Raw genomic sequence first — 68,070 nt, 5'->3', positions numbered from 1 at the left:
TAAGCAGTGAATACATAATTAAACCATTGTTAGGCTACTTAAGGCTGACAGATGGCTCCAAGCTGAGCTCTGGGGCTGCCCGGCCCCCTCACAGGAGACAAGAGCACGATGGTCACCTCCACCAGCTACCACCCAGCAGCTCAAGAGCATCCTGTGGTTGAGAGCTAATCAGGGAAGGGAGCAGCACAACCAGGGAAGTAGAAACTATTTTTTTCAGAAAACTTCAGTGTGTTAAACAACTAAGTACCAAAAACTTCCTTAGACCTGTTCCTTAGACCCAAGCTCTGGATGTGCTCCAGGCCTTGTTACTTTTTGCTCTTTGCTAGGAAAATGAACTGATGGTTGTTGTTGGCTTTGGGAATCTGTCCAGCCTTACCTTATGCTCCTCAGCTCTCCAGGTGGAGACTGTAGGTTACAGAGCAGGACAGGGTCCTGGGAGACAAGCACATGAGGCCTTCAGGTAGCTCTGCTCAGCTTAATAAATGCAGCAGAAGTAATTCACACCTCTGAGGTCATAAGTGAGCCCTTCCTTTACTTGCTTTGGAGGATGGAGCCTCTGCCCTCCAAAACTGCATTTTCTTGCCAGGTGAATAACACGCTGCTATGTAAAAAAAAAAAAAAATAGTGTAAGGGGAAGTGTGCAGAGGATGCTCTTTCATTTCCTCATCTACTGCAACAATATTTCTGGATCTATCATGTGGAAACAATGCAAATGCTTTAGAGACTTTAAGCAGCTGGCCCAAGAAAACGACAGCACTGCGCAGATCAGCTGCCAAGGAAACCTCACCTCAGGTCATGGATCTGCCTGGAGATGTGATCATCCAGCCTGAGCCCTCCCTGTTTCTACGCACGCTCTGCTCATGCTTCGAGCATTGATTTACTGAAAAGTAGCTTCAACGAGTCACACACCACTTTAGAAAAATATTACTAGTTCCATGAGGCAAGAATAAAGGCTCAGCTGAGCTGAAGGCAGCAGGAACACCTGGGCCAGCAATATCTAGCCTGACTTCTGACAAGAAGACAACAGAGGTGCTCGGAGTCCAACAGCAAATGAGAAAAATACAATGCAAACACAAATGGGTATGTTAGACACTACCAGCCTCATGCCAGAGCTTGCAAAGGAGCCACTACATAAGGCCAGGCAGCATGTTGGCACTGGTGCCCACAGCACAAGTTTCTCCTGTGATGGGACCACATCAGCCTAGGAGCTAGGGAACAACTTCTCACCCTTTACATTACACACACACAGCTTCCTGGTTCTCCGCTCTGCTGCCAATGTGATCAGTCATGGTTCATGCACACCATGCAGAGTTTTGATATCAGCATCCCTGGAGGTACAGCACTCAATACTTCCATCCAGATGCTGGGGAGGGACCTTCATGTCTCACTCCAGTACCTCTGTTTGCCCTGAAAGGAGGCACAGCCATATGACAGATATGCCCAGGCTGGACACAGTAGAACAGCAGATGTTCACAGATGTGTAAATCATTTGCATTAAGCAAATTAGCAGTGGTCACAACTGATGAAGGGTAACACTATGGGTTTTTTTAGGCCAACTGCTTGTCCCATCTGCATTTGTATCACCCCACTTCGTGCCTCATTGAAGTGCTGGCAGCCTGCACATAGAGCTGGAGAGGGAAGGAAGAGTGGTTGCAGCAAATCTGGTATGCTTGCCCTAGCCAGGCACTGCAATTGGGCAAAAATAAATCAACAGCTCCATGTATTTTGAACAAGCATTTGGCAGCTTCTGCTGTACTTTGCATCCATCAGGTAACTATTCTGAATTCTTTTCTATGCAGTTCTAAATTCTATTCCATTTACCTTGCAATATTCTGAGCCAAGCCACAAAGAACTGCACCACTGAAGATGAATAGATAGCATCGCAATACTTGAAAGGAGACCAGATCCACCATGTCTAAAGCCAAATTTTGATAGTAAATGACTGATGCAGCTACTTAACCCTGGAGCTTGTTTTCGTAGTAAGCAAAACAAGGGGAAAGAGTCTATTAATTACTAATTTTAAAAAAAGAACAGATAATCTGCAATCATTTATATTTGAAAGTCTTTAAATTTACTCAAAGTGAGCAGTTTTGTTGTGCAGGTAGGAACACAAACCTGTCTATAATTCACTGTTAACTGCTCTTGAGATTTTTTTTTTTATGAAACAAACCAGCCCATCAATGAGGAAAATGAATCTTTATTTTTTTTCTCTAAAAGCAGAATTCATGTACATGGTTTTGTACGAGTTAGAAGGTGGTTTTAAGATGTGAGTAGTCACATCACAGAAGTAATACAGAACAACCAGTGAAGGAACAAAGAGCCAGTCTGACAATTGCTTTATCAAGTACTCCAAACAGGAACAGATTTCAGGACAGTATTAAAATCTCACCTACTCAACACAAGTCCAGAGATAATGAGGGGAAAAAGAACTACAAAACACAATTATTGCTGCTGTCTCTGCATTTCTGTTTCCTTGCAGGATGTTCTACAATATGCTGGTAAAAAAGTTTCATTAAGAATGTCACTCAGGTAAATAAAAGGTAACCAACCAGCCACCCTAATGTGCTAAATTAGACTTCATCTGAGACCGAAAGGAAAAAAAAAAGGAATTCTAGAAAAAGCAGGTAGGTTTTTGTTTTACAAGTGAAGATTAGATTATTGCACCTCTGAAACACTGAGGATGGATGTGCTTAAACATCCAACTAGACTTGGTTTGTAGGTGCTCCCAATGACCACAAAATGCAATCCTGGCCATTTGACTTGTCAGCACCAATGAGATCTCATGTCTTTTGGGAGCAGGCTGTTCCCTAGCTGTGCTCCTTGAGGTCCCAGCCTTCCCACACATACATGCACCAGTTTTTCTTAGGTCTTCTCTAACGCCACTAAAATCAGCCCACGAGAGTACCTGTGCTAAGTGTATGCGTTTAGGAGACTGGGCCCTCCAATGTCTATTAGAAGTCCAAGAGAGGGGATGAGAAGTATTGCAATCATTTAGGTTAAAGGATAGAAAGCATAATAAACGCTTCAAGCACAAGTTATGGCAACCCTTTAAGACCTGAAAATGGAAGTTGGAGAATTATTTAAAGCACACTGGTAACTGTGAACAGCACACTTCATCTGATGGTGCTTTCATAAATATCTACCAGGTACTTCATGTGGACCAGTGTCACCTTGCAACGCACTGCAAGGAAAACCCAGCACATGGTAGGATGTCTCATATGCAGACATTCCATGCGTGATTAGGCTACCAGATCACCAGTTTCTGATGAAACCTGAAGATATGTATTCCAGAAAATCTAAAGATGAAGTCTGAAAATCTCTCACATTACCTAGCAAAAAGTTAGGTGGAACAATCCTTTAACACAGATGACTTTAGGATTAGTTACATGGTTAGTCTAAACAATGTGCACATACATCTTTAATTTGAACAGAATTCTTCAGCTAGGCTTCTCTGCAATTTACAAAATATATAAATGCATGATTTGACATTTATAAAACCTCAGCCCTTTTATAAAAAACAAAACAAGGCCATAAGAGTTTTAAGTTTAAATCTATTGTGTGTTCTTTTTTTTTTTTTTGTGCTTTTCAGCAGTGTTAGTTTCTACAATAAATAAAAAATATAAATGGCACTCCAGCACGGCCTTATAATGCAAGGAATAAATTAGCAAGAGTCACACTGTAAATTAAAATAAATAATTTCTAGATTTTTTTAAATTATTTTTTTAAAATGGTCTCCTTAATTGCACAGTAAATTTTCAGTAGCAATGAAAAGTCAGCTGGGTATTATTCTAAATGCTCCAGAGTGTGAAAGCAATTGTGTCTCATTTTTTAAGCTTTACACATCAAAGAATACCTTGGTCAAACCATCAGCTGATGAAACCGATAAATATTTTGGTAGTCTCTTGCTGTGGCAAGATGATGCAGTATCTTTCACTCAAGGCATTAAGTCCTCCAGTGCCCACCTTGCTGGGGCAGACACCCCCAGTTTTCTGTTCCAAGTGAGGTACTCTGGTTTACACTGATAGCTTTGATGTTTTTGGAAAAGTGTTCACCATTAGCTATGACTTTCACAGCAGAAGATCATCAATGCTTCAACAACAGTCCATGTACTCCAAGGCTGCAAAATCCCCTTCAAGGGCTTCACTAAAATGACACACTTGTCTTTTTGGGTCATCACATGAACACATCAGGCTTTGGCTCTCCCCAGAGCTCTTTTGCAGTGACCAAGTTAGAATTCAGACACACCAAAGAAACAGGACACCTGAAAAGATATGATCTTACCTCAGACTAAGCAGTAAAGCCACTTGCCTAGTGTGTGCATATATACACATACATACACACAGTCACACATCTTCAAAACAAAACCAAAGACAACAAAGCAATTAACAGTGTCGAGAGCCTGGGCGAAGGTACCTCAAAGCTAGGACATGTTTAAAACCTCTAAATGTTTGTAGCATGTTGTTGCATACAAAACAGTTGTGGGCAGATACCTAATAGAAATGTGCACTCAAAATACTATGTATCTACATACTACTGCTGATGTAGCTATAATAGCTTGAGATTGTATCTAAAAATACAGAGTTTCTGCTTAGCATCAAAACAATTCCCAGGTACTAAAGATGACGGAGAGTGTTGCCCTCTTCATAGTGGTGGAACAGGCCTAACTTGAAGATATTTAACCATTCTGTGCAATTCATGCACTCAGCTGGGGCAAAAACATTATCACTGAACTACCTTTACTGTTGGATGTTAGAGTTCAGTTATTTGCACCAACACAATTACACTGACAAATGTAGTACATGACCAGTATCATTGTGTTTATGGTTGTTACTGGTGTTCTCTCTAAAGGCTGTTAAACATATAGACTGATCACTTCATCGTGGAGGAGGAGTTCTTACACACTCTTCATTCATCCTGTTAGCACAGCAAAAACAGCATCAAGGCAAATATTCTGCCCACATTAAATCTGCTTTACCAAATAGAAGACAGTCTAAGGGAAACTAGCACATCATTGTACAACATCAAAACTCACCAAATTACTGTTTCTTATACTTCTAAAGCATTTTTTGTGCTTGAGTACAAAGCACAGATCCTATTACAAGAACTCTCTAGCAATCAACACATTTTCAGGAAGTTAATACTGCATTAAAAGTACACGGAGGCAATGACACTGATAACCCAGGTGTGGATGCGGCAGCGCACAGCCCCACACTTCTCCTGTTTCAACAACTTGGCTAAGCCTGCTGATCCAGTACTCTAGGCCAGACTGCTACATGTACAGGGTAGGGAGCATTCTGATGCTCACGTGATAGGGAAAAAGATGAAACACCTCTGTTACACACACATTTTTCTGTTCATGCTTAAAGGAATTCCACTTTCGGCAGAAGTAAATTCCTACATAAAAAATAAATGTAGAAACCCATTAAAAACACAAACATAATAATTGCATTATTAAAACAGCTGCATCTACACTATGGTGTAGTACTTAAGTGTAATTCAATTCAAAAAAATCTTAGCGTACAACTAAGACAAGACCCATTTCCTAGTCCAAACCTCCGCCTCAGCGCCACATCGATCTCTACATTAAAACATGCTCTATGGATGATGACCAACCAAATCCAGGGAAAAACTGTTGCTACAGGTGAAGAGGTCCTCACCCTAAACAGACCATGTGGGACAGATGGTGCAGAGCCCCTCCAGTATCGCCGCAGGGACAGGCGACGGCAGATCCCGCAGCGCATCAGCAGCGGAAGCTGCATGAGCACTACGTCCTGAATCGGTTTGCTGAACATGGTTCAGATTATTGGCTATGTCTATAAGCACAATGCTCTTTAGGAGCATTTACTGTATACCCAAACCCTACTCACTGCAACACATGGTGTCGCACAAGTAGTGAAAATGTCTTCGTATTCAAAGGTGCTTGGACATAATTTTCAGGCAGCATTTTACCTTTATTTTAGTGAGTTCCCACTACAAAAATTTTTAGATGGAAGAAGTTGCCAATAATTACAATTTTTTTCCCTTTTCTTTATAATATCTGAAATTGAGACAGACACCTAAATAAATACCTACTTTTACTTGGCCTAAGTCTACTCTATGTTCAAAATCTCTAATTTTTAAATAAGGGATAAAATGTTGCCCAAAAGTCTATGGTTATACTTTTGTTTTTCTACTAAACATACAAATTGAAATAGTTCTCAGTTAAAAAGATACAATTTGTATCAACAGTAAAAGGTAGTTTCTGGTTCTTCAGGGCCTTCAAATCTGAGCAAGTGTACCAAACTTATCAGCAGGGGTAGTGTAAACTAGCTTTCTTTTTTTCTTTTAACACTGAATGTTGTTACAATGGATGGAAACATAATGGCAGTCATGTTAAGTACATCTGACATCAACTGCAAAATCTATTTCTATCTTATATAAATATATATATAAAAGCTTACGAGGTGCTAGTAAAACCCATGACTTAAAACCAGAAATCTCCCTTACTAATACTAAAACAGACTTGGTTTGCCTGTTTCTAAAACTACACTATTTGTGGCAAGAATCAGGCCCACGGGATGCAACAGGCCAAAAACTACCTTCAGGAACACATACAGCATCTTCTCTCCTTGCAACCCTCCCCTCCCCAGCTGAAACAGAAAGAAAAAGAAAACAACAAAAAAATTAAGTCATTATTTTGAGCTACAATATCGTTACCATAGTGCACTTAATAAATGTTGCATATCCTTGACACACAAAACCTTTTCAGGCCAGCCTTGATAAATAGCAAGAAAAATCAAACAGTATCTTAAATATAAAACTTGCATTGAGATAATTAAATTTCATTTAAAAACAGGTAAATATTTTATGGAAAGCATATTTTATCCAGTACACTTGTGCAGCAATACAAAGGAAAAAAAAAAACAACATACAAACCAACTAAATAGGACCCTGCAATTTCAGGCCCCTTTCTACTGACCAGAAATACACAGAGCTGGGTAACAAAACATGGGAACTGGATGGCCTAGTCTGGGGAGGTTCTGAGCGTTTGCAGCTTCAAAGAGGGCTGCAAATTCTCAGCACCTTTAAAAATCAGGCAATAAGGCTTTTATCTTATCCATAAATTAGTTTAAAAAAATTATTGTTTTTCCCTCCTCTGATTGCATCTGATCTTATGAATCAACTGCATCAACAAAACATGTAGCTATTTAAACAAAACAAAGCAAGCAATGGAAAGTGCCATACTATAAATTACCAATATATTGTTACCCATTTCACTGTTACTGGTAACTTAATTATTTGTTTAAAAAAATGAAGTCAGTGCCATAGTAAATCTTTGTTTCCTATGAATAGGTGATCATAGCACAAAAAAAGCTCACCAAAAACATACAAACATACAAACAAACATACTTAGGGTGTTGTAACAAGTTCAAAAAACTTGGCTTGAAAATTGCCTGCCAGAAATAGAAAAATCCTCTTTCTGCAGGTTGTTTTAATACCATGCAGCCCAAGGACAAACATCCAGCAAGTTAAAAAAACGAAAACAAAAATCCCAACAACATGTAACAAGAATACAAAGTGCTGCATATAAACCCCTGATGCACCAAAGATTTTAACCAGAGACCACAAAATTTTTTTTGTTTTGTTTGTCTATATATCTATATATATCTATATATATATATATTAATTTACACTGGAACATTCTCCAGCTGTGAAAATAGCCATTTAAAAATTTTCAAACTAGAACACAAAACCTATCCGGTACTTCCGATGCATGGGGCTATACATACAGACTCCATGATACAGTATTTCACATAAATGGATTACTATATAACCTCCTTGCTGAGAAGGAGATCCCAAATGCTATTGTAGCAAACCTCCCTCAGCATTAGAGCTGAGCTGAAAACTACTAGACACCGCAAAGATGCATCATCTCTCAATAACCTAGCTGAGATTTTTCCACCAAGATGGCTGCAGCAAGCTGCTGAGCATCTGTCATGTGAGGGTTCTTCTTCATGACGATCCTCACCAGATCAGGGGGGAAGATGTTGCAGAGGTTAATGTAAACCTTCTCCCGGGTGTCTTGGAGCCTTGGAGGGTCTTGAGGGATTCCACAGTAAGGTACTCGCCAGGTCTGGTCCTGCTGTTCAGGTAAGCTTTGGAAGGCAAACTGCTCATAACATGGCTGTGTTGGGTTACTTGGCAAGGAGTAGGTCTGGCGGTAGCCATATGCATCCATCCCGTAACCCTGCCTATCCCAGCTTCCAAGCCCATCTTGGCCAGAATAAGGCTTTCTGTGTCTTAGTGGAGAATTATCATATAAACGTGAGTCTGAAATGCTGTCTATTCTTGTGGACACGAGGGCTCTCCCCAGATGCATGGATTTTGAATGTGGTGAACTCTGAGATGTAGAGTAATCATTTGGACAACTAGAACGAGCAGCGACTGCTGGATGCTGTAGGTGCACAGCCATGTATGGAACTGGAGGTTTGTGGTGATGCTTTGGTTCTTCGTGACTATAGCTTTGCACTCGTGCGAGAGGCTCGTGGTAGCTCTGGAGGAAGGGCTGAGTGTTAAGGCGGCCATGGGGGTGCATATGCTGGCACTTCAAGTTCTCCTCTAGCTGCGGGTCAGGCGAACTCATGTAAGAGCGATCGCTGTAACCCACGTAGGAATCACTACTGCCACAGCTGACGCTCCCTTCACTGCTGCAGTCAGAAGCTACAGAGCTAATCCTATAATCTGTGTCCAAGGAGAAGCGCCTTTCAGGACTACGTGGGCTAGATATACTTAGATTTGAATATGCACTCAGCATGGAGTAATACCCTACATCCACAGGAGACTCACATTTTGGATATTGGTCATAAGGCATTGGTGTTCCATGATTTTTGGTTGCCATTATCACTGTGGGATACTGTCCCTGTGGTCTTTGATCCTGAGGTGTGAAGTGAACTCCAGATGGAAGGCCATTAGTTAAAGGTGCAGTACTTTGGGGTTTTGCAGCAGAGGAACTTGGTATACTAACTAAAGAAGGTACAGACCTGGTTTCCAATTTGTTTTTGGTGGGAAGCTTTTCCTCCAAGTCTTGATAGACTTGAGTCCTTATACTAGGATCTGATTGCCTCTTTGGAGCAGCACGCTTCAGCTCAGAAGTGACATCATTTTTAGTGCTACAGGGAACACTATTGCTTTTTACCAGTCCTCCTTCACTTGTAGTTTTGGCAGCTGCACTTCTAGACATGGCACGAAGTTCATCAGCCACAGATCGCTGAGGTTGATTTCCTCTCTCTGGATGATAGTATTTGCATTTGTGTCCATAGGTACATTTCTTCCCTATTAATACAAACATAATCAGATAACAAAATCTTCAACCAAAATCTGTTAATCAACGAACAATGGAAACACCCCTCATTTAAAGTTTTGCTCCCGATTTGAAAGTTCTTGCAAATGGTTTTGTGTGACAGTGCTTGCAGTGTGTGCTTGCAACTAGTGTTCCAGGAGTGCAGATCAACACTGCCAGACATGTTTTGAACTTAATGTGACATGTCAGTGTGTCTGTGCACCCCTGCTGTACTGGGCCAAGGAGATATATAGGCACAAAACTGATTAGGAAAATCCCACAGAGATGTAAGACCAGCAGGTTTCAGCTCAGTCAAGATGTACCTGTAGGAATGATCAGTAACTAAAGTTCAGACAGCTGAATCAATTTTCTAGAAGAAAACTTAGGTGTCTAATGACCAAATCACATTAGAAAAGGGCTTTCTGGAGCATGTGGAATTTAGGTGCTGTTTGGACCTATTCCTAGGAATGATTAATAAATTTACTCCTTTAGTTCAAATAGTAGAAAAAATGTTAAATAGCACATGAAAAAAATTCCACTTTTCACCATCAGATCAACATTTCAGCCATTCTCAGGCTAAGATAACAATGTAAAAACCTCTGTTAAAAAGCTTTCATTTTTGTCAGTGCTATAATAAAGCAGGAGCTTGGTCCCCAGTTCTAGCAGTACCGAAAACTGATGAGTTAAATCAAATTACCATATGGACATGGTTGCTTCTTATGTTCTGGCACAATAGGCTTCTTCCTAAGGAAATTGTCCAGACTTGGACCATGGCGACCAAGAGGATCATCAGGAGGCATAAATCTATAAAGCAAGGAAAACAATTCTATTATGGAAATCAAACCAGCCTTTTCATATTCCTCATTCAGTGAACAAAAACCTCACGACTCTCCTACACCATAACCTTCTACACTGATGGTTTTAAGCCTGGGTACTTTGAGAGCTGTTTTGAAAGGCCACCTTTCTGCTGTCTAAGAGATTAGTCCTAGAAATAGACCGTGCATTTGTAGACACCCTAGTCTGCTTCAAACACCTTTAGTCTAGCTGAGCTGACAGCTCTGCAACAAATTAGAGCTGCACACAACACATTCCAAAATCAAAGCAAGGGCAGCAGTACAGGCAGTGATTTCTTACAGTACCAAACTAACTTTGCAGAACTGTGCTGATTGTCTAGGACTCTTGTATCAGTATTTAAGCTCTTAAATACAAGAGTCTGCTTCACAGAATCACAGAATGTTAGGGGCTGGAAGGGACCTTGAAAATTCATCTAGTCCAACCCCCCTGCCAGAGCAGGATCACCTGTACCAGATCACACAGGAATGCATCCAGGTAGGTGCATGTTTACATGGAACTTCCTGTGCCTCAACTTCCACCCATTGCCCCTTGTCCTGTCACTGGGCATCACCAAGAAGAGCCTGACTCCATGCTTGGCAGACTACTGATTTCCTCAGTCTGCCGGGCTATGAAGATACTGTAGGTCTGTGGTATCTACCATGGATCTACACAGACAGTTGAACTACAGCCCTCCTGAGGTCCATTCCAACATGGGTTTCTCCATGACTCTAGGATTTAGGAGTCTAACCACAGGCACTCAAAAATGCTGGCTCAGTACACCAAGACAACTGGAATACTATATCATAGCATACATGTATTATAACATATACATGGACATTCACCAAAAGAGGAAAAAATAGCATAAAAGATATTGCCATTAAAAATTTCTAGCAAAACCCAGAGTTTGAGTATTCTTAATCAGAAGACCAAATCCACAATCAGCTATTCCTCTTGTTTTTCTACACATCCCTAATGACTTGAACATAAGATATAAAAATCCCTACAAATCTTCAGATTACTTTAGTGGCCTGTATAAAGGTGGCAAAAGGACTTACTTGTCATTAACAAATGAATACATCAGCAAGCGTTCATCTATGAACTTCTTCCATTCAGGCTTTTCATTAGCTAGATCCCTGTAGTTATCATTAGACACAATGATGCCATCTGACTCAAAGGCCAACTTCACTATAAATCGGTCGTCGTAGCACACCACCCTTCTCCCCTGCACCCGGCGGGATGGTGTGAACACAAGAATCTTCTCCTTTTCTAATTTACGCAAGATTTCTTGATCTACAAGGAACGACAATCAAAGAGTTAAAAACGAAAGAAAGAAAATAGAAACGTTTGTTTAATATCCAAAGACATTAGATTTAAGGAAGACTATCTCAACATTTTTGACCGAACGTGTCTGAAATGGCAACAGTCCAGAAGAAAACATCTGATACTTGAAGTTACAGCCAGCAGTCAACTGGCAACATTTGAAAAAAAAAAAACAAAAACAGTAAGAAGACAAATAAAATCCTCCTGCTCCACACCATTTCTCTAACACAGGGCTCCACACCACTCCTCTTACACAGGGAACCTTGTTTGTGTTGCTGTGGTTCAAAAGAAAACTACTTATCAAAAAGTATGTGTAAAACTCCTCTGGTTGAAGGCGTAGTTTTAAACCTTACTGACTATTTAGCAAACAGAAGGGCTACAGCCAGGTACAGACAAGGGCTTTGCACAACTGAGATCCTTAGGACAAAGCTCTTTCATCTCTTTGTGGTGCTCAGCAAGAGACAGCTTTTGAAATAATTCCAGTAGTTCATGTTAATGGGACTATCCCATAAAAGCCTCTGCCCACCAAGAGAAGGCTTAACTACTACTACCCTCAAGGACTAGAAAGCCCATGTTCTGGTCAACCACTGAGGCTCTTCAAAACACGAACTGACCTCTGATGTCATATTCTAACCAACAGCAAATATGAGTGTTGGTGGTTTGCTTTTTTTAACCCTCAGTAACAGTTCAGAACGTATCTTTCCTTGAGGGGTTTACAAATTTATGTATAAGGTCGTACCAATCCAAACGGATTTTTCTTTTATCCTGCTCAGTACACATTTAACATGTTATGTAAACCCTTCTTGTCCTACACAGTCTGTCAATCACCTATCCAAAAGCATCTTCTCTCTCTCTATGCAGAATCTAGAGACCCCAAGGAGCTTTGAAATATGGGCTCAGACTACTACGGAGGTTGTACCTAGCACCACTGCACATACTCCTTGTGTTGACTTTTCCAGCTATCACTGTCCTCAGAGCACACAAGCTATGAAAGAAATTGAAAACAATGCAGAAGATGCCTGCACAGTGAATACAAGTCATGGCTCTTAATAATGTTTGAGATCTCAAATAACTCAACTGTTCCGTAGCACAAGAAACTTGACAGGAAACATGTTCCATCTAGGAAAAAATAAAACAAAACAAAACAGCAAAAGAGACTCCAACAGGAATAAATAAAGCACTGATATTACATGTAAGCAATGCACTTGATATAAGCATTTATCTGCTTAGCAGAAAAAAAGCACAGTTTTTTAAATAAAATTCAACCTTTTCACATTCACCGCCTTGACTCCTCACCATGTGGTAAAAATGGAATAAGAGTGTGATGGGAGGTGATTTTTTTGTCCACTATGAAAGAATTAAAAAAATCTGCCATGTCATGATTGGCAGTAATAATAAGAAAGATGCAGCTGTTGTTTAGTCGAAGAAGCTTCTCATGAATACTGACAATCTAGAACCATCCTCACGTTAGCCATCTAAGACTTTTTCACAATTCCAGAAGGTTGCTTATTTCAGGTGCATATCTCTGGAAATTAATGGAGTGGGGCACAACCTATTTCACAAGAGTAGCAAACAGGCTTGCTGCATCCTGAGAAGACATCTGAAAAACCTCTGTTTTACAGAAGATACAATAAGCTGCTTTGATCTTCCTCCCATTTTCAAGGTTCATCGTGACATGGATAAATGATTTTTCATTGGTATACTGGGTCAATTCTAAGTCTTGAAACTAATTTTAGGGGTTTCTAGCCCCATCCACAGCTCTAGCAGATGTCATAATTTATTTCAAAACAGCCAAATCTTCATTGCTACACCAACACTCTTTTCGTGCTGCAAGCACCAGTATAGTGAAAAAAAAAGGCTCCAGACTGCTTGTGACAAGGGGAGAACACCAGCTTTTCAAACATTTTCTTGCTTCACCATGACATGTTCCAGTAGCAATCAAGGAGATGAAATGAGATATTGTGAAGATCTTTTCAGATGTTTGAAAATGCACATTGTAACCAAAACATGATTCCATGTTCTTTTAGAAGCCATAGCTGCTGCTCTCAAAAGCTTCCCCTCTTTAAAGGTAGCCATGTTTTTTTTAAAAAAACAACTAACAGCTAACTCTCTCAAAACCCCAATCCCTCCTCCCTCCTAAATGCTAGGGGTATTTTCAACCTGAAATTCTCCTTTGTTTAAAACAGAGAGAACAACTTTCCAGCCTTCCCACAGAAATCAACTAGCTTGATCAAGAAATAAATACCTCTATTCCATTTTTTTCTACATAAAAACATTCACATTCAAAACTTTCAAAAGCTGTCTTAATAGTAAATTATAGAATCACAGAATCATTTTGCTTGGAAAAAACCTTTAAGATCATCAAGTCCAACCATTATCAAACTCTTCCAAGTCTGGTGCTAAACCATGTCCCCCAGTACCACATCTATTTGTCTTTTACTTCTCCAGGACAGGGATTCATTCACCTCCCTGGGAAACCTATCCCAGCCTTTGCTAACCATTTCAGTGACAAAGTTTCTTCTAATATCCAACCTAAACCACCACTGATGCAATTTGAGGCCATTTATTCTTGTCCTATCACCTGTTACGAAGGAGAAGAGACCAACACCCACCTCGCTACAACCTTCTTTCAGGTAGTTGTAGAGAGCATTAAGGTCTCCCCTCAGCTTTCTTCTTTCCAGACTAACCAACCCCAGTTCCTCCAGCTGCTCCTCACAATGCCTGCTCTTCAGACCCTTCACTAGTTTCACTGCCCTTCTCTGGACCTGCTTCAGCACCTCAATGTATTTCTTGTAGTGAGGGCCCCCAAACTGAACACATTACTCAAGGTGTGGCCTCACCAGTGTTGAGTATAGGGAGATAATTCTCATAACCCGGAGCATGGGCAGTGACTCACTGCAGGTGACAGGCAGGCAGGCCAGCCTGGCTGAATCTGCTCACCACAATAAAGATCACCCGATGAATCACTAACTTCAGACCTCTACACTGCCTATGTTACATGGGCATAACACATTTTAAATGCAGCAATTACATTCCTCAAGAATTAAGTAGCAATATTAATGGAAAAATTATCACGTGAACATAAAAGGATGACTTGGAGAAAGCCTTGCTTTGTCTTTTTCCTTCTCAAAGATCACAATTAAGTTATTACACCGAAGATATTTTCTATTACTCTTTCATTTCTGAAGACTTTTGAGCAGTAGTACTCATGCTTTGCAAAGCACCAAACAAAACAGTGAAGATGGAACAGAGCTTACCTGTGATAAGAGCATCAGGTCTCGACTGCTCTTTCCTCCATGCTGGCACAAACACAGTAACATCCTTATGGCCTCTTTCCAAAAACCAGTCCACTGCCAATTTGATTCCTCGACAGGAAAACACTTCTTTGTTCCCATGGCTGAAACACAGATTGAAATTAATTATATGACTTTTCTGTTCTATGACCACAAACAGAACACAGCCAAATGTGAATCTCAAAGCTATGCTCTTCACTTGCTCCACAGTTTCTAAAGGCATCTGGGAGCCATTCTGAATCTTGCCTCAACATTGCCATCATTTGTAAAACGGTGTGGGAGAGGGATACCAAATCTGTCAAACACTTTTGCATCTGTACACAGACTTGACAAATAAAAAAGTGTTAAAAATTCTCATAGCCTAACCAGAAGCACAGGCTATAGCCTAGCACAGGCACTACAGAGAACTCATGAGAGAAAAGAGGCCTGAAATACCAACACAAAAGAGTGCAATGTGTTTAGGAAATGCCTGCAGATGACTAATGAGCACCAGCATGCATGCATGGTAGCAAGGGAAAAGACAACAGATCCCCACTGCAAGACATCTGTGAGGTTTCATCCTCATGAAGAAGGAAAGAGAGAAGAGGTCTGCAAGCCTAAGGGGGTGGCAGGCACTCTGCAGAACAGATCAGGCAAATTAAAGAGACTGTCCAAAATCAACACCACAAAATTAAGAATTTGTTCAGCACTGCACTTCAGAAGAAGAGATTAATTGTGTATTAAAAAAAGCTGTGGAGAGACAGTTAAGAAGAACCTGATCAGACACAAGCAAAACAAACGATGTGCGTCTGTTGTGCAATAACTGTCTGAGGTAAGGCGAGAGATGCAATTATGTCATTATCTAAAGGCAGACAAGTCCTCAGCCAACTTCTACCTCCTGTTTTGGCAGGACATGTTACAAAAGATACACAAGAACTGGAGAGAATCAAAAGAAGGTGAAATAAGAACTTGGCTCAGTTTCAGGGCCAATCTTGTTTAATACCAATGATCCGGATGAACGGGTTGAGTGCTCCCTCAGTAGGTTTGCAAGTGACACCAAATTGGGAGGGAGTGTTGATCTGCTTGAAGGTAGGAATGCTCTGCAGAGGGGTCTGGACAGGCTGGATTGATGAGCCAAAGTCACTTGTGTGAGGCTTAACAAGGCCAAGCACTGGGTCCTGCATTTGGTCACAGCAACCCCATGCAATGCTATAGGCCTGGAGGAGAGTGGCTGGAAAGTTATCCAGCAGAAAAGGACCTGGAGGTGTTGATCAACAGGTGGCCAAACATGATCCAGCAGTGTGCTCAGGTGGCCAACAGCACCCTGGCTTCTATCAGAAATAGTGTGACAAGCAGTGATTGTGGCCCTGTACTTGGTGCTGGTGAGGCTGCACCTCAAATACTGTGTTCAGTTTTGCAGCTCTCACTATGAGAGGAATATTGAATTGCTGGAGTGTGTCCAGAGAAGGGCATCAAAGCTGATGAAGAGTCTAGAAAACAAGTCTTATGAGTCTAGAAAACAAGTCTTATGAGGAGCAGCGAGGAGAACTGGGAATGCTACATCTGGAGAAAAGGAAGCTGAGGGGTGACCTCATTGCTCTCTACAACTACCTGAAACGAGGTTGTAGCAAGGGGGGGTGTCAGTCTCTTTTCATTAGTAACAAGTGATAGGACAAGAGAAAATGGTTTCAGATTGCACCAGCGGAGGTTTAGATTGGATATTAGGAAAAATTCTTTACTGAAAGAGTGGTCAGGCTTCAGAATAGGCTGCCCAGAAACTGCTAGTCACCATCCCTGGAGATGTTGAAAGCATGTGTAGATGTGGCAGTTTGGGACATGGCTTAGTGGGCATGGTGGTGTTGTGTTGATGGTTGGACTTGACGCTCTTAGAGGTCTTTTTCAACCTTAATGATTCTGTGGGGAAAGGCTAAAGTGTATTTAGTTATTCTGGGGAAAAAAAAGGCAGCTTCTGGAGGCACAAAACATCCTTCAATAATTAGTGTATATGGAAAAAATTTGGTAGCAGAGGGTTGAAGTGTGGCCTCTGTAAGAAGTCAGGGACTGCCCCATGCCAGGCATGCCCAGCTCCAGCCAGATCCATAACAGAGAAGGGAATGAGAGAACACCGAGGCTAAAGGAGGAAAAGGTACTTGTGAGCAGCAGGTACGCACCCGGAGTGACTTGCAGCCTATGTAGAACAGGAAGAGTACAAGGAGTAGCAGAGAAAAATAGTGACATCCTCGCTCAAGACCATCCCTGCTCACTGCCTCTCTGAAAGGACTCAGTGTCAGTTGCAGCCATGTCAGAAAGAGTACCATAAGAGAGGTGTCTGGAGTGATGCCGTGATGAGGGAACAGGGAGAACACTTGTTTGGAGTGAAGCAAACCTGGGAAAAGGAGAGATCCTTTTGCCCCTTAGTACTTTCATGTTTGTCTTTTTAATTTCCTAATACCTGAGTCAGTAATTAAACACTTATGTTAACTGGTTATAAATTAAATTTCCCAAGCTGAGTCTGCTTGGAATGCACCAGTACTTGGTAAGTGGTTTCCTTCTCATTATTCAGACCTGTAAGTTTTTTTGCTCCTATTCTTCCTGTTTTCTTCCTTGTTCTGCTGGTGGAAGGAATTGCACCCATAGGACCGTAGTCCCACTCATTAAGGACAGAAAAGTCCTTACTTAGTATAAGGAATAGTTAAGCAATATGCTAGAGAAAGTTTTCTAACTGACCAAGGGGACAGTCTGGCCACAGATTTTGGGATCTCCTCCTGGATACTTGTCAGAACAAGTCACACCGCCTCTGGGACCAGTCTGGGTTCTCCATGCACAGGAGATAAGCAGCTTTTGTGAAGTCAGTCTCAACACCACAGCTCTATGAAGCAGAAGAAACACAGAGGCATGAGAGCAAGCCATTAACCTTTCTCTTGGGTGGCTTGTCATATACAGGTGTGCCACAATCTGCTTTCCAGAAAGGTAAAACACAGTTCTTTCACCATGGAGAGATTTGTGAAGGCAACAATACGGTGTTGGGTAGGATAACCAAACGGATCCTACAAGTTCCTCCTACTTGTTCTGAGGTAAGTAAAAATACCAGAAAGCTGGTTAGGTTTTTTTTGTTTGCTTGGGGTTTTGGTTTGCTTTGGTTTTGTGTTTGTTTGTTTTGTCTTAGGGTTGGATTTGTTGTTGTTGTTGTTCTTGTGGTCGTTTTTTTTTCCTTTTTACATTTTAAAGTACCATTTTAAAGTACCTACTATTTCCAGCTTTCTGAAACATAGAACTGCTCCTTCCTACTTTGAAGGAGCTTGAGCAATTGCACAATGGATGAAGTGCCACAGGAAAAGTCAGGAAAAATTTTGAAACAATGTTCAGATTCCAGAAGCCTGCAAAGAAGGTGATGTGCACATTCATGTCTAGGCGTTGAGAGAGAATGAGTCATGGCTAACACCTCTCACAAAGCATTCTCAGCAGAGGCTATGTGGAAAGTTACCCCCAGTCAAAAGAGAGAAAGAGGGGAAAACAAAGAAAAATAAAATAAAAAAAGAGCCCAATACCATTATCTGGAACTGTACTAGTTTCTTTTCTAACGACACTAGAGACAAGACCTGGAAACAGAATTATATACTAAGATAGTGCAATTACTGCGGGGTTGAGGGTTAGACTGGATGATCTTTGAAGTCTCTTCCAACCAGATATATAATCTGTGATTCTGTGAAATAATAATCGAAGCTTGTAGATTTTAGCTGGCAAAGGGTACTCCAAGGATAGGTTAAGTACATGTGCTGTGCTTATAGGGCCACACTACAAACACTGTCAGGAGCAAGACATCTATGTATCTCAGTATTCTTGTTTAACTGTGGTTATAGACCTCTGCAATAACACATTCCTTGTTTTGTACAATAATATCATGTAATAAATTATTACACTATAATAATAAAACATACAGTAACATTTTTTCCAGGCATTGTTTGGCCATGCTTGTTTGGCTGAAAGAGTACTATCTTTTTGTATTTAATAACTTTTCAAACCACACACAGATGTGTGGTGTTTAAAAGGCATGTGCAAATATGCATAGAAAAAATGGCCAACAAGTATTTCTCATCATGGCAAGTCTAATTTCACCTCCCTGCAACAACACAAAGTTCAGTATCCAGTGGGCAGCCATAAAGCCTCCTTTGCCAAGCCTGATACAAGAGGTGACTGTTGATGCTATCAGCGAGTCATGTGCCACCATAAACACATTGCAATCCATTTTAGAATGGTCAAGAAGGGCTTGTTCCAGCTACTAAATTCCATGGAAATCACTGCACTGTTATTACTCTAAACAAGTTCCGTGGTTTCAAATAGATAAAACCACTTTTCTCTTCTGACAGCACACAAGCACTTTGTTAGACTACATTTAATAACAGTATGCTTCTTCCCATAAGTCTGAGAAACAATTTCTGGAATAAAATCCTGGCCTCTCTAAATGAAATGGATGTTCTTGCCTACTTCTTTCCACCAGGCTGGAATTCACGTCATACTTTTGAATTCAGAGGGAGGACCATGCAGTTCAGCTCCTTAGTTTTCTCTTGCCTAACAAACTATTAAAATTCTTTCATCCATAACATGAATTTTAAATATGCTTAAGCTCTATGAAATAGAAATGAGAAATGCATTACAATGCACACTAGCTTTTCTGCATTGCTGAGCAAATTCATTTAGAGCTTGTATAACCTCCGCATTTTTTTCTGCTCCTTTTCAGACACATGCCTAAACTAGTATCTGACAAATTTCAAGAAATGTAAATGATTAGTGAGAAAGTGTATGAAAAAGGATCAGTAATTAATTTTTTTCCTCCTCTTCTGTTTTGCTGTCATGCAGATTCGATGCTCTCCTTTTATTGACCTTTGTGCTTCATCAGCTTTATCACATATGGTGAAAATACTAAAACCATGCTGCTTCTCCTGCTTTTTTTCCTTCTGATTAGTTGTAAAAGAGAGGATATATGTTTGTCAAGAAACTTTCTTTTACAAATCTCTCTCCAATTATAAGTCTGTGAAAGATCAGAGCAGCCAGGATGATAGCTGTAGCCCTGAGTAAGACACTGATGTATACTGCTTTGGTTCTGCTTGCTGACTATGTTTAATTTATCACTCTTAGATGAAGGAATATAAAGTATATTCCTTATGAAGTATCTATTTCTCCTTCATACCAAGCATGAATAATTCTTTTTATCACAACTTTTATATTAGGCCTGTTGATAGCTGTGGTTGTACTTTTAATGGAAAGAAAAAACCAACACCATAACAACTCTGATGAGAACATTTTCATTTTCTCTGTTACAATCTTAGCCCTCAAACTAGATTTTCAAGTGACTGTTCTGAAATGAGATGTGATATTGTGATGGTTTGAAACTGTCTTTTTAATTTTTCCTTGCAAAGTTCAGAACAGAGAAAGTGAAAGAGTATAAATAAGTCACTATTGGCTGTAAGAAAGCAAAATACTGATTGTTCTAAACACTTCCATTGGATAGATAGAAATGTTTAAGAACTATTACCCAAAACAAAGTAGGCATTCGGCACATTCTGCGTTCGGCAGTGGGGGCAGTTGCTGGGCTGTCTGGCTGCTGTTTCTTCTTCTCTTCTGGCTGAAGATAACACACTGACCTTGGCAGCTAAGTTAACAACTTTCTGCTTAACTAACTCTGCTTCTCTGTCCAGGGGGGTCTGGGGGGAAGCTCCTGGGAGAGAGAGAGGCCCCTTTGGAAGGGTCCCCTTGGGGGGAAGCAAAGGGATATCGGTTGTGCTTTTCTGTTGATTGTATATATTTGTGAATGTTGTGAACTTTGTATATTTGTACATATTCATTGCATTTCGTTGTAGGTTTTAGACTCTGCTTGTAAATACAGCCTTCATTTGCTTCCAGACTGGGCTAGCCTGGTTACTTGTTGGTGGTGGGGGAATTTCAGCTCACACCGACACACTTTTTATTTTTGGCACCCAACGTGGGGCTCGATTGTTTGTATGATTTATTCCTGCTCAGATTAGGAAGCAAAATGAAGCTGTTTTGGATTCTGAGTCATTCTATTTCATCTATTATCGGTGCAATTGTCTACTGCTGGGCTGTTTCCTGCATGACAGACAAGATTGTGAGATATGTGGCATATAAGTCGTTTCTTTGGGTTAAGAACAAGTTACTGAATGTTGGTGAATTCTGTTGTGGTCTTATTGGGCTAAGAAATTATGGTAACTCAACTATGGATCTGCTAGCAGACACATTGAGTTTGTTACTCCTCTTACAGCTACAGAGGTTCTTTGGTACCTTAGACATCTTGTGCTAATCTTAATTTTGTTGCTTCTTGGAATAATCATATGGCTACTGATAGCACTGTGTCAAGAAAGATATAAGGCTACTTGCTCTTCCAACTCTGCTGTGAATGTGAAAACCAAGCCAGTAAATTTGGTGGCCACTGTAAGCAGAAAGCGCAAAGGAGCTGCAGGAGGAGATGCAGATGCTGCAGGAGATGGTGCAGATGGAGATGAGGGTCCTTCTACTCAGGGTCCCTCTGTTAAGAAAGATCCTTCTGGTGAGGAAGAGAAGGTTAGCCTTAAAACTCTGGCAGACCTCTTGAGACCCCATATGGATGATGGAGATGTAGGTCAGGATGTAGACCCTGGTAGATTAGCAACTGCTGGCAGAGCCTCTGAACTCAAGGAAATTCAACGGAGGATTAAAATAGGATTATGGGGACAGCGACCTCAGGATGATGATGATGATGATGATGATGAGGATGACATACAGTCAGCTAATGCACCCAGACAGGAAATTAGACATGTGAGGAAGGATTACATCAGAGGAGATAATGAGCCAGTCCTGTCTTGGCTAGCCAGGTGTTTTGATATGGGAGCCCCAGCACTGGTGGTAGGTGACAAGTCGGCCTCTCAGTTGGGGATGCTCTCAAAGGATACAGGCATAGACAGGCATCTAGGCAAGTGCATTGGTAAAGTTTCTCTGTGGGCATGCCTCCTACTGGCAGTCTCACTGAGGTACCCCAGCAGAGATGATTTACCATGGAACCCTAAGCCTTGGACCACAATAGCTGAGGGAATCAAGCGTCTGAGAGAGTTTGCTGTGAGAGAAATAATGTATGGAGATCATAAGACTCTGAATCCTGATGAAATTCCTGTTGGAACAGGCCTTGCCAAAAAGCTCATTAAGCTTGCTCCTCCTAATTATGCTACTATTCTGGCAAGCAGGATTGTGGCAAGAAATTATGGTGGAGTGCCTCCCACTGTTGGCCATTTCACTGACCAAATGAGGCAATTGGAGGATAGTCTTGCACGTACTTCTTTGGTTTCAGCCATTGAAACTTTATCTGGAAAGATGGAGAATTGCATGAAAGAGCTGAAGGAGGAACTTAAAACCTCCATATCCAACTTGATGAAGGGGGATGATTCTGATTCCTCTCCCTCCAGATGGATACAAGTTTCAGCTGTTAGGAACAGACGTGCTCCAAGGAGGCCATTCCAGAATAGGTCAAACCAAAACAGACAGCAGAGGCAATCACATGGCAGTAACTGGATAACTCTGCGTGATCAGTTTGGTGAGAACATGAACAGATGGGATGGTCAACCACTTCTGATCTTTTCAAGAGGTTACGGGAGCTGCAAAGGGGCAGTTCCCGAGGTAGCAATACCAGGAGGGTAGCTGTCGCTTCCTCAGTTTCCCAGAACAACTCTGATAGCTCCAACAGTGATCCTAATTCTGGTGCTGGACATTGTGCCAGCTGTACATGTGGATGTAATCCCCACCATTAGGGGTGCCCTGCCTTCCGCCAGGGGGAGGTAAGGGATAATGGAGATAACAGAATCTATTGGGATGTGTACATCCAGTGGCCTGGCACTTCAAAATTTCAGAAGTACAGTGCCTTGGTTGACACAGGAGCTCAGTGCACAATAATACCATCAAATTATCATGGGGGAGAATCTATAACTATTCAGGGAGTCACTGGTGGATCTCAAGAGTTGTTTAAGATAGAGGTTGACATAAGTTTAACTGGGAAGCAGTGGAAGAAACATACTATTGTAACAGGTCCTAATGCACCTTGTATTTTGGGAATTGACTTTCTGAGAGAAGGGCGTTTTAAAGACCCTAAGGGTTACAAATGGGCTTTTGGAATAGCAACTGTAGAAATTGATGGAGGAAAATTGAAGTTGTCCATTAGACCTGAGCTTTCAGATGAATCTGCAGTTGTGGGACAACATGAGATAGAGGATGTAAAGCTGCTGGTTGCTTCTCAAACTGTGCATCACAGACAATACAGAACCAACCGTGACTCTTCGGTGCCCATTCAAAACTTGATTCGTCAGTTGGAGAGTCAGAAGGTCATCAGCAAAACTCATTCACCTTTCAACAGTCCAATCTGGCCTGTGCGAAAGCAGAATGGAGAGTGGTGTCTGACAGTTGATTTCCATGCCTTGAATGAAGTAACTCCACCCATGAGTGCAGCAGTACCAGACATGATGGAACTCCAATATGAGCTGGAATCCAAGCAGGCCAAATGGTATGCTACCATAGACATTGCTAATGCTTTCTTCTCTATTCCCATAGCAGAGGAATGCAGGCCTCAGTTTGCTTTCACCTGGAGAGGCATTCAGTACACATTCAATCGTTTGCCCCAGGGGTGGATTCACAGTTCAACCATCTGCCATGCAGTGATCCATGATGCTTTGGAGAAAGGTGGAGCTCCAGAACACATTCAGTTCATCGATGACATCATCGTCTGGGGTGAGACTGCTGAAGAAGTCTTCGAGAAAGGTAATAAAATCCTTGACATTCTCTTGCAAGCTGGTTTCGCTATCAAGCGAGACAAGGTGAAAGGACCTGCCAGAGAAATCCAGTTTCTGGGAGTGCGGTGGCAAGATGGTCGCCGTCACATCCCAATGGATGTGATAAACAGAGTCTCCACCATGGCAAATCCCATCAACAAGAAAGAAACTCTGCGTTTCTTAGGCATAGTGGGATTTTGGAGACTGCACATTCCTGGATACAGTCAGATTGTGAAACCTCTATATGATGTGACTCGAAAGAGAAACAGTTTCCAATGGGGTCCTGAGCAACAAGCAGCCTTTGACCAGATCAAGCGAGAGGTAGTCCAAGCGATGGGTCTGGGACCTGTCCGAGCTGGTCCAGACATTAAGAACATTCTGTACACAGCCACGAGTGACAATGGTCCAACCTGGTGCTTATGGCAAAGAGCTCCAGGGGAGACACGAGGACGTCCTCTTGGTTTCTGGGGTCGTGGCTACAGAGGCTCAGAGGCAAACTACACTCCAACAGAGAAAGAGATTTTAGCTGCTTATGAAGGAGTGAAAGCTGCTTCTGAAGTGATCGGAACTGAGTCACAACTTCTTCTAGCTCCTAGATTGCCAGTTCTGAATTGGATGTTCAAAGGCAAAGGTTCTTCACCACATCATGCAACAGATGCTACCTGGTCTAAGTGGATGGCTCTGATAACACAGAGAGCTCGAATGGGAACTCTCGAAAGGCCTGGTTTGGTGGAGGTGATCACAAACTGGCCAGAAGGCACAAGCTGTGCAAAACCTCCAGAGGAGAGAGTAACTCGTGCTGAGGAAGCTCCTCCTTACAGTGATCTGTCTGATGATGAAAAGAGATATGCTTTGTTCACAGACGGTTCCTGTCGTCTGGTTGGAAACAAGCGAAGATGGAAATCTGCAGTGTGGAGTCCAACGCGCAGAGTTGCAGAAGCCAGAGATGGAGAAGGAGAATCCAGTCAATTCGCAGAGGTAAAAGCTGTCCAGCTAGCTCTTAACGTAGCTGAACGTGAGAGATGGCCAAAGCTTTATCTCTACACCGACTCATGGATGGTAGCCAATGCCTTGTGGGGTTGGCTGAAAGACTGGAAAAAGAATGGCTGGCAGAGAAAAGGAAAGCCTATCTGGGCTGCGGATCTGTGGCAAGACATTGCTGCTCGCATCGACAGAATCCCAGTGAAAGTGAGACACATCGATGCTCACATTCCTAAGAGCAAAGCTACTGAGGAACAACAACACAACCATCAGGCAGATCTAGCTGCAAGAGTTTCCCAGGTGGACGCAAACTCTGATCCTGATCCTGATCTTGACTGGAAACACCGAGGTGAGCTGTTCTTAGCTCGGTGGGCCCATGACTCGTCAGGACATCAAGGCAGAGATGCAACCTACCGATGGGCTCGTGACAGATCCATTGACATTTCCATGGATGCTATCACACAAGTCATCCATGACTGTGACATTTGTGCTGCTATTAAGCAGGCAAAGTGGATCAAGCCCTTGTGGTATGGTGACCGATGGTCCAAGTACAAGTATGGTGAAGCCTGGCAGATTGACTACATCACTCTACCTCGTTCTCCATCTGGTAAGCAGTATGTGCTGACTATGGTAGAGGCGAGCACTGGATGGCTGGAAACTTATCCAGTTCCTCATGCAACTGCACGTAACACCATTCTTGGTCTGGAAAGACAAATCCTGTGGAGACACGGAACTCCAGAGAGGATTGAGTCGGACAATGGAACTCATTTCAAGAACAATCTTGTAAAAAACTGGGCCAAAGAGCACGGCATCGAGTGGATATTCCACATTCCCTACTATGCACCAGCTGCAGGGAAGATCGAACGCTACAACGGTTTGCTGAAAACCACTCTCAAAGCCATGGGGGGTGGATCTTTGAAAAACTGGGAGAAATATTTAGCACAAGCAACCTGGTTGGTGAATAGTAGAGGTTCAGTGAATCAAGCTGGACCTGCCCAATCAGATTTGTTGCGAAAGGAAGAAGGTGATAGAGTTCCTGTTAAATAGAGAAAAGAATCTGTTAGGCAAAACTGTTTGGGTATTTTCTCCTTCAGGAGAGGCCAAAGCTGCCCAAGGGGTGGTTTCTGCTGAAGGTCCTGGTCACACCTATTGGATGATGCAAGAAAATGGTGAAACTCAGTGTATTCCACAAAGAAATCTAACTTTGGCTGAGAGAGGTTAAATTCAGAGTGTTGCGCAGACACAGCATCGCGCCCAAGAGGAGAGTCCATGAGATCTACGGTGCACGAACCCTGAGAGCCCTGAGTCACCTGAGAGTCCCTGTTCCTTCCTTCGCTCCATCTGCGAGGAAACAAGCTGTTTGCTGTTTTTCCTGGGATTTGACTCTTTTGAATCATCTACATCTGAGATAGCCGGAATGGACTATGGTCTTTATTCACCTATTGTTGTAGATGTTATTTTAGATTAGATAAATGATAGTAGCAGCCAATGGAATTGTTTAGAAGGGGTGGACTGTGATGGTTTGAAACTGTTTTTTTAATTTTTTGCTTGCAAAGTTCAGAACAGAGAAAGTGAAAGAGTGTAAACAAGTCACTATTGGGTGTAAGAAAGCAAAATACTGATTGTTCTAAACACTTCCATTGGATAGATAGAAATGTTTAAGAACTATTACTCAAAACAAAGTGGGGCACTCTGCACATTCTGCGTTCGGCAGTGGGGGCAGTTGCTGGGCTGTCTGGCTGCTGTTTCTTCTTCTCTTCTGGCTGAAGATAACACACACTGACCTTGGCAGCTAAGTTAACAACTTTCTGCTTAACTAACTCCGCTTCTCTGTCCCGGGGGGTCTGGGGGGAAGCTCCTGGGAGAGGGAGGCCCCTTTGGGAGGGTCCCCTTGGGGGGAAGCAAAGGGAGATCGGTTGTGCTTTTCTGTTGATTGTATACATTTGTGAATGTCGTGAATTTTGTATATTTGTACATATTCATTGCATTTCATCGTAGATTTTAGACTCTGCTTGTAAATACAGCCTTCATTTGCTTCCAGACTGGGCTAGCCTGGTTACTTGTTGGTGGGGGGGAATTTCAGCTCACACTGACACAGATATACACTCCTACAACACTGACTACTAACAACAACTAGCAAGTCTTCTGATGTGCTCTAATGCAATATTCAAACCAACACAGAGCTCTCAGATTTTGAAAGCTAGAGGAAATAAACACATTGATGTCAAGAGACATTAGAGCTCTAATCATAGAATAGAATCATAAAATGCACTGGATTGGAAGGGACCTCTAAAGGTCACCTAGTCCAACCCCTTGCAGTAACCAGCAACATTCTCAGAGCCCCATCAAGCCTGACCTTGAATGTCTCTGAGGGTGGGCCCTGGGCAAACTGTTCCAATATTCCACCAACCTCAAAGTAAAGAACTTCTTCCTAATGTCCAAACTAAATTTGTTCTTCCCTAGCTTAAAACCATTACCCCTTGTCCTAGTGCTGTGTGTCAAAATAGTCCCATCTTTCTTGTAGGCCCCTTTCAGCTCCTGGAAGGCTATTATAAGGTCTCACCAGAGCTTTTCCTTCTCCAGGCTGAACAACCCCCATTCTCAGCCTGTCTTTTTAGGAGAGGTGCCCTCATGATTATTGCGGCCCTCTTCTGTACCCACTCAATCAGGACTATGTCTTTCCTGTGCATGAAGACTCCAGAGCCAGATACAGTACTCCAAGTGAGGTCTCACCAGAGCAGAGAACAGTGGCAGAATCACCTCTCTGGATCTGCTGGCCATGCTTATTTTGATGCAGACTAGGATGCAATTGGCCTTCCAGGCTGCAAGTGTGCATTGCGGACTCACGTCCAGCTTTTTATCCACCAATATCCCCGAGTCCTTCTCCGCAGGGCTGCTCTCTACCACATTCTCCCTCAGCCTGTATTAACAATGGATTGTCCCAAATCAGGTGCAGGACCTTGCACTCAGCCTTATTGAATCTCATGAGGTTCATCTCAGCCTGCTTCTCCAGCTTGTCCAGACCCCTCTGGCTCTACAATGTATGCTGCATTACACATAGAGGTTTTTATATAACTGAAATCTTGACCCATCAAGGTACTTTCCATGTGAAAGCATAAGGATTAAACCCAAGAAGAACAGAACTAAAATACAGATCTGCCTGGTAAATTTAGAGAATTACCAAACTCTTATCATCTATTATGTCATACGAGGAAAACAGTGTTCAGGCCACAGCACAGAGAGACAAGAATTTCCGTCCTGTATCATATTAGTGACTCATTAGCCTGGCAGCCTGGTTTTGTCACTAGCCTAATTTAAATTTTTTTTTTTAAGCTCTACTAAGCTTCTGTGATTATTTCCTAACCACAGAAATAATTTGTGCCAAAGAATTTCTCAGTAACCTGGGCCTTCTATCAGTCCTGAATTTGTTCCTCATATTTTGATGCCAATAGGGAGTGGATGAAACAGATCACAAATGCTGGGGTTTTTTCCCATTAGCCAGTGATAAATTAATCCAACACTTTGAGGTTTTTGAAGGAAAAAAATAGCCTTGGGAGCTGTAACACTTTTCAAAACATCTTTCATCTGTAGGGCTTCCAACGCGGGGGCACTCTACGGAGTACGGCAAGTGCAGTCACCAGTCAGACATGCACACAGGTGTCTGACTGAGCAAGAGTCACACGCTCAACAGTCAGAGGTCAAAACAGGCAAAGACAAGTTATACTCAAAGCTGCCAATGACAAGCTCCTATCCACGTGATTGATACTTGTTGGGAAAGTATTTCCATCTGCTCCCAAGGTGACTTCTCAAAATAACCAAAGAAACTAAACAGCCACTGCCTCTGAAGAATGAACATCTGAGTCAATGCACCAAGATAAAATTGTGTCTACCAAGCTCAGCAGCACAAAATCTGAAAAAAGGCTAATGCAGTTAAATTGTTAATTTGTTAAAACGCATATACAATTAAATTTCCATGTGAAAACTACATATGGCATAGACAAGACAACCAAACCATTCTTGAGTTGCCACAATTTGCAGTTGTAGAAAAACTTCTATGTAGAGAAGGCATCAGCAAACCTTTTACTACAGCCAGAAGATCTGCCTCACGGTTAATGCACAAGGACAAGACTCAGCTGCTGAAACGGAGATGTCAAACACTGGTTAGGCACCTTTGGGTATTTCGCACTCTCTCCAGCTGAGTGCCACTCCTGAACAGCACTGGAGTCTGTCATGTCTGTCAGGCCTGAGTGTACTTTTCTGGTGCCACCAAACTGTAATGTATCTGTCTTAAGTAGGAGTGCATTTAACTAAAAAGCATCTTCCTCTCACTAACAAAAAGTAAGTATGCAATGGTTATTTCACATCAAAACACACACAAATATACAGGACAAGGTGTTCTAAAAGAGGAAACTGAAGAGCATCACCTCCATGGCCTAGGAATCCTAAGGGTGAAGTTTTCAGAAGAATTTAACAGCTCAAGACAAGATCGATTGATTTCACCTGCAAACCCAAATGTCACACAATCAAAATACTTCAGCTCTTTCGCCTATCCATTCCGAAAGTGGTCTTCTAAAAATTGTAATACAGCAAGTAAAACATACATTATTTGCTCATCAGAGTTATATTCTTGTCATGTGCTCTGTAAGAAGTCTAGATATTTTCAATAGAAAGTTTTATCCACTTTTACACAACATTTGAAACTCATTCTTTTCACTGTTAGCAAAGAAAGTCTGAAGGCAGTCAGGGTAGCCAGGGAACACTAACTGACATGAAACAAAAGCAAATGAATAAAATAGTTACAATTTTCCCACTATCTTTGTAACTAACAACTCTGTTCCTTACTCTGTACTTGGTGGCAAAAGCCCCACTGTGATTCCAGTAAAGAGAAGTAAGTATCACAGCAATAACCAGTCTGAGGTATCCTAACTCTACCCTTGTAAAGGACAAGCAACAGAAAAGCACTGTGCAAAGAAGCTGCTGTATGTGTCTCTCTTCAGGAAAAACTCATCTCTCAATCTCAGCAGTAAAGGGAAATCTTAAAATGAAGGGGTAAAAGAGAACCTCAAAACCTTCCCTCTGCTGCCTCATGGAGAAACTGAACCTTCTCCCCTCCATTGCAGACTGTGGAGACTCAGCTGAGGAAGCCTGTGATGCATGAAGAGCAAGTGCAAGAACACACTAGAGAACAGATAGATGTAGAGGTGATAAGCTGACAATGCACTGTTGCTAGATGGGCAGAGATCACCTTGCTTTCCCTACCTCAGTTATGTAAAGGGAAAACTTAGGGTAGCTTAAGTCTCATCACACAGGGATACAGAACTACTACTGACTGTGTTACCTGTGTGGTATCTGTGCTGAACAGCTTACGCTAAATAAGGTCCTGTGTGCTTTATGATGTCAATGGAAAAATGCCTTTCTTACTCACATGGACTAAGGTTCAAAATGAAGATTGTATCCATGGGACAGCAATGTGCCCTTGTGGTCAAGAAGGCCAATGGTATCCTGGGGTGCATTAAGAAGAGTTTGTCCAGTAGACCAAAGGAGGTTCTCCTTCCCCTCTACTCTGTGCTAGTGAGATCTCACCTAGAATACTGCATCCAGTTTTGGGCTCCCTAATTCATGGGGGACAGGGATCTACTTGAGAGTCCAATGGAGGGCTACAAGAATGATTAAGGGACTGGAGCACATGCCTTATCAGAAAGGCTGAGAGACCTGGGGCTTTTTGGTCTGGAGAGAAAAAGACTGAGAGGGGATCTAATAAATATCTGAGGGATGGGTGTCAAGAAGCAGGGGACAGCCTCTTCTCACTTGCACCCCATGACAGGACAATGGACAATGGATACGAAGTACAGCACAGGAAGTTCCACCTCAACATGAGGAAGAACTTCTTTACTGTAAGGGTCACAGAGCACTGGAAGAGGTTCCAGAAAGGTTGTGGAGTCTCCTTCTCTGGAGACTTTAAAGACTGGATGCATTCCTGTGCCACTTACACTAGATGATATGGTCCTACTCTGGCAGGGGGGTTGTACTTGAAGATCTCCAGAGGTCCCTTCCAACCCCTAACATCCTGTGACCCTGTTAATATTATCCTCTACAAGCAAAAAAATCCAAACCAAACCACCACACCACCAAACCACACCAAAACACCCCACCATATGAAACAAGCTTAGTTACACAGCTCTCTAGAAAGCAAACCTACGTCACTGCTCAGGTTCAGCACAACTAAATCCTGGGTCCTATCCCCTAGTCCGGCCTCATTCTCAGCTGTGAGAAGTGTCTATCAAGAACTCCACAGCTGCTCTAGGGCATTATTTAATTTGCTCTTCAGCTCTGATTTTAAGTTTACACATGCACAGCAAAAAAATCAGTCTTATCTGTAAGAGCATTCTAACAAAAGACTTTGTATGACTTAAGCTTAAATGTGTAGTCACCTTTCCTCTTTTAGAAAAGCATTAACTCAACACTAGGAATAATGAAAGAACAAACCCAGATCTGAAGTATCCCATAGCAACAAAATGACAGTTCTTCAAGTCATAGCTTGCAAAAGCCACCTTTCTGCTATTCAGTTCTAAGGAGTTTACTTTGGTTTTAAAACTTTAACCATTTCATATTGTTTAACCAATACTGGGAGCTTTAAACTTAAACACACAAGATACATCTAATCAACTGTTTTCAGTTTAAGGCAAAAATGACAAGCAATGACATCTCAAAGTGTAAGAAAAGCTTTCCAAGCATTACCACAAAGGAAGGGGAAAAAAAAAAAAAAAAGCTGGGTGGGTTTTTGTTTGTGGGGTTTTCTGTTGTTGTTTACTTGCTTTATTTTTTGGTGTGTTTGGTTGGGTTTTGGGTTTTGTTTGGGTTTGGGGGGAGTTTTGTTTTTGGGTATTTTCTGAGGGAAGGATTGTTCTGGGGTTTTGCTAAAGCTGTTTGTCTGGAACAGGAGTAATCACCAGACCAGACTAGCATACATGCTGGGTTTGGCTGGCCAGACTAAATCATTCTGGTCCAAGCTTTTTTCTGTCCTGCCCTTAAGGAACTAAAACATTCACCCTTCATCAGTTGACTAGATGCAACTAGTCACACAAATATGAACACCCAGTGACATAATCAGATGTATCCTTCCTTCTCTGTATCAGATCTAGGTGTTCTCTCAACCACCAGGAAGCTAAATCAACTAATTTTGCAGCTGAAAATCTGGTAATATGGAGGTAGGAAAGCATCCCTGGCCCTGAGCTAAAGGAAGGGATGAAAGTCACTCTGTGTCACTCATTAGATGCTTTATGAAACTGTGTCCTTAATTAGTCATGCAGTGTGGAGAGACAGGGCAGTGTACAGTGTTTGATCCTTCCAGAAGAGCAGAGCTCTCTCATCCTGCTAATATTATTGGACATCACTATCAAATACATCCTCCTGGAAGCCCTTTCCTAAGAAATTATGTAGGCTGGGTGAAGGTGACTGGGAACAATCAGCATGGATTTACAAAACCGCATAGCCTTCTATAGTGAGATGACTGGCTCAATCAATTAGGAGAGCAGTGGTTGTTGTTTATTGTGCCTTTAAGAAAGCTTTTGACACATTCTCTTATCCTCACTGTCAAACTAATGAAGTTTGTCAAGATAAGGGGACAGAGAGGCAGACTGCAATCCATCTGAACTACTGCACGTAAAGGGTTATGATTAGTGGCATGAAGTCCAGCTGGAGGCCTCTCAGTACTGGTATACCCCAGGAATTGCTACCAGAGCCAAGTGCTGCTTAACATCTTTGTCAATGACCTAGATAACCAGAGAGAGTTTCCCTCAGCAAGTTTGCAGAGGTCATAATTTGGAGGAGTACACCAGATGAGTGCAGTGACATTCAGAAGAACCCCAAGAGGGCAAATGGGCCCACAGCTACCTCGCAAGTTCAACAGAGCCAATCTTCTGCTGGGGAGGACTAATACCAGGAATTGGTACAGGTTGGGGGTCAACAAACTGGAAAGCGATTCTTTCTGGAAGAAAGGGTTTTAGAAGGGGTTTTGGTGAACACCAAGCTGACCATTAGCCAGCAACATGCATTTACTGCACAGAAAGCAAACATCCTCCTGGGCTGCATTAGAAAAAGTGCTGACACCAGGCTCCCCTCAGCTCAATCTTGATGAGACAAATATGGAGGGGGTGGGTTCATTTCTGGGCTCCCCAGTGTTAGACAAACATGGACAATACTGGGGAGAGTCCATGAAGGACAATAAAATTAGCCAAGGGCCTGGAGTAGCTGTCTTATCAGGACAGACTAAGAGAGCTGGGATTGGAGAAAAGAAGGCTCAGAGGGAATCTTATCCATGTATATAACTAACTGATGGGAGGGAATAAAGAGGACAGAAACTGACTTCTCACTGGTCTCCAGTGACAGAACATGTGGAATACAAGAAATGTTGTTTAAACATCAAAAAAAAAAGAGGAAACTTTCCTACAGTGAGGCCATTTAGACACTGGCACACAGAATATGTCAAGTCTCCATCCCTGGAGACATTAAAAACCCAGCTTGACACGGCCTTGAACTGACACTGCTCTGTACAAGGGTTTGGACTATAAGATCTCCAAAAGTCCCCTCCAAACAGAATGATTCCATGATTAAATTTGGTACAAAACAAGTAAAGACCTGTGAGTTCAGTTCTCACATATAGAAAGACTGCTATAGATTCAGTCTGTTTTAAGGCCCTGTAGCATGCATGGGATGCACTCATATTTGACTCAAGTTTATATAGGTGGTCAAGAAAGTAAATTAAGCATAGGAAGGCAAATCCTAAATATTTATACTAATAGCTGCAAAAACATTAAGTGAAGTGACTGATCTGGAGATACTTATGGAATGTGTTCAGTGTAGTTCATGGGAGAAACAGAACCTAGGTCCACCCACAAAGTCTGAGCTGTGCTAACCAGCTAACACTTGCACAACTGTTTTGGATTCATGTGAAATACAATCCAAACCCATTTAGAAGTCTCTAGATAATTTCTTGGTTGAGTACCAGAATAGTGTTTCTTCTACTGGACATAATTTACAGCTGAAGTTGAACAAAAAGGTTAGGAATTACTCATCAGGTAGAAAGAACTCACAGGAATACTCCACTAACAAAGCAGCTCTTTCTTTATCCTTGCTAACATATCTATTAAAATAAACAAAACTGATCATATTGGCATAAATAAGAGTCACAGTTAAAATTAAATTTTAATAGCCTCATTTAAAGGTAATTGACTTGATTAGGAGCTAAAAAGACCTGGGCCTTCAACCCAGAAATGATTTGCACAAACTTTTATTACTAAGCCAATGAAAACCACATTGAGTCATCAGAAAACTTAAACTGACCTTTCTAAACCAGGGTGTTAGTAATCAGATAATCCTTATGAGTTACCCAATTAGTTACTAATCAATGTGTCATTTAATCATTTATATAGTCATAATCCCCCCCATCTCTCAGCATGTCTTTCTATTATTTCCTTCCATAATCACTAATGAAGCATGAACCTCCAGCCTTCTCACAAACAAGCTTCTTGCTATGCACCTAGATGACTGGGGTGAGGATGGGTAAATGCTGAAGGCAAATGTGTCCTCTGTGCATAAGTGAAAGTCTAACGCAAGGCAATCTTAGGAATTAATAGCAATAAACCCAAACTCCAAATCTGATAACCAAGACCAATTTTACTGACAGATCAGTTATTACAGAATAGCCTACCATGGAGAAGTATCCCTTAAGCCTCTTAGTTCCAAATCACTATTTTTTAATCTTAAGGAATCTTCTACTTCCTTTAACCTCCTGCATGTAACTGGACACAGCAGTTGCCTATAGCAATGGCACCGACCAAAAACTGATTAAGTACTAGACTAGCAGTGTGAAGGAGAGATTTGATACCTGCCTACAAAGGGAGACTGGCATTAACCTATGATTGTTCTAACAGAAGTACAAACCACTGAACTCTTACAGACCTCTAACCTGACTGCAAGAGTGGCAGATTCTGTGGTCGATGAAGACACTTGTGACAGAACCTGCATATGGTTTTAGGCAATTATACCAAACACCAGTGTTTGAATAAGACAAGGTTGTTCTGTTTCCATTTAAATACAAAAGCAAAAGCTTCATGATCACATACCTCATTGCAACATTGCTGCCATCAATAACTATTGGTCTCAGGTTGTCACCATCCTCTGTCATATCCTCCTGCAGTGGAGACTCTGACCTCTGAGACTCTATGGAAGATGCTTCACGTATTACACTAGTGTTAGCATTAGTTACAGTCTGATCAGTCTCAGTTTTATTCCCAAGTTTGACAAGTTCTCCCAAAATATCATTTATTAAAGCATCAGTACCAAGTTTATTTAGTACAAGCTGAACCTGCTCTTCAGAGTAACCCAATTTAAGTGCAAACTCCAGTTTGGTTTGATATTCTTTCACCACATCAGGGGGTTTTACTTCGTTAGGTACTATCTGAGCTTCTTCTATCCTAAAGTCTTGTAAGATTTCATTTCTTTTTAGTATATGAGGCTCTAAGCAAGGAGATCGGCACAGCTGTCGGTGAGTCTTAGGCAAATGTGATTCTGAAGCAGAATTATTCAGTCTTTCTGAATCATTATCAGAATTTGTGCTTTCTTCAGAGTCACAGCTGGAACTTCCAGAATTCTCTTCAGATGTCTCCTTGTCTACATCTTCTTTCCTAGAATTAACCTTATCCATCGTTGGCTTCTCCACCATTGACCAAGGTACAATTGCATTTATTTGTGTGCCACTGCTCCCCACATAAAGGTGGCCTAAGTCATGCCCCAGGTGATCCTTCAAGCCCATGAAGCTGCTGCATGTACTTGACTCCACTTTGCTGCTTTTCTTGTATTCCTGAATATAAAGTGTTCCGTATTCCTAAAGAGAGAACAAAAACGTTGCAACTGGTTACACAAATTACTTGTTTTGTATTTTCTTGCTGCTTCCTCAGAACTGCATTTACTCTCTCCCAATAGAGAAATATGACTTCTTTCTTTTAACAACAAAAAACCACAAAAACCTTTTTCCTAAGTGACATCTATAGCTAAGCAGATAAACAACTGATCAGCTGAGTGTATCATGCTTTCACTTAAACCTTTCTAGAAATGGGTTTGTGAAAGAATAGGAAACCAAATACTGCAAGTTTACCTACTGTAATACAGCGAGAGAAGTCTTGTCATGATTTAAAGAAACGAAAGTATTTATTGTAATAATAACAACAACAACAAAAAAAAAATCCAACACCTCCCCCGGCAATGCAGCTCTAAAATACAAGGACTAGAAAAGCTTTTTAAATTAGATACCGTGAAATTTCTGTTGAATAGAAGGAAATTAGCATAGTACCAGATTATCTGTCTTTTTAAACAAACTATCATAAAATGAACCTTTTACAGAAAATACGATTAAATAAAAACCTATAGGCCCTAAGACACTATTAGTTCAACTGAATATAATCTAAGAATTTCTGAATTCTCTTATGTAGTGATCATTAAGTCAACATGGACTAACTGCTCTCAGTAGAGTGCTGTTATTACTAACACATACAGCATTTAGAGACATGAATTGACCTAACGGCAAATAAAGCCAATGGAAGTCTTTGCACTGATCACAAAGGCCAATTCATCAAGCCAACAAGACAACACAATTGAAAGCTCACTTCAACTCCTGGTCTAGACTTGTGCAAGCCTTTTACTGAAACAAAACTATAGATGGATAGTGGACAGTGTCCTGAAGGGTCAAACCCCCAAAACATGCCTTAGCCCAGACAATGGGCTAAGCACCTGTCAATATGCTAACCTGGTCAGTTCCTGGGGTCCAGATGGCCAAGGCAAAATGCATAGCACATGTGATTAACATTGTAAGCACCTGTGAGTGTGCAAACCTGGACACTTCCTGGGGGGCAGATAAACATGTATCATGGGTAATTAACTTTGTAACACAGGTGGGAACTGTGTGTGTCTCTGGCCATGTGTGGATATGCCCCATCCCATAGGTCCAGTTATCAGGGTTCTGTGTTACCAAAGGGCATTAATTGTCTTGGAACAGTATTGAGACCAGCCGAGAAGTCAGGCAACTTGCCTTGTCCTCACCCAGACAGCAACAAGAGCCAAATACTGCCAGAGTAGCAGCTGAAGGGCGTGCACGAACAGGCAACAACTACTCCCAGGCCTTGCACCTGGACCAAGGCAGAAAGGGGAAAAACTCCATGAGTATTGAATCCCAGAAGAGGCTACAGCCTGGCAACGGAGCACACAAGAGAGCCCCCCTAACCCTCTCCAAGCCAAGGACTGCTTGAATTATAGCCACAGCATCTGGGAAGATACCAGACAGAGGAGCAAGTTATGAGTACCTGGCTAATCTGCCACAGGATCCCATTTGTGGGGAAAACACAGATCACAGCACCTGTATGTCCGATTTGAATTGCTCTATTGGAAATGTTAGATCTGTGCTTAAATCATTTAACTGTCTTTATATGTAGAATGTAATACCCACAACCAAATAATTTAACCTGTAAATACACTTTCTACATACGTTACGGCAGTGTTTGAAGATACCACTGCTAGGAAATAGTAATTATAATATATATAAAAATATACATTTTATTACAGACATGTATGAAGAATGGAAGAAGAAAAGTTCCAAATTTCTGGATGTCATACACTTGCCACATTAGTTTTTCTGGAGAATTTTACATAACCATATTATATAGAAGTTAATTACTTAACTTCATCACAAGGATTACTTCCACAATCTACATTTAAAGGCAAATTGCTACTTCTTTCACCTATTTTGTTCTGTTAAACAGGAATCTTTACCAAGTGCTTCAGTAAAGAAAGTGAAATTATTACTTGTAGATAAAAACAGACCGCATGGACCAATGGTACTGCAAACTCTCCATGAAAAAGAATTTATGTTAAGGGAAGGCTATAAAACAAAGTTCTTTCGCACTTCTTTCTTACAAGGCAGAACATAAAAACAACATAGATAGGCAAAGGACTTCACTTGAACTTGACAGATACATTACAGACAAAGATTTCATCAAGGAGGATATACTGAGAAAAAATTCTATGTCAATCAGAATCTAATAAAAATTACAGGTATGTCTCACAAATAGCCAAAAATCTCCATTAGCAAACACGTCAACTTTCCCATTCCCTTAGAGATTAGTATTTAGAAATGACTTGGCATTTTAAAAACATGGTGTACTTTCCTCTTCTTGGGATAAAGATCTGAGAGAGCACACAAGAAATTCATGTAGACTTAAGACAAGAGAGGATCAAGCAAAAAAATCCAATCCATGGTTCAGTAAAAGCAAACTCTAATGGTGATGAGTGTCAAGACATCACCACTGTGGTGGAGCTTTTTGGTTATGGGGCAGAAAAACCACTTGAATAAATGAGCAAACAAACAAGCAAATCTATCTATCATCAGCACTTTCATCTCCAACACCTTAAACCAAACAAAATTGATAGGAAAATACTCCAAAGTTTTATCTAAACCTGACCTTGTTAGAAGGCAGCAGGGCTGTAATTCTCAGGCAATAACTGATCAATTAATATTACTGCCTCAACTCTAAGCTTTAGGATTTCAAGCAACATCACAGATTAAACACATGAGAATATAGGAAATGCACCTTTCCACAGAATGATTTATTAACTAACATAATGTACTCAAGAGCACAGTGCAGTAACAAACCACAACAACATCCCAATGAAAGGATACAGTTAAAAAACCAACACTGTGGCCTTCACAGAACTGACACACACACAAAATAATAATAATAAAAAAAAAATCTCAAACAAGAAACCCCTATTGGAAGCAGGGCTGCTTAGCAACCAGCCTGTAGTTGCTAGGATGCACTCCTTTAACATACCATCATGAATACTAGCACAGCGAAAGAATAATTTGGTATGAACAAAAGCCTATGAAAGAGAGCGGGACTTAAGTGCGTCTGGTTTCCCCTCAGAGAACAATGCAGCTGCCAAACCGATCTGGAAGCCCCGACATCATTGTTCCACCAACCCCACAATCTGCTCTGACTCGAGGAAGTCTAGTTAATGGGCGACACTTTTAAGCTGGACTGAAAAGTTGAGCTGGCTCATGTACCGCCACTGCAGAATACGGGGAGATAATGGGTCACTGCCTAAATCCGTGTACTGTGAAATGTCATTTTAGTATTGAAGTAAAAGTAGAAAGAGGGTCTGGTTTGGGTTTTTTTTTTTTTTTTGGAAGCGGGGGAAGAGAAGGTTGCATATTAAGAACATGGAATAAACAAAGCTTGAAGTGCATAGATCAGAAAGAGGATTAATTTTTTTTTTTTTAGTGTTAGTTAAAATAATACTTAAGTCATTATCCAATCACTTCTTCCTTGAAGTTTAAGTGCTTACAGCAGCTACAATCCTAACATTCTCCACTGGGATTGAAGGAAGTCACTAGCATATGCATGTGTCTGAAGATCAGGTATTATATGAAACACACTTTAGATGATTTGCACATCAACTGCGTATGAAAAAATGACAATAAATCAAGTTTTGTCCATTGTTGGGAATGTATACATAATCAGCCTTGCATCTACCTGCTTTAAGACATCTGTCAATCTTCATCTTGATCCAATATATAATTGCTTCTTTTGCCCAGAACTCTACTCCTTTTCAGAAACTATTTAAGGAGCAGACTAATAAGAGCAGCAGCTTTAAAATCTGACACTGACATACAGTTATGATACTATTGCTTTAAAAGACTAGTTTAAATTATATTTACACTGTAAGTCCAAACCTAAAGATTTCCAAAACAGTTTTGCATAAGTAGTACTCTGTTCCTGGCATACAAACAGTATTTATTGTCAGTAAAATTTTTACAATGTCTGTGAACTTTGTACACTGTATTTGTGGCCAGCAGAATCTCTTAGAAATGCTATACTCTGGAGCACCCAACATGATGTCCTTTATGAGGTTCATTAATTAGAACCATGAAAATCAGATGTCACTGCTGAATGCTGCTGGAATTGATTATTTTATCTTGATTTGGTTAGTGAAAAGCAACATGCCAGCCAGTCTGGCATGAATGAATTTGTATTCCAAATCTTCACTAGTGTACCTATATATAGGACAATGCTCACAAAACCAGAAAAGGTCACACCAGAAGAGAAAAACTCCTTATTTACAAGGAGCTCTCATTACACACATATGGATTTACAGTATTACAATGTAATATAACTAGGAAAAATATTGGCTATAAAAGCCTGACTCTACTGAGGGGCAAAAACTCTTATCAAGGAAGTCTTAAACTTTTGAGTATGCTCACCACAGATGAGTAACAGAATTTGTATTTGTGAAAAAGTTAATAAAATAGGTAACTCCCAACTAAGAAATATTTACTGCAATAAGTTTTAAACTGCAGCCTGTTTAAATCTACAGTATTTCACACTAGGTTCATTGTTAAAGGCCTAAAATACTGTATTACTGAGTTAAAGACATTTATCAAGTCTAAGTGTAATAGCTGAGCGCTGTGCTACTACATTGTAGAAGTGTAAACTTTGCCCACTTCTTAGAAGTCATCACTATTTTCCACTAACCACTAACAAAAATCAGCTCATTAATTCACCTTCACAGAAACCAAGTATTTCTCAAGGGCATGTGGGCAAGTAGATCATTTAATCTTTTAATGTGTAGTCAGAATATTTTCCACTTACAATTCAGCATAAGAGAAGCTATTTAATACAAATTTAGTTCAGAGAGGAAAATAACATGGAGTAAAAAAGTGTCATGTGGCACAGTATAACAGAAATTATTCTCAAAAGATCATCAAAAGTTTCTGAAAGTACATTCTACAGTGAAATAGTTCAGCATGTTTTCATGAAGGCAGACTTTTTCTAAGTCTTCTAAACACAAAATGGAAAATGCTGACATCGCAGTTTGTTGAAACACTATTATTACTTTTACTATTTATACTATTGGCACAAAGAGAAGTGCAGAGCTGATGAGAAAAGAAAAAAAATGAACGTATCAGTTATCCAAATGATAAAGATACGGCAACAATGCAAATAAAATAATGAATATGTAATAAATACCTACTGCTGTAGTTTCTATGTATTTAATTGCCATTGTATTTCAGTGAGTGCTGTTGTCTGCATCATTCTATCCAACAAAGGAAGGATGTCCCATTGAACAGATTGGTTAATGCTCTGGGGCAACAGATGTCTACTGGAACTGCAGGAGACCAGCAACTGGTGGCCTGCCCATCTTCTGAAAACTTTCAATAGACTCATGCATATGTTCACACAATAGGGCATGTGGTAGAAATGCAAACCTCTTTTTAACCCTTTTATATGCTCTCTTTCCCTCTCAACTGATATATGAAGGTCTTTGTTTTGGTTTGGTTTTTTCTTTACAGGATCCTTGGAACATAAGCTCACAGAGCATACAGTGTTTGTTCTTCAGCCTAATATCTAAACTCAAAACAAAGTAAAATGGATTAGAAACTATAAAAAACAGCTAGGCTAGAAGCTTTGATTTGGAACACGCTCCCATCTGAGAACATCCTAATGCTCTATCTTGCACTACAGTATTTTCAGAGAGCCCATAATGGAGGTATTTCCATTTTCAGAAACAGGAAATTTCACTCATTGTATGGTGGTGGACTTTTTCTAAAGCTTTTTACACCAGTCACAAATTACAGTAAATAATAGGTTATTTGGAGGAAAAAAAAAAAAAAAGAGTAAATACCTATAAGTTATAGTTGAAACCTCCCATTCTTCCCAGGGGGCTAGAGAATTAGTTCTGTTGATGGCTACTGCCTACCATTTTCAAATTCTGGGAAATACACCATTACTGATGCTTTTGAAAGTTCCTTAATAGAAAGCACTGGGTGAGATCATTGCTCTTCTATATACTTAGCCTTCAGACATAACTGTTTTCCTTTCCCTCTTTTTCTAAGAGATACCCCAAGTGTACAAATCTCAGCCGACACACAGGCTAGCTACGTTGTCCAAGCACAGACCGGTAAGGCTGAAACACCAGAAAGGTGAAACTTCCAGTTTCTGCAGAGAGAAGCCCATATACTTACGTTCCCTGGAAAACACACAGACATTGGTTTCTTGTAGCTGTTCCAGAAGCAACTCCTTAACACGATTTCAGCTGCAGACTTCAGGCAAGCAAGCAGAACAATGAATGGACGAACAGATGGACCCGCGATGTCTTTGCTTAACCTATTACTGAGCAGACACGGAGCCAATCACGACCCGCAGAGCTCACAATTAGTTGGCTGGGCAGATGCGAGGCAACCTCCCCACCCTACATCAGGTTTGGAGGTTTCTAAGATAAGCAAGTTGATGTCATTCTCAGGGTCTGCCCCGGGCAGCATGTGTATTAACGAGGGGTGTGCAGCAACAATAGGCCATACAAAAGAGACTAGCAGGCAGCTGCTGTATGAGAGCCAGAGTCATTAGGGAGCAGGCTGCCAACATGAAACACCTGGCTTGGGCAGACTTCAGCTTCTCTTCATTGTTTCTAATTCATGAAACAAAGAAAGGAATTATTTTTAAGTAGTAAAAGTTTTGAGTTCCTATTAAAATGTATCAGTCTTAAGGGATATAATCCCTTCTATTATAGAAACAAAAAGTTCTTTGTAAGGAAAAATATTAAGAAATAAATCTATCAGTAGCTATTGTAGTCCCCTTTTCTTGTTAGCAAAATGAATCATATGGGTATAAAGTGCAAGGAGGTGTGAAAAGAGCCCACACTAAACATTGAAATCTAGTCAGAAACTGCTTTCTGAATTTACTGACACTTGTACATAAGTCAATAAATTTAATAAACTTGCATTTACACACAACTCGAACAGAGTACTTGTGGGTAATTTCAATGGAAGGTGAAACTGATTAAACTAAAACAACATAATATTAATATGTGAAATGATCGATATTTTAAGTAGTGGCATTGAAACATTAGGGCACTTCATAGAAAGGAACAATGAACCACTCTGTTGTTCTGCAGTGCCATTTGTTTGTGACACAACTTCTTTCCCTTTTATTTCAAAGATCTGTTCTAGATGCCTAGATCTTCCTGCCTCTTTGCAATGATGAAATATCTGAGCAGAAATCAGGAGCTAGGCCATTACCAGCTTTTTATTGGAGTTTTTTTTTAATCGAAGTAAGCAACATAGAACCGTGTACTCCAGTCCATGCTTCCCCTCACTACCCAACATTTCAAATACTCCCAAGACCTGGAATACACACATTTAGCAATACAACAGTAGCAAGGTTTGATCCATGATAAAAATAAATAAATAATGGAGCAATGTAGACTAACAAAATAAAAAAGTTGCTGCTGCTGCTTCTGGTAACTTCAGCGTAGACAGCTCATGACAGAGAAGGAGGATATTCTACTTTTGCAAATGACTGACTATTAGAAAAGCATATTTAGTGAACTTCAGCATTGTTACATGATTAAAACCACAGAGGCAGCTGCCACCCTCTGCTTGGGAGGGCAGGTGATCTACTGTGATTTAAAAGAAGAAAACAACGAAAATAGGCTTGTTAGTACTGTTTTGAGTAATTTCCCAAGTTTTATGTGGATATTCAGGGCGTAGCTTAATGGTGATGGTGGAGTTAGGTCAATGGCTGGACTTGATGATCTTAGAGGTCTTTTGTAACAGCAACACTTCTATGATTCAACATAGTAAATGGAATCCCACACCATCATGATACTACAACAATGCATTTATCATGTACCCAGATATTAAGATGCAAATCAGAAACTCCAACTGTAGTTTCTCTACACTGTCCACCTAAGAACAACTACTAACACTATTTCGGAGCTTTTAAGTCAGAGGCGGGAGGAGACTCGTTACTAATTTCTGCCACTGTGAACACAAAGAATAAGAGAAAACTACCCATGAGCACAGTGTGATGCCTGATCTCCAGCACTGGATTAAGCGTCTTTGCAAACAGCAAATAAAAGCAGTGATCTGAAAAAGCTAATCAGTCCCTGCTGTGGTATTTAGACTACCTCAGTTGCTGGTATTGGATAATGTTAAGCATATTAAAACTTCTGTAAGCAAAATAAGAAGCCAGTCCATTTCACCTATCTCCAAGAACTGCCCTTAAATGCAAGCAGGATCACTTGGCTAGTCTTCAGCGGAATATCTTCCCAGCTACATCCAGGCACTTCTTTTGCACTACCAGAAATAATTGTTTTGCAGAGGACACCTATGATACCCTCTATGTACATCTGTAAGAAACTGAGAACTCCATAGCACTGAAGCACTATACTTACAGCTCTACAAGAACAACTAGGGCAAGCAATCTGCCTTAAAAATGAGGCTGTAAAAAGTTTACTTGTAAAGACCTGCTCCTTCAATGTCTTCTATAATAACTATAAGAATACTCCCAACTCCAACCCAAACAACTCTCCATACTCCAAGTGAACCAGGTCTAAACTTTAGTTGCAGATTAATGTCCATGCTGCAGCACTGGCTATGACCAAAGTGAGAACAAATACATTCTGAAGACTTATATTATAATGTTTAATTTATAGAAAATATTCTAGCAAGCTGAAGCTGCATGAATTAAGACATTTTGTAATTCTACCTTAAACTAGCTACCTGTTCTGTATCTTCTCAGCTCTTCTCTAAAAGAAATTGGGCTGTCCGCAGTTTACAAGATGTCAGATCATTCATTTAATCATGCTTGTGATGACAGAGAAGCATTCATACTAAGGTTTAACCAGTACATAGGGCTTCCTTCTGGGAATGGTGAGCTCAACAAAGAAACCTTAGCAAGAAACATCTGTGAGATGCTATAATAGCATCACTGTAAGGTACACAGTGCAAACAGATAAAGCTAATACTACTTCTTGTGCCAAAACCTCCAAATTTATCAACCTGACTTAGTTCAGCAATCTCCATACCTTACCGTATCTAAAATAAAAGAGTCAGTAAGTTAAACTTAGTCATTAATACACAACAAACACAACAGCTTTTCAGAGTTCTGGTCTTGGGACACAAAAACCTATGCAAGCTATAAAAACCTATTTTCATGGCTCCTAGAGATTGGACATTGCGCACAGTGCTCCTCAGGTCCCTAATACCACTTGATGAAACAGCAGAGCAGAACAATATCCAGAACTGGATGGTGGAAGGAGATTTTGGAATGGCACACAACAAGGTGATGGGATGCTGCAGAAAGACAGAGACCAGAGTGTCCCCTCCCCCCAGCTGCCCAGTTTGGTATGAAAAGCATGCATGCGAGGATCAGAAAGACCAAAGGAGGGAGAGCTAGAGCAGCTGGGAAATTCAGAAGCATAAGTTGAACATATTACGGAAGCACTACTGTAAGGGAAAATAAAAACCAACTAATACTCAAAAAAAAAAAAAAAAGCTAGTTCCAGCCAACTCATTTCAAACACATTGAAAACAAAGACTTACTTAAAAAGAAGTTATTTTATGCAAACATACACAACAATCATTTTGTAACTCAAGTGGCATTATTGCAGCAATTAGAAAGACAACTTGTCCCATTAAAGTATTTCATTATCTTTTATTGTAGAACTTTATGCTGAGCCTCCAGTAATATGCAGTGCATCTGCAAGAATATGATGAACAACTTGAATCAATCACATACAATTGTATTTATGAAATAGAAATGAAGACAGACTGAAAGAGTTGGGGCTGTTCAGTCTGGAGAAGAGAAGGCTCCGAGGTGACCTTATTGTGGCCTTCCAGTATCTGAAGGGGACCTACAAGAAAGCTGGGGAGGGACTTTTTAGGATATCAGGTAGTGATAGGACTAGGGGGAATGGAATCAAGCTGGAAGGGGGGGGATTCAGACTGGACGTGAGGAAGCAGTTCTTCAGCATGAGAGTGGTGAGAGCCTGGAATGGGTTGTCCAGGGAGGTGGTTGGGGCCCCATTCCTGGAGGTGTTTAAGGCCAGGCTGGATGAGGCTCTGGCCAGCCTGATGTAGTGTGAGGTGTCCCTGGCGATGGCAGGGGGCTTGGAACTAGATGATCCTTGTGGTCCCTTCCAACCCTGACTGATTCTATGAAGGTTGTATGCTACAGACAAAACTCACTGCTGTGCCATTGCAAAATATCCTACATTTACTGTTGGACTTGGGAGCTCTAAAGGAGGTGCTTATCATTAAAATTATAAGGTGGCAATACAACAGAAATTCTTCTTTTCTGGTCAGTATGTTAAGAGATGCAAATTATCTTCTTTGAAAGAAATTTTAATTTTGAGGAATAGTATGTGGTGCTTTAGACTGTATCTACACACAGCCATAAAAAAACCCCCAAAGCTACCACCACTATACAGCTATATAGAAGAGAGTGGATTAAATGACCAGTGAAAAGTGCCTAGAATTCAGAAAGACAACTGATATTATGATAAAGATCAGTAATGCTTTGCCTAGAAAATAGCTGGGTTGCTGTTTTTTAAAAAAGCCTATTTAAGAAGAATCAACTCTATTTTCAAGTGCAGCAAAATTTCTAGGTCAAAAATATGCATTTTCAAATGCATTAAAGCAAAGCAGCAAGGAGTTTTCACTCTTTGAAGGAAGACTCATCTGCCTGTAGTTACCCCTAAAACTTAAAAAAGCAGAGATGCATTTTCCAGCAGGTTGTCACCTTTGAAGTAGGTTAGAAGGTCTACAGTTTCTAGTATTATCCCATTAGATCACCAGTACTGACTGTATACAAGAATTGAGCAAACCATTGCAACATTTAGCATGATATCCTCTAGTATGTTTTGAAGATAAAAGGAAACCCCTAAGTTTTACCATAGGTAGTGATTACCTTTGGGCTAACCATGGGTATAAACAGATCTGTGAGTAGACAATGGCTGTGACCATGACCTGTTTGTTATCAGATGACAAGGTGCCTGCCTACAGCTGCACCTAACTGCACAACCTGCATACATTAGAGGTCCAAACAGGCTTGAGGCATACCAGCCTACACACAGAATGAAGCAGCATTCTCAAACAGCAAAACCACTGGCATCATCCATCAGTACCACGCTGAGAAATAGCTCCTGAAATGACACATATTTTCTGAAGCAAATATTTTAATTTTGTGGATTATTTTGATTATGTGACTAAATTTAAACCTACTATGTTTACCTAAGAGGATAATGAAAAAGTAGCCATCTCAGCACTGTAACTTCAAACATTCATTGCAAGCATGCATTCCTAAGCATCGCTCCTTCCGTAGTATCACAGAATCATTGAAATTGGAAGAGACCTTTGGCAATCATCCGGTCAAGCAGGGCCACTTAGAGCCAGTTGCCCAGAATCCCAAATAGCTCCAAGGATGGGATTCCACAACCTCCCTGGGCAATCTGTGCCAGTGCCTGGTCACCCTCACAGTAATAAAGGGTTTCCTGATGTTCGGAAGAACCTCCCATGTTTAGTCTTTGCTTATTGCCTCTAGTCCTGTCCACAGGCATCACTGAAAAGAGCCTGGCTCTGTCCTCTTTGCACCCTCCTTTTGGGTATTTATATAAATTGGTAAGATTCTTCTCTTCTCCAGGCTGAAAGGTCCCAGCTCTCTCAGCCTCTCCTCATAGGAGAGATCCTCCAGTTCCTTACTCATCTTTATGGTCCTTCATTGGACTCTCTCCAGTCTGTTTCTCTTGTACTGGGCACAGCACTCCAGCTGTGTCTCACCATAGCTGCATCCCTTGAAGTGGCTGCACTACCCCTCCTAATGTAGCCCAGGCCAGCACCAGCTTTCTCTGTCACATTGAAGGCTCAAGGACTGTGCCATCTTGAAGCGGATGCTCCAGCTCAAGCGCAGTTAAAGCCCTGCAAAAACACAAGTCATTATAACCATACCTGCACAAGTACAGAAGGGCATGCGCACGTAGGCAACGTGACCACAGACGTCTTGTTTCCGAGGGCAGTAAGTCAGGTGGCTAGAAATTCTTGGGTTTTTGGGGGGTAAGAGAACCCAAGAGAACTCCACCAAATGGCATCAATGAAATGTTTCCCTTCACTAGGCACATAAGCAATGTCATCATTTCCACAATTCGGCTGGTTAAGCTTCAATTCTGCAACTATGTCCATGTTTGTAGGGCTAAAACCCTTCACTCCCTGCTCTGATACAACCATGCATAAGAGTTATAGAATCATAGAATCAAAGAATCAAGAAGGTTGGAAGAGACCTCAAAGATCATCGAGTCCAACCTGTCACCCTACACCTCATGACTATCTAAACCATGGCACCAAGTGCCACGTCCAATCCCCTCTTGAACACCTCCAGGGATGGTGACTCCACCACCTCCCTGGGCAGCCCATTCCAATGGCCAACCACTCTCTCTGTGAAGAACTTTCTCCTCACCTCCAGCCTAAACCTCCCCTGTAAGCCTTTCTTTAGGACTGAGGCCTCGTTTACTATTTCCTGTCCAGAAAAACCCTTTCACATTACTTAAAAATGCAAATGTAAATGAAAAATACAACAGCTGCAACCAGCACCAAGAGGTAGGTCTAACAGTCCTAAAACATATTAAAAAAATTAAAAGGTCACCTGCCACTGGTTATCAAATTCTAGCCTATAAACACCAAAGGGTCTATCCAGTTTTACACCCTTTTCCAAAGAGATTTAAGAAAATCCAACCTGCAGTTCAGCTACTTTGATGATGGGCCTTCCAGCTCTACCACAAAGCCTTCATAAGTCTGCAAGCCAGAAGACACTGAAAACCCCTGCTGTGCACCAAGATGGCTGTTGAGCAACTGCTGTCACCAACATCAGGGCATGCACAACATGCCGCCAATTTCTGCAACAAACAGGGAACAGGGTTGGTTTTAAGATTATCACTGAAGGGCACTCTGTTTCATTTCTTTAATAATTTTATTATTTATGAATCGAAGCAAGGACACCGAGAAAACATGCTAGGCAAAAAAAAATAGTTTCCAGGAATACACATTAGATTTGGTCTCTTCAGAACTTTCAGAATGAGTCACGCTGCTGTTTAGATGCTTTCTGAGCGAGGCAATTTGAACTGTCTAATTAACTTTCTCTGTGACAATATTGGGTGGACGGACAACGCCTACAACTGTACAAAGTGCATGCCACCATGCTTAGCAAAGTACTTTTATTCAAATTTGTTCTGTCAGAAGAAAATCCTCTAACAAAACTAACATGGTTATGTGAAAAAGAAGTATTCTATCATTTAAATACAAATTTAAGGGACTTAGCTAGTCAACCTACATCTTTTATCTGTGCCACAGACTATTATTAAGAGCCTGAAAGGCTCGTTAGAGGAAAAATAGGCCTCTCAAACTGTCTAGCAACATGGCCAGGTTGTGTTTCAGGTCATGCTGCTGGCAACAGAGCTCCCTAATCTCCAGGGCTCCTGGATGGAGTTCAAGGTGTTGGTTGGACTCTGTGTCACCCTAAATGGCTTCACAGGGTTATGCTTATTTGAGAGACAATTCCAGTGCCTGTAATACATGGCTGCAGATGTCATTTTGAACTGGAGCCTTCTGAGAGAGCTGCCAGCAGTGGATTTTCCGCAAGACTTTCAGCCTTGCCATTTACTCTTCAATGGGATGAAAGAGCCAGAGAATGCATTAAGGTCCAATTTTCTACTTGTATTTAGTAAGTTAAGAATCAGAGAAGACAAAGATGGTCATACAGTTTGTCAAGACACATTTAGTGTATAACGATTTCTTACCTTCTGGAGAAACCTTTAATAGACCTGAACAGTAGTAACAATAACCAGCTCTTACAGAACATGGGTTACTGTAGCTGCAAATCCAGGCTCAAAAACAAATAGAAAGAAAATAACTACACAGAACTCTGTCTTACTACTTGTCATTTAAGTATGGCTTTTCTTCAGACTCCTGAACTCAGGAAAGACCACCAAGAGTTCTCAACACTGAACCATTCACACCAGAATTTGAATCCTTACATTTTCTACATAATAAAATAGGTTATTAAACAGAAGTGAGCAAGCTAATATCAAACCCCCCCCCCCCAATTGGTAGTGATTTCACATAATTTTTATAGGTTTTCAGAGCAATTTCATTCTGAGCTCAGAAGTTTACAACTTTTAGATTAGAAATTAGTATGGCATGCCAAATTTCTTTATGTTTAGTCTCCACTTTATGATTTTTTTTAAGTTGAAAAGCCAAGTATGTTTTAGTTCTGTGAATATCTGCAGATACCCTCGTTAAAGTTAACACTTCAAGTCCTTTCCAGCCTCCGGAGCTTCTATTTGGCTTTTCAGAGTCCCATCTTGCCATGAAGTTGATCTAACAATGACAGATACAAATGGGAAGACTTAATTCAGAACTATGAAGATACTATTAACATTTAAAATAAAACAGTTTAGTTTGGAAGGGATCTCAGGAGATCAGCTAGCCCAACAAACTCCCATACAACACACATTCAGCTACAGTAGGTTGCTCAGTGCCTTTTCCAAGTCAACTTCTGAGCATCTCCAAGGCTGGTGATTCCACAACCTCTTCAGGTACCTGTCCCAGTGCCTAGGTATCCTCATGGTGACATTCTTCTTCAACTCCATCCAGAAATTCTTGTAACTTCTGACTGCAGTCCATTGTCCTTTTGCTGCATGCCTCCAAGTTCAGTACTTTGTCTTCTCTATACCCTCATATTTTGCAGCTGAAGACAGCGATAAGATCTCCCTTAGTCTTCTCTCAGTAAGGCTGAAGAAATTTAGTTCTCTTACTCTCTCCTTGTATGTGGAGTACTTCAATCCCCTAATCACCCTGGTAGCCATCCACCGGACTTGCTCCAGTAAGTCAGTGTCTTCTCCTGTCTGTCAGAGACCAAAAACGGAGACTACTCCAAATGCTACCACATCAGTGTCAACAAGAGGCAAAGAATCACTCCACTTGATCTGTTGGCTCTTGCTAATACAGACTATTTGGCCTTATCACCTATTTCTGCAACATCATCCTGCACTCACCAAGGGATGAGACTTCACTTTCCACAAAAAGCATTCCAAGTCAGCAGATGAACTAAACCTTATTTGCAATGCCCACTGGGGGTATCTGTTTCCAGCCCATCCACTACAAACATTCTCTTTCCAGTGCTCCTGCAGGCATATGGATGAGCACATCCAAGCTGCAGATAAGCAGTTCACACTGCTCACAGAAGTATGTTGAGCACAGCAAGAAACATTTGACTTAAAATGATGGTACTTGTTTTCACACCAATGAGTTTATCTGAGGTGTCTCTTGCTACAGCTACACACATCAAAAAGTAACCGATTTGTAACATACCAAGTTCTGAAATTGAGCAGCATCCTGTCTGAAGTATTAGATTGGTACCACAATCTCATGAAACTCTGGAGCTGCCAGTTCTATGAAACAAATCACAGAACACCATCACCAAATACTGGGCAAAACCCTGAGGAGAGACCATGCATAGTACCAACAGTTAAACTTACCAAAGTCAGAGTAATTATTTTGAGTCTTGAAAAAGACTGCCTGCACAATTCCACAATTACTCTGTGAAGGTCTGTAGTTTAATTTCTTCTAATTTATCAAGGAATGGCGGTTTAACAAGTTTCACTTATAACATAAGTGGTGGTCAGTTCAAGACAGAGAACTCACAAGAAAAAGTTGCAACTTTGACTGAGTCTTGGTTTTAAGGTCAAACTCCAACTACTGTGCAACACCTAAACATACTCATGAGCCACACAGTCTTTTGCTGGAACCAGATGAAGGTTACTTCAATGTAGCATGGTACCAGATGTTATTTTCTTCCACACAACAGTTACAATAAAAGCTATTAACAGAAAAGTGAACAAATGGCTGGTGAAACAACAGCTGAAACTGAAAACTTTGATTTTAATCTTCCAGTGGTAAGTGCAGGCTGTAGCTCAGCAACACTTCAAGAGACCCTGACTGTAATCTCAACACAGACAGTTCCAGAAAAATGTAATGAGTCCAATTCACAGCTCAGCAAGAGCAGCAAAAGCCCAGTTGGCAGCCCAGCAAGAATGACAGCAGCAATCCCAGAAGCAGCTGCTACACAGACTTGTGAACCCAGGTGCACAGCCCTGGGCACTTGCACATCATTGCCCTTCCCTAGCCAGAACAAACCATTTCCAGAGGTGTATCTGGCATTACAAATAGTGTGTATTGGAATTATTGCTGAAGGAGAAATCACCTGAGCTGAACGTTTTAAAGGTGGAAAGGCATTAGGGGATGTGGCTGCAAATTATGAGGCCATCAGACCCTCCACTTTAGATAAAGCGGAGAACTCCATGAAAGTGTGGATGGTACTTTCTGTAAGTGAAATGTCTCTCATCAAGGATGAGGCCATGCGTTCATGCTGGAAATATTAGACAATTCAGTCATTCAAACATGAGCTTTACAGATGACAAAGGATTGAAGAGACTTGTCAAAGCATCAGTGTGGTGGGTTGAAAATTTCCCCCAACATCAAATTGCCAGACCAGCTCAGATGGAAGCAAATGAAGCTGTATTTACAAGCAAAACTACAATCTAAAATGAAATGCAACTAATATGTTCAAAATATACAACATATACAGGTATTTACAATTTCTAAACAGCACAATAACCCCCCTGGACAAAACCAGGGGACGAATAATAGCTTCCCCACTCCCTGCCCCCTTTCCTCTACTCCCCTGTACACAAGGGACAAGAGAAAGAGCAGAGCATTGTTTGTTAGTGCTTAGCCATAACAAAGAACACAGCCAAGGTCAGCGAAGCCAGGAGAAGCACCAGCCAGAGTGGAGGAAGCAAAAAGAGAGCAAGTTAGTTTACCCATCTAAGTTTTATGGCAGATATCTGTCCAATAGGATTGTTTCGAACTTATCGTTATTTTCTTTTTCACACCCAATGGTGATTTATTTGCATTCTACTACTTTCTGTTCAAAATCTGTGGAAAATATTCCAGGCACAGCCTGAAACTACCACAGTCAACTAAAAGGGTGACTAAGAAAGCACATAAACGAGGATTTATAGATACCAGTTTCTTACGTCAACAGTTTGCAAAACAAAAGACAACTAGGAAAGTAGTTTCTGTTAAAGGAAATGCAATCTGCCTCTTTTCCATCCATTCTCTGCCAAACCACCAAATTTCATTAGTCCTAAGATAAAAGGTCTAAGTCATAGCACAATAGAAATTCTCAGCTCATCACAAAACTTCAAAGTTTTATGGGACTGATTCACTGATTTCACAACTTAACACATTTCTTTTTACAGCTTACAGGGGAGGATGGCTCAAAAAACCGTTCATTTAGGAATTAGCACAACAGTTTTTGTCAATTAGTAAAGAACTCAGGGATTTAAGACTTTTCCCAGCCTCTGAACATTACCTATTAGCAGCAAGCAAATGGCTTTTCAGGTATTTACAATAACCTGTGTCACAGTTACTGCTGAACACCTCCAGCTTCATTGACTTCCCCAATCTCTGGCACTCCTCTGCAACTTTTAACCACCTCCCAAGACATTCCTTTCATACCAAAAGAAATTACTGTATTTCTTCCTTTGGGAGGATTATTAACGTCCATTAAACTCTCCCTTCACTCCCAACCACTGAATGTCTTGCTTTGTCTCTTCCTTGTCTCTCCCCATTCTTTTCTCAAAATACAAGCTTCCTATTAAGTAGGATCTGTCCTCCCAAATGTATTTTTTGTCTCCTTACTATCAACCCTCCAAAAAACTGTAATTTTAACACAGAATACATTTTAAACACTTTGTGCAAAAATTCGACAAGATTAAACAAACGTCATATTTAACCTGAACGATTTCACAACCAAATTGCTTCAGCCTAAACAGAGGTACTGGGACCACATAGGGGGTTCTTATGTTTAATGGACAGCAGATCCTGGGATGATCTAACATTCTATTTTGTACCAATGTAACCATACACACACATACATATACGTATACATAAAAAGTCATCTCTCCTTCCAGGGAGGAGGATGACTTATGTTAAATTTTGAAGTGTTATAGTGGTATCACAAATCAAGCAAATACAACCTTAAAATGCCCAGGCAGCCAGAAGAGGTAGTCCAGCGCATGCTGTGAGGTAAGCCTGGAAGAACGATCTTTCAGCTGCAGAGGGTGAGCTTTGTTACTCCCCAGGGCAAAATTTAGAAGGTCGTCTCGACCTTTCCAGTCGGGACAGCGGAGGTACTTAAAGTACTATTTCAAAACATTCTCATTTTGCAGCCATGATTCGAGAACAAATAGCACTCCAGTTTACAAAAAACATTAAAATCATTCCTTGAGTGAGGAATACAATACCCTTGCAGAAACCGGAAAGTCAGTGTCAAGTGTCAAGCCCCACACTTCATGCTAAGCAAAATACAATTTGGATTTTTGGTAGTGCAAGCTCAGCCTTTTACACAAGAAATGTGATCTAACCTGAAGTAATCAATCCTGATAGGTAAAAAATAAATGCCTAGTTCATCTAAGCCAAAAGCCCCAACGTTACAAAAACCTCCCTCAATTTTTACTCATCGCTACCACATGGTAAGGAAGATGCTTTTTGACAGAGCCTCAAGTTGTTACACAAAAACATCTGAAGATGCAGAGCTTTACAGTGAAAAATATCCACAGAGGATTTTTCTCCTCTAATTCTGGAGAGCTGCCTAATCCACAAGACATGCAGAGGAAAAAATAAGGAGAGAAAATTAAAAAATTAAAACCTTAAACAAACAAAAAGAAGAGGGGAAGGGGTGAGGGGTGGAGAATAAGAAGATCTAGAGAGAGAAATACTTCTACCAGGAAGGCAATGATGAGCAGATCACAATGGTTTTTCTATCTACATGCTAACTAGAAATTACTACAGTTTGAAATCAGGAGGTAAGAAAAATGACTGCTTGTTACACCATCTCATCTCTGCTTTAGTTACATTGTATCTTTAACATATAATTTAGTAACTAAAATGAAGTGTCCATAAAATACAGGCTTGTTCAAATAAATGGGTTTCTTGCTTCAAACATATGGCAGAAGTAGTACATTTATCGTAAATATTTACCAAGCATGAAGACAGGAGGCGTTTTAAACACAATTATATATGAGAGATATAAAACATCACTACATAATAACTTCAGTTCATAACATTTCAGTCTCTTCACAAAAACAACTCACTGCAGTCGTTGTAACACAATCTGTTTCTTACAGTACATCAGATAGTTTCTAGTACTACAAGACAAGAAACGAAGTGTAACCACCTTAATCACTAATAAGGCCACTGGCTAGCTGCCATGGCAACAAACACTACCAAAATGAGTGAATGATGAAATCTCTCTTGAATAACTTTAAAAAAACCCAACTCTTATCCATAACTGCCTAGCTACATGTGGCACACTGTTCCACAGAACAGCAAAAGCAGCAGAACAATATTTACAGACCAGGAAAAAAGAGGAGTTTTACACCATAAGCTTACACAACACACATTTTCTAACTTTCCTCTTAGTTACTATAACCTCCTCCCTCCCTTTCTTACTGTTGTCACTCTCTTTCCACTACTTCAACTTTTAAGAATTATTTCAAGTATTAACTTCAAAGAGATCTACAACTGGAAGCTGAGGCTTGCAAAATCCAGATTAGTATCTGGTTTATTTAAAAAATAAAGTGCAACCAATGAAAAAAAAAACCTACCCAGACTTTAAGTAGTCAAAGGCAGTTGTGTTTGTCTTTTAGTCAACTACTGGTTTAAGACAAGTTATGGAGCTGAGAAAGTACCAAACAAGATTTTATTATTTCTGTAATGAAAGAAGTCAAAGTAAATCACAAAACACAGAGCTGCTCAGCCATAGCCATTTCTGAGCACAACAAAAACCTGAGACAAGCAAGTTCCTCATTTCACTTCATGCTGACTTTGAACTGCCTTTTTCTAGATCACTTAAAGAGTATTTTCAGCTGCATGTCGGCTATGTAAGATCTCACAAAAGAAAATCTTTCCAGGTTTTCAACTTACCTATGTAAAATCGAACAGTAAATAGGTTTCATCAAATAGCAAACTGAATTACCAAGTTTTCAAGTCTCATCAACTGCAAATCCAGTTTTGTTTTGTTTTTTAAATAACTCCCCAACTAAACAGCTCTGGAACACCAACAATGTTTTTAAAGGTTGGTACAATCCAGAGAAGCAGGCAGTGAAATCATTCCACTGGACTGTTGCTCAGCTCAGCAGTCAGCCTGAAATGCACAATCTACACAGATGAGTCAAGTCTGGATAATCCCTTCATGCACTGTCAGGTTGAGAGTATGGGCTTTGTCTTTAAATTGCATACCTTCAATAAACTCCACTTCTCTTTGCATTTACATTAAAACATGATAGTTTTCAAAGTTTTGATTTGCAGATGTTTAAAAATACTGTTAGTAGAGCTCAGTCTATAAGGATCATAAATAATAACTGCCTTTTGAGAAGGATCACAAATGGTAATGGTTAATTGCAAGATCACTGAGTGACTGCTGCTCTGTGGAAGTCCAGTGTAATAATAAAGGTGTAATAACCATGTTGGACTAAAACCATAAATACAACAAGGTTTGTGGAGAGATGAAATATCTTCAACTACCTTCATTAGTAAAAAAGTTTTTGAATTCTTGAGACTAATCGGTCTAATTATTAAAAAGGAAGGGAAAGGAGGGAGACAAAACCCTAAAACCTTTCCCTATTTCCCTAACAGAGTTGCAAATGTGTTTCATGCTGGCATAACAAATTCTCTTTAAAATTACATCATGCTCAAAATTTGATCCATTTGTTACAGTACACTCTGGATCATCACCAGACAGAAAATGTAGTTCATTAAGATTTATCTAATACAGTACTGGAAGAAGTGTTACTGTGAACTCATTGGCTTTCTATACAGGCAGATGCTAAGTGGCAAGGAAACAGTAGAAGAGGAAGTACCCTGCCACTTTGAAAACCCAGACATACTTGGTTTATTTTTCTTTCCAGATCAAAAGACTATGCTACTGCTATCTTAAGTATTGCATAACCCTAAGAGCCACAATTACGAATTATGTCTCTGCTTTGTGAACACAGACCAATAGAACAAGACACAGTAAACAATTCATCTGCTGTTAAAGAAGCATGGTCTCCTGTTCAGTGGAAAGGGTCTACTTAACCCAGCTTTCAGCCTCACCACTGCATAAGGGCTATTTGGCCCTATCAATGCTGCCAATCCAGAGCCAGGTACGGGAGTGCCAGACAGGACCAGGACGGGCTGCAGAAGGTGCTGTACAAACACAGCCCAGCCGAGTTTCCTCCCCCAGGGCATTATAACATAACGTCACCGCTCCACAAATAAAACCATACATGCCCGGTGTTACTCAGACATGCCTGCAGATTGAGGTCCAAACCATGCAGGTGCATGAAAAATTAATTTTTAAGACAGATTAAAGCTTAAAAGGCACAGCTAGATCTGGGAAAGGTGCAGACAACGCTTTTAGAGCTTTCTGTCTGTTACAGAACAGAACACGCCAACAGAACAGCCGGTTCTCTCACCGAAAGTGCAGAGAATAAATCTCCACTGTTCTCAAACAATTATTAAAGAAAAAAAAACAACCCCCCCAAAATTTAGAGGCAGTGAACAACAGTGTAGGCAATGTACCTGAAATAACTTTTGAATTTCTTCTCGAACTCCCGTTACTCGCGGGTATGTGTCCCACCGGACCGCTGCAGCTCCGAAGCAGCCGCGGGACCAGCCCGCGGGAGCACGCCGCGGGCAGGCCAGCCCAGCCCGGCCACTCCCGTCGGCTCGGCGCGCGGCTCCAGCCGGGTCAGCAGAGACCAGGTCGAGGAAAACTTTCCGCAGGGCCGGGGCCCACCGAGGGGCCGGCCGCAGGGCCTGCCGAGGCACGGAGCGGCCGGCGAAGCTCGCCGGACCCCTCGAGTGGTGGGGCAGAGGAACGGGACTGTCTCCTACCTCCCCGGGAAGCAGCAAGCGGCGGCAGCTCCTCCTCACCGCGCCGCGGCCTCCGCTGCCCGGGCGGCCTGCGCTGCCCGGGCGACCTCCGCCGGGCGACCTCGGGGAGGCGCCGGGGACAGGGCCGGCGCCACGGCCCCGTGTTGACACACGCGCCAGCTCGGCCCCGGCAGTGGGCGGCGCCGGGGCGGGAGCGTGGAGTGGGACAGCCGTCACCGGCCACAGCAGGGCACAACCCTGCACTGCACTCCACAGCACCCCCTCACCGCCATAGCCTAGGGCAGCTATGCACCGCACCCCGCTCAGGACCAGGCCCCCCACGCCCCCTCAGTCACCCACCTGCAGCCTGCTGGCAGCAACACACCATGAGGAGGGCGACCTGCGCAGCTGTTGCGGGCGAGAGGAGTGTCGGCAAAGGTCGCTTTCACCTCGCCCGCAGCCACGCTATATCCCACCGCCCGCCTCATGCCCGCGGCGCTGTGAAAGGCTCTCTGCGGGGCCCTGTAAACGGCCTGCCCGGTCCCCTTCGTCGCGGGGCTGCCGCGCCGCCGGGAGGCCAGGCCGGGGCAGGCACAGCCAGGCTGAGCGCGCGGCACCTGCTGCCGGGGCGCGACGAAACCTGTCAGGGTAACTGCACCCCCCTCCCCCGCCCCAGCGCGCTCGGCGCCGCGTGGTGAGGCCCGGCCTGGCCTTGGCAGCGGCCTTCGGTAGCGGGAGGCTGAGGGACACGGGTCACCCGCCGTATCGGGGGTTTCCGCCACAGGGTCCGAAGGCCGCCGTACTAGCACTGTCCCGAAATACTAAAACATTACCGGGTTCGCTGGGACTAGTGGGGAGGCACCGCACTGAAGCGGTCAGGCCGGCGAGGGCAGCGCGGTCTGGACAGTGGGTCCTCCCGGCCCGGCAAAGGTCCTGCTGCCATCTGAGAAAAATCTCCAGGTGCTTATGGACCTTCACCGCTCAAGTCTCTCCGAGCCTTACTGCCCCTGTCTTTGCAGGCGGAGAATGGGAGGTCGGAGAGCTTTCCGCCAAGGAGAACAAACTCAATCAGCGGCAGAGTTGGTGGAAACCGTAATTTCCGTCCCGTGTTCTAATTATGAGATATTTCCTCCCACTCCGCAGTTACTTTTATGCAGATGAAGTAATCTACCTCGCACCATCCCACCCTGCCTGCTGCGTTCCTGCCGAGGCGGCTGAGCGCCAGGAAGCTGGTTAGAAGACATGAATGAAGTTCTGGCGGTGTGATTACAGCTTGCGAGCTGACTGAGCGTATCGTGTACAACAGATGACATACAGCTATTGCTCACAGACTGGTAGTCTGCATATATAGTTGTTACTCGCTCCTCTTCTTCTGGTACCCATCAGAAAGTGGGCTTTTTTTTTTTTTTTTAAATTGGCATCCAATCTATTCAAATTCTACACAGAAATATGAGCCCAAAGGGCCAGTCTGCATGGTTTATTTTCCCAATAAAATTGTATAGATCTGCCTGGACAAAAGATTATAGAGGTACAGGGCAATGTTGCTTTCCTATCTGTGTTTCAATGAACCCTCCTTAAGGCTGACATAGTCTGTAGGAATGATGGCATGATTTTGTCGGTCTAACTCATTCAGTACAAGGTCTGTTGAATTTCTCAATGTATCTCATCCCCATCTTAAGCATGGATTTGTAGGGTTCAGCTCATGGTGCAAGAGGCAGTAATTCTCCTGTGGTTAGTTACTTAGCTGTGCAGGAGTGTGAGACCTCGCTTGTTCCCTTGGTCCCAGACATGATGGTGCTGTTTCAGAGGCAGAGTGGTGTCCAAATGTGACTATGAATATTAATTTAATAGACGGACTTGGTGAAAGCAAGACTAAAAAATTAGACTTTTAGTGCTGTATTGCTGCTTATTATGGAAGCAGTTGCTGATGACTGAGGAACACGAGTCAGTAAAAACACTGCAGTGCTATAGAAAATGATTCTCAGTTATCAGAATAAGAGAACAGGATAATATGGAGCAGAATTGATTTTGAAACTACTTAGGTCACAAGAGAATTTCACGTTAACTTTATTTTCCTTAGTATACTATAGTTTCTGCTGAGTTTGTCTAAAGGATTTTTTTGGCCTTATTTCCTGTTTAGAAGATTGCATTCTGTAAACCTGCAGTACCTTTGTAATTGATTAAAACATGCTAGTTAGAAGTGCAAGTTTAATCTGTCAATGTAAAGTTTACTCAAAGTGAGCTGCTTGATGTCACTGCATTGCAGGTTGGTAAAACCTCATTTCTTCTTTATGGCCTTAGCAAGCAAATTGCTTCCTAATTAAAAAAGATGTTTGGGAGTGAGAATCCAGGGGTTTTCTGTCTCGTGACCACAAACCCCACATAGTGGAAGTATTACCTTGGAAAAGAGTAAGTGTTAGAAGGCTTTCTTTGGGTAAGACAGCCAGGGCTGGGGATTCATACCCCTTCAGAATGTCCCACATCTCTTTCCTCCTCAGTTACGTTCCACGTTGTATGTCTGCAGTCTTTCCCATGTGACCATTCTTCAGGTTTTGCTGAAACTCAGGATTTCCATAGCTTCTCTGGGACTTTCACATATTGCACAACAATGTCCTGGTCAGCAAATGGAGGAAAAGGTTGTTAGTTAGTGAGAAGACACTTGTGGGATTAATCAGTACTTAAAAACAAGAAGAGAGAAAACAAGACCAGCTGCCACGTTCTGAAACCAGAACCTCCTTGTTTCCAGGGTCTGTGTTTGTGCAAGTACAATGTAACAATACAGGATAGCAAAAGTTTATAAACAATACTTTTTATATATAAAAGTGGCCTCCTTTACATGTTAACTCTGATTTCCTTTCTATCCTCTTTATGAATCTGTCAAGTCAGACTTGCATCAATTACCTCCTTTTGTAATTTAAAAAAAATGCACATTCATATTTTGTTATGTTGTGCATTTAATTTGCCATTTCTGCTTTCCCCTTGTGAGCTATGGCTGTTTGCCATGACTTGAATATTTTCTGCCTGTGACACAGAGAATGCCTCTTATTCCAGCCCTTATAATCAAACTTACTCCTTGTATTCTCACAGATTGCATTGGGTTGGAAGGAACCCTCAAAGGTCATCTTGTCCAACCTCCCTGCAGTCAGCAGGGACACCTCAAACTAGATCAGGCTACCCAGGGCCACATCAAGTCTGATCTTGAATGTCTTCAGGGACAGGGCCTCAACCACATACCTGGGCAACCCGTTCCAATATTTTATCACTCTCACTGTAAAGAAATTCCTCCTTATGTCTAACCTAAATCTACCCTGCTCTGGTTTAAAACCTTTTCCCCTCAGCCTATTGCTACAAGGCCTTCTGAACAGTCCTTCTCCAGCCTTCCTGTTGGCCCCCTTTGTATACTGAAATGTAGTTATGAGGTCTCCCTAGAGCCTTCTATTTTCCAGGCTGAGCAGCTCCAATTCTTTCATCCTGTCTTCATAGGAGAGGTTCTCCAGCCCTCTGATCATCTTTGTGGTCCTCTTCTGGACCCACTCTAGCAGGTTCATGTCTCTCTTGTTCGGGTGCCTCAGAGCTGCACACAGTACTCCAGGTGAGGTCTCAGAAGACTACATTTCATGCCTCCATGCCTCCATACCACTCCTCAGGTAACCTGCTCAAAACTCTCTTGATCCAGCTTGTTGAACCTATCAGATATGACCAAGCAGATAACTGATTTCAGCAGAATGTCATCACTACTAGTGCTTGTTGCTTTTTTCTTCTTCAATAATTGTTGTTTTATTTGACAGTTCTAAACATTATATCTACTTCTTGCTGGATTTTGAGTACCTTTTTCAGGTAGACCCTCATCCTTTCCTTCTACATAACTACAGTTGTGATCCCTAGGTCTAAACTACAGGTACAGTCCCTGTTTCCAAACTGATAACCTCAAAATGTATAGATGATTTGTCAGCTCTGTGTTAAACCACATTTTGTCCAGTTACTTTTTCATCTCAGAATCTTGTGCTGCTTCTGCTGTTATTTGTGTAGTATACCTACATACTTTATATGACAAAGCTTCTACAAAAATGGACATTTTGTTAACTTATGTTGCCACAGCAACTGAGTCATGAGTAGTGTTTCATTGTTTGGTATTGTACCTTAGTATTCTGCTAAAAAAAAAAGCTTGGGAAATGTAGAGTGAAGCTCTATCAGCAAATAGGTAGGAGATCATGCCTACTACAGAGTAGTATCAATGGCTGGTATCATAGTGGGTTTGCAAGATAGGAATCTAAGTCCAGCTCTGTTCAGTTCTGGAAGGAATTGCAGGCCTGTTGAAGGAGGGGATTATGATTTTGGCAAATACAAAACTAGTCTAGAAAACATATGGGACGGGGTGGGGGGTGGGGGGGCAAGTAGGCAGGTAAAAAATTGCACAAGTTCAGGAAAAGGAACAATTGGTGAAAAAGTAATCTTCTAGAAAGGAATCTGGAGTCTACTGTAAGTCAGAAGCAGAATGTGAATCAACAATGTGTTTTCATGGCAAAACCAGTAAGCATCTCTGGACAGTGTATGTGTGGGAAGTGGTCTGTGGCCTGTATGCAGTATTGGGCTAGTTTTGTGCACCATAGCTTAGGAAGTATGTGGACCAACAGGGAATGGGGCAGGTGGCAATAAGAATGAACAAAGGACTGAGAAGACTAAAGGAGCTGGAGTTCTTTGGGCAAAATAAAAGAATGCAGAAAAAAGACTTGCTAAGAGTCTTAATGCACTTAAAAGGCCATTGCAAAGAGAAAGAGAATAATCTGTTCCTGGTAGGTAGGGTAAGATGTAATTAACTTAAATTGCATCAAGGAGGAAAGGCATCTTTCATGGTAACATTAGTGAGGCACAGCTTTATATTACTGCGGGTGTAATAGTAACTCCATTACTGCATGCCTTCAAATATATACTGAACAAATAGTAAGTACTATAGATCTGGCATTGGAATTAGAGGATGGTCTAGGTGACTAATCAAGGTCCATTCCTGGCCTATTTTTCTGTCAATAAGTATAACCTGAAACTTCTCATTAATCATTCCTTTATCCAATCTCATTGTACGTTCTCTTTTCTTTGCAAGTAAGATCCCTAGTCATTCCTGTGTTCTTGGAAGGACAAAAAAGTGGGTTTAGCTGAATGTAGTCAAAGACCAAAGCGTTTTTCATTTTCCTGGCAGCCCACAACAGAGACTGACTGGTGAGTTGTACTTCAGTGAGCTGCTGAGATAACTATCATAATTTCATGTGAGTCAAACACGCAATAAAAGTTAGATGACTGTTGCTAGTCTATTCAAACACATTCTACATAAAACCTTCAAAATGTTAACACAAATCTTAGATTCTTTAGGGATATACTAGATAAAATCACTTAATTCATAAAATGTTACTGTATTCCATACCTACCAAATGTACACAATCCCAGATCCCCCAATCTTTACTTCCAGGAACCCACAGAAGATTTTAATGTGAGCTGTATTATGTTACTTATTTTCTAGGCATGATTTAGTTTTATAAAGTCTTGCATATTTTATAGAAGTGTAATTTAACATTCACTTCTACATTTTGAATTAAATAGCTTATACCAAGAACAATTGGCATTTGTTTACTTGGCATACTGGATCAACAGAAAGCATCCCTGATAGGTTTTCTGTTTTTCCAAGCACGTTATCTGTTCTAATTAGGTTTTAGTTCCTTCTACAAACTTCTGCTGTTACAGCCTTAAATCAGCATGTCTGTGAGAGCAGACCCTTGCATATTTTGGGAACACTGGAATACAAATGCTATTGCAATAATTGCCACTGCTGATTACATTATTTGCTGAGCCTTTAAAGACAATGTCCATCAGGAGTTTAAACCTACCCTTTTTTTCCCCCTGAAGAACAACTTTGGTTAATTGTATAGTCATTTTATCCTTTCAGTGAATGAGGATTTTCTTCCTGTACTGATTACTTGTTAAAGATTAATGGTGTGCTTTCCTACACAAAGCACATATTGCCAATGTACCTTTGCTGATCCACGTATTCATAGATGATGTGGAAGAAGAGGTGGGAAATAAAATGGCAAAATTTCATGATAATATTGAGTTTCTCAGGGTTATAAAAGCTAAAATCCAACAGTGAAGAACCATTGACTTCATGTGACACAAAGGACATTGGAGTTGTAATGAAGATGTCAGTGTTCAGCCGTGGCTGAAAGAAATACATATGAAGAAAAGAATAGGAAACCAAAAGTATTATTATGGTGCTCCAGTTTTTTGAATGCTATTGCTTTCATATCTCAAAAGAGATATAGTAGAACTAGAAAAGAGGATATGTGACACCTTCTCCATGAGCTGTGCCTAAATACACAGACTTCTGAGCCTGAAGAAGACACAGCCAAGAGAGAGGATATGATAGGGATCTGTAAAACGTGGATGGCACAAAATCCATGAAGAGAATACCTGTCTTTCTTAATATAGGAGTTAGGGAATGTCAGATAAAACTGTCAGATGTCGGGTTTTAGAGAGACAAAAGGGAAAAAAATCCCTGAAACTACCAGTATTTCAGAAAGCAAGTGGATATGCTCATGGAATAAAAACCCACCTAGAGCTGTTAAAAACTAAAGTGCAGGATCACTGTTTCAGCGGGTCCCTAAGAGAGCCCTGAGTCTCAGTCCTGCTGGAGTCTTTATACATTTGTTTAGTTCTTGTGTTTGGCAGAGGACATCTTCAGCTGGCCACTGTCAGAGAGAGGTCCTGAGCTCGACTGAGATTTGTATCCCAGTGTGAGCACTGTGTTGTTTATTAGCCTGCTCACTGAGAATGCTCTGAAACCCTTTGACTTGTCCAGGGCTGTGCTTCTTCAGCCTTACAGCACTGTAGGGGACAGAGCCTGGGAAGTGATCAAAAGAATAAGCAGGAGGCAGAAATCTGCCTTTAATAAGTCAGAGCTGCTGTTTTTGTTTGTTTAGAAAAAAAAGAAAGAAGAAAGAAAAAAATATTTCCTCCCATATCTATGGACACAGACAAGCATGGACAGATGCCTGACTCCATTATCACCTTCTCCTGCATTGTGATACAGCCAAGCAAAATCCTAAGGCACTTTAAGGCCACAAAATGGGTCAGTAATGCTGGGAGTAGGGTAAGCAGTGAAGACAGTCCCTTGCTATGCCTGCCAGAGAGTGAATCAAGCTGATGCAAGCCTACTTTCTGCAGCTGGCAGACAGCACTTGAGAGATCCCTGAAGTAGGTCAGGGCAGGGGTCATGCTCGCTGTCCTCAAAATTTCCAGAGCATCAGCAAGAAGGAGAATTATCCACTGTCAACGTATCCAGAGGTGTGATTGAATACTAGCATGGGAACCTTCTTCCCAGCAGAGCACAGGGAAGCAAGTATTTGATGTTTGAAAAAGTCTGACTGACAGGAATATTAAATAGGCTTCCACTTAGCAGGATGGATACATATTGGCTTCTGGAGACCAGGAGGGGTAAAAGTCACCTCAGGCAGCAGCTTTTCAGAGAACTGTGAGATACTCTCTAGCCAGAGGAAGAAGATCAGTGCTGAGGAATTCGCCATACCTGTGATCCCCTTTATGCTCAGGAGAGCTCTGGGAGAAAGTAATAGAGAACCCAATGCTAGCATAAGAAAAAAAAATTTGCCCCTGTTTTAGGAAAGTATTATTTTGTATATTAACCTGTTGCTACTGCTATGCTGTATCTTAATGAATAAGGGAGAGAAGGATACAAGGGTCTAAAATGCCTTCATCCCATTTATTTACTATTGAATGTCTGTATTTTGAAGTAATGAAAATTCAAACAAAAGTACTTGGTACATAATTTCAAATTTTGAGTCAAAAACCTTAAAACATTGATCACTTTTGAGTGCATAAATTTTACACATATGAAAGAATTAATTTCCATTCTTAGCTGGATTTTTTGATTCCTTGACTAGGAAGACATTTTCACTGAGAAATTTATCAGAAAATGTTTTAAATGCGAGAAAATAAAATGAAAGAGCACTTGGGTGATAATTTTCAGATAATCAAATGCTGACCTTAGCTCTTTTATTTTCTTCACAGCTGTCAAAAACTGGCATAGCACTACAGAGGAACAAGCTCTTTTCTGTCCTGCAGATAATATGCCTTTTAGTTGCATTCTGCTGATTCACCTGACAGCATTTTTTTATTGTGAGTTTTACAGCTCAGTGAGGTGAGGAGTTGGTACTTTTGTAAGGTGAAGTGATACCATTTTGCTTCCATCATATTGGTGAAGTCTAATTTTACTGATATAAAAAAAATAGGTAAAAAGAGCCAATACTTCTGCTTTTCTTTCCTGGGGAGGTCTCTATGTGGGGTGTATTATTTAACATACAGTTGTGCTTCACAACAGCTCAGAGTTGAACACAACATATTACTGCAAATGAACAAAATGGGTTTTAACTGCTGTGAGAATTAGGGTTTTTTTTGTTAACTTTCCACTTTGGCCAGAAGCTAATTACATTCTACCATTTTCTTAGTGGGTTTGCATATCATTAATGAGATAGCAGTAATATCTTCTCACCTAATACTGTTCTTTATACCTCATCTCCTGCAAGATGAGAATCTCTACTTTCTGTATTCTTTCCAGTTATGTAATTTTTTGTGTTCCCTTATTGTGAACCAAGTTATGACAGTGAACAATCCTTAAACTGTTTCAACATTTATTTATTCATTGTATTTGAGAGAGCAATACTACAATAAGTGGGACTGAGCATCCATGTTCTCAAGTTTTGGTTCACTTTGATTTATTTTCCATTTTTTAAACCAATTGAACTGTTTCCAGTTTTACTCAGGAGACAATAATGACTCTATATATTCATCTTTTTATCTGCTCCAACCTTTGAGTCTTTAGGCTGTTGTTCCCCCCATTCCTGGCCTCATAAGCAGAATCACAGGCATTATAGAAAATAGAATGAGAAGAGGCATCATTTGGTGCATCATTATACTCCACAGTGAGATCATCTCCACCTAAATTAGTCCTGAAGCTGTTTATCCTACTTCTTCCTGAGAGTACCTGTAGGCAGTATGCTGCAGCACTAACTGGTCTGAGAAATGTCTTTCAAATGGTCATTGTGGGATTAATTCTCTAAGTGTACATGTCTACAGGTATATATTTACAAACACTATATGTTTTTAACTTTCTGCTAGAAGAAGAGATCTGAATCTTGATTCAGTTGACTACAGATAGGTGTTTAGAGCTGTCTGAGATGGAAATAGCACCCCTAATGTCTCACCTTATGTTGAAAGACATTTTAGTCTATCTCATCCTTAGGACAGGTATGGAATACAACTTGTTCCTTTCCTCTTTGTTGTGCCTTTTACCCTTATTTATCATGTTGCCTCTCACTTTCTATAGGTCAAACAAGGACACTACTTCTTTAAACATTGCTTCTTCTCAAATAATCGTTTTTGTTCCTCTTTGGAATCCTTCCAGATGGTTCATCTAGTTCTCATAATAAGGAACTTGAAACTAAACACATGGTAGAAGAGAGACTACATGACATTAAATGCACACTGCGTGCACCCCAGCTTATCTTCTGGAGAGCAAGTGGGGAACTTCAGCAGAGGAAAAGCTCTCTTCCATTTCATCAGCATTGAAGCAAAAGCAGCACATGCGTCTGTGTAGTGCTTCAGGCTATACTTACTCTAAAGCTGAGCTCTGGATACCTGTGAGCCATCAGGGCCTGGTAGAAGAGTATCAAAATCAGCAAGCATCACATCAGCAAAAGTGCACTGGGTATTTCTCAATGATTTGTGTCTAAAATGCTTTAAAAAAGATGCTCACAGAAATAAGATGCCAGCAGTGCTCTTAAGAAACTTTATTATCTCATTTGCTAGCTTAAGAAGGTGTTGACTTCATTCTTGGAAGTTGTGGACAATGTGTGGAGGAGGAATACTGAGAGGATTTTTGGCATATATCTGAAAATAAAGTTGATCTAAAAATATGTTCCATTGTAGCTCAGTGTTCAGAAATATTACTCTTTTCAGTTCTTTTTTTTATTAACAGCTTAAATGTTCTATAATAGTTCCTTTAAAAAATCTTTATTACTATAGTACATCTTATGATGGAGGATAATTGTTTCTGAATCTTCTAATTTTTCATGTGTCAGTCAATCTATAAGAAACTCAGAACAGTTTTGTGAGAATAATGGAACAAATTTCAAGTGGAGAGAGTCATCTGAGGTCAAAGGAAATATAAAGAAAATGCAAATGACCAGGCTGTGGGACAGTGCAAGAGTACCTGTAAAGACTGTTCATGGTATATCCATCCCACTTTGAACATACCTTGATTTTGATGATACTAATAATAACCATATTGCACATGTAATCTGAAATTTGAAATTTCAGATGAATATAATTGCTTTAGAGGAATCATCACAGTTTGAAAGATAGAAACCAAAACAGAAAATGGAAGACTACTTCATATGCTGTTGTCACTGTTCATCGAGAAATAGTACATGCTGCTTCAATTGCTCTAGGTTCAAAGGGAAAGATAGGACATTCTCTTTTCTGTGGAAACATTGCTGAATTAGAATTTTAAGTCAGCAATTCTAGTACCTCCAGATACTCGGGGCAGATCCCACTGGAGGCTTGGAGTGGCCTTTTTCATCAGTTGTTTCAATGCAGTCAAGATCCTGGTTGAGTTCCAGC

At 41.1% G+C, this 68,070-nt stretch overlaps 1 protein-coding gene across 1 annotated transcript; it reads right to left on the bottom strand.

The window, feature by feature from the left end:
- Positions 1-7,915: 7,915 nt before the first annotated feature.
- On the bottom strand, positions 7,916-41,625 carry ZC3H12C (zinc finger CCCH-type containing 12C). Its single transcript, XM_054386378.1, has 6 exons — positions 41,602-41,625; positions 34,655-35,415; positions 14,731-14,870; positions 11,209-11,443; positions 10,017-10,123; positions 7,916-9,312 (listed from the first exon to the last, which is right to left on the bottom strand). Exons 1-6 carry the CDS (start codon positions 41,623-41,625, stop codon positions 7,916-7,918), a joined length of 2,664 nt encoding a protein of 887 aa, XP_054242353.1.
- Between the last annotated feature and the right edge of the window lie 26,445 nt (positions 41,626-68,070).

Source organism: Indicator indicator, chromosome 1 (assembly GCF_027791375.1).
Source record: "Indicator indicator isolate 239-I01 chromosome 1, UM_Iind_1.1, whole genome shotgun sequence".
In the NCBI taxonomy this organism is placed as follows: domain Eukaryota; kingdom Metazoa; phylum Chordata; class Aves; order Piciformes; family Indicatoridae; genus Indicator; species Indicator indicator.
This window is presented reverse-complemented; position numbering and strand designations above follow the sequence as displayed.

What these genes read in the sequence shown, in the direction of transcription:
- ZC3H12C (XM_054386378.1), bottom strand. Translation starts at nt 41,625, where the DNA reads ATGTCTGTGTGTTTTCCAGGGAAC. An exon ending in TATTCATTTGTTAATGACAA is followed by an intron (nt 10,124 to 11,208) that starts GTAAGTCCTTTT and finishes CTTGCTTTATAG; the next exon opens with ATTTATGCCTCCTGATGATC. An exon ending in GAAGCAACCATGTCCATATG is followed by an intron (nt 9,313 to 10,016) that starts GTAATTTGATTT and finishes TTGTATTAATAG; the next exon opens with GGAAGAAATGTACCTATGGA.